Source organism: Miniopterus natalensis, chromosome 7, assembly GCF_054644295.1.
Source record: "Miniopterus natalensis isolate mMinNat1 chromosome 7, mMinNat1.hap1, whole genome shotgun sequence".
In the NCBI taxonomy this organism is placed as follows: Eukaryota; Metazoa; Chordata; class Mammalia; order Chiroptera; family Miniopteridae; genus Miniopterus; species Miniopterus natalensis.
The window spans coordinates 14,912,118-14,984,206 of NC_142087.1; the positions used below are offsets into that span (position 1 = coordinate 14,912,118).

Genomic DNA, 72,089 nt, shown 5'->3' on the forward strand with positions numbered 1-72,089 from the left:
GAGCCCCCCCACCAAGAGGCCCCCAAACCAACTCACTGGATGGCCAGCTTCAGACCACAATAGAGTACCACCTGATTAGCTCCACAAACAGCACATCTAAAGGGAGGCCTCAGCAGGCACCAGACCCCACTGTGGCTAATCCAGCCCCATGAGGTTAGTTCCTGCACAGCACCTCGTACCCTGTAGTCATGGCCAATCCTCACAACCAGTCAGCCTGAGGGTGAATCCCACCCACTGACATGCCAACAGCAATCAAGGCTCAGCTACAACAGGAGGGCACATATAACCCACATGAGGGACACTCCTGGAGCACCTGGCTCAGGTGATCAGGGGGACTGCACAACTGGGCTCCACAGGACAACTACTACATAAAGCCACACTGCCAAGGCTAGCATAGCTTTAAAAATGTAGCTGATACACTTAATACATAGAAATGAGCAGAGAGGCAGCCAAAATAGGGAGACAAAGAAACATGTCCCAAACGAAAGAACAGGAGACATCTCCAGAAAAGAGCTAAACGAAAAGGAGGGAAGAAATCTACCAGATGCAGAGTTCAAAACACTACTTGTAAGGATGCTCAAGAAACTGAGCACCAAAGAACAGTAGGCATAACTTCAACAAAGAACAGTAGGCATAAAAAAAGGACATAGAAACCATAAAAAAGAACCAGTCAGGAATGAAGAGTACACTAGAAAGAATCAACAGCAGGTTACACGAAGCAGAGGGTCAGCTCAGCAATCTGGAAGCAGGAAACGCCCATTCAAAGCAGCAAAGATGAAAAAATAATTTTAAAAATGAGGATAGTTTAAGAGACTTCTGGAACAACATGCAGTGTAACAACATTCACATCTTGGTCATTTTGGCTAGGTTTTATCATTTTATTGATCTTGTCAAAAACCAGTGTTTGATTTCATTGGTTAGTGTTCCATATGCAATTAAAAAGAATGTCTATTATTGAGTAGGATGATCAATAAATGTCAACTGGGGCAAATAAGCTGATAGTTTAATTATCCACCTTTCCCTCTCTTTATTTGTTCCATGAATAATTGAGAAAGGGTTCTTAAAATATCTGACTATAATTGTGTGTTTGTCTTTTTCCTCATAGATTTTATTAGGCTTTGCTTCATGTATTCTGAAGTCTTTAAACATTTAGATTGTGATGTTCTCTTCACAAATTGACACCTTAACTATTATAGGAATGGCTTGGTCATGCCTACTAATATTTTCTGCTCTGTGACTTATTTTGTCTGCTATTAATGTAGCTCTTCAAGTGCTTCATTATTCTTTACTTTGTTTAATGACTATTTCTTATGGTCAGTAAATATTCGGGCCTTGCTTTTCAATGCAACTCAACAATCTATGCCTTTTAATTGAAATGTTAAGATCGTTTACATTTTATTATTGACATACTGGGCTTAAATTTAGCATCTTGTTATTTGTTTTCTCTTTGTTCCAGTTGCTCCTTCTTTTGTTTTCCCTTTTATGGGAATAAAGTATTTTTTATTATTCTACCTCATCTGTTTTGTTGACTTATTAGTTATATCTTTTTCTTGAAATAAAATTGACATGTAACATTGTGTAAGTGTAGGGTGCACGGTATGGTGATATGATGTATATATGGCAATGTGATATCCACTGTAGCGTTACCTAACACCTCTACCACATCACATAATTATCTTTTTTTTGTGGTGAGAACATTTAAAATCTAGTTTCTTAGAACTTTAAAATGCATAACACAGTATTATTAATTATATGCACAACACTGTGCATTGTATCTTCAGAACTTACTCACCTTCTATCTGTAGGTTTTTACTCCTTGACCAACATATTTCCAATTACCCAACCTGGTGCCACCAACATTTTTTGGACACTTTTAAAAATTTTTTTCAATTACAATTGACACTCAGTATTATTTTACATTTGTTTCAGTTGTACAACATAGTGGATAGACAATTATATAATTTACAAAGTGATCTCCTCGGTAAGCCCAGTACAACCTGGCACCTTACATAGTTATTACAATATGACCGACTGCATTGCCTGTGCTGCGCTGTGTCACCATGACTGCTGTGTAACTGCTCCCTCCCTCCACCTTTCCTCCCAGCTCCCCCAGGACCCTCCCCTCAAGCAACCCCCAGTTTGTTCTCTGTATCTAAGAGTCTATTTCTGTTTCATTTTTTATTTTGTTCTTCAGGTTCCACATATAAGTGAATTCATATGGTATTTATCCTTCTATGTCTGACATTTTAGTATTTTATTTGCTAAAATGTTAAGTACTTTTGTATTCAGTCTCATTTAGGATGTTGGTCTGTGGTTTTATTATAATGCTAATGTCTGGTTTGGGGCCTCAGAGAATGAATTAGGAAATTCCTTCTTCAGCAATTTTCTAGAACAGTTTATGTAGATGTGTTAGTATTTCTTCATTAAATGTTTGGTAGAATTGACTACTGAAATAATTTAGGTCTAAAATTTTTTTGTGGAGAAATTCTTAACTACAAATTCCACTTTGTTTGATAGATACAGGTAACCCAGGTTATTTATTTCTTCCTTTCCAATAGGGAGTATTAATAGTTAGTGCTTTTCAAGATACTGGCTACTTCATCTAAGTTATTAAGTTTATTGGCACAAAGTTGTTCATAAGAACCCCCTTGTTATACTTTTAATGCCTATAGGATTTCTAGTGATGTTCCCTCTTTCATTCTGGATATTGGTAATCTCTCTTTCTTTTTGTCTTCCCAGACAAGAAAAAACTCAAGGAGTTCATCACTGCCAAACAGTGTTACAAGAAATGTTAAAGGGTCTTCTTTAAGAAGAAAAATAATGAAAGATCAAAAATATGAATAATGAAATGGCAAAAAATGCATATCTATCATGCATATGTTCATTGTAGCATTATTTACAATAGCCAAGATATGGGAGCATGAGCAATTAGAAATCATTACAGAAATTCAAGTTTACTTTAACTAGCAAAGTAATTGAACATTTTAACAGTCCAAAAAGGAAAACAATATGCTCATATCAGAAGCAGGAAAAAATTTTCAACAAAATTCTTTATTCAATCATAATTAAAATGCTCAGCAAACTAAAACAGATGGTACTTCCCCAGTATGAAAGAAAGCAACTATGTGAAACCTACAGCTAACATTCTACTGATGACAAAAAACTGAATGTTTTCCTCCTAAATTTGGCAAAAAGGCAAAGATGACCGTTCTCACCATTTCTATTCAAAACTGTACTGTGTTTTTCCCCAGTACATTAAGGTAAGAAAATTAAACACAAGGCATCCACTTGGAGAAGAAAGAAAATTCTTTGTATTCACTGGCAACATGTTCATCTGTACAGGCAAAGCCTAAGGGATCTACATAAAAACTTATAGAATGAAAATGGTGAATTTAACAAGGTTTCGATATGAAGGCCAATATACAAAAATCAACTTTCTTTCTGTATGCAATCTAATACTTGATAGTAAAACATTAATACATACATCAGCATAAGAGACGGGAAATACTTCATAATAAATATGGCAAGAGTTATGTAAAACTAAAAATAATCATTGAAAGAAATTAATCAAGACCTAAGTAAATAAACTATGCTCATGGTTTGAAATATTAACATGTCAGTTTCCCCCAAATTGATCTATAGATTGAGTAAAATCCCAACCAAAGTCCTAGCACGCCTCTTTGTAAAAGTTCACTAACTGATTTTAAAATTTATATGGAAATACAAATGACCTAAAATTGCCAAATACTTTGTAAAAGAAGAACATAGTTAAAAAACTTACACTACCTGAATACGAGAATTATTGCAAAACACCAGTAATTAAGAAGTTAATGTTGGCGTAATGATAGACATATAGATCAGAATACAGAGTCTAGAAAGGCCTGGGCATTCAGTAGTGAAAAGGTAACAGCATAATAATCTCTAAGTCCATCCATGACGGCGCAAATGGTAAGATTTCATTTTTTATAGCTGAGTAATATTCTATTGTATATATGCACCATATCTTCTTTATCCAGTTGTCTATTGATGGGCACTTGGGTTGCGTCTGTATTGCAGCTATTATAACTAACGCTGCAATAAACATAGGGGTGCGTATATCCTTTTGAATTGGTGTTTTGATTTCTTTGGATAAATATGCAGAAGTGGTATTGCTGTGTCATAAGGTAGTTTATTTTTAATTTTTTGAGGAACTTCCATACTGTTTTCCACAGTGGCTGCACCAATTTGCAATCCCACCAACAGTGCATGAGGGCTCCCTTTTCCCCCATCCTTGCCAACACTTGTTTGTTGATTTATTGATGATAGACATTCCAACAAGTGTGAGGTGATACCGCATTGTGGCTTTGATTTCCATTCCTCTGATGATTAGTGACTCCGAGCATCTTTTCATATGTCTATTGGCCATGTATGTCCTCTTTGGAGAAGTGTCTATTCAGGGCTTCTGCCCATTTTTAAATTGGATTGTTAGCTTTTTTGGTGGAGTTGTATGAGTTCTTTATCAATTTTGGATAGTAACTCCTTATCGGATGTATGATTGGCAAATACTTTCATTCAGTAGGTTCTTTTGAACTAGAAAATCATTTTGTTTATGCTGCAGTGTATCCAGTGCACTCTTTTTAGCAGATGCATAGTATTAAATCATGTAGATACACTTCATTTAATGATATTCTATTGTTGGACTCCAAAGGGGATTTGAAGACATTTTTGCACACACACACACACACATATATATATATTTAAATATATCTTTATTGATTTCAGAGAGGGAGGGAGACGGAGAAGGAGAGATAGAAACATCAATGATGAGAGAGTCATTGATCAGCTGCCTCCTGCACACCCCCGACTGAAGATCGAGCCCGCAACCTGGGCATGTGCCCTGACCACATATATCTTTGATCACGGATTTATTTCTTCAAAAAAGACTTTTAAAGTATCTATTATCAAAAAAAAGAATTAATTTGTTCACCCAACAAATAATTATGTAGGTACTTCTCTGTTCCCAGTTCAGGTAAACAGAAAAGAATCCTATGTGATCAGTGTCTTAAAGGACATCTCATTTTAGGGGAAGAGACAGACAGATAAACAGACTGTCATTAGCAGTAAGATAAATACAGACAGAGCCAACACAAAAGGCCTGGGACAAAAACAGGTAGGAGTACCCAGCCTTGGGGGATCAGAATAAATTACTCTTGTCTCTGTCCTTTCTCTCCAAATGACCATACCATTCTTATGCCTCCTCTTTGGTCTTTTACATTCCCCCAAGGCATGCTTAGTTGAAGACTCTGAACAGCGCGCCTCCATTAATGCTGCTGGCCAATGGACTGAAGCCATGTTTGGCACAGTGTCCTGTATCCTTCGGGGTCACTGGCCGAGCCCAACCCCACCTAGGGAGGACAATAAAGACCTGTGTTCAGAGCCCCACTGAATAGAGAGCTCTGGACTCCATAGAACCCACTACCTGCCTACTGTCTCTTAGGAGCCATGAAGTACCTATTACTCACCCTTGCAATTTTTTTGCTCCTGGCCCAGTTGGTCTCAGGTAAATAGAATCTTGGGGAAGAAGAAATACCAACTTAGAACAGGGTCCTGCACATGGAGTCCCTGTTCTCAAACTGGCCATGGGAGTGGGGCAGGGCTCTCACAGGAGGGGGGCTGAGGTTTGCCTTACTTCTTCAAAACACCTCTAAGAGACCTACCTCAAGGCTCTCCCAGTACAGCCGTGTCCATGGCTGGATTGGAGGGAGGATCATGAGAAGCCAAGCAGAGAGCTGATCATGACAACCTAATATTATATTTTCTAAGTTTTGACCAAGTTATAGGCATGTTTCTAAACTGATTTTTTTAACTTAACGTTTTATTTTTTAAAAATGCAGATCTTTAAATATTCCTTGAAAATACAATTTTAAATAGATGTTTGTTATTCTTATTTTTAACTTCGTTTTTGTTGAATTTATTGGGGGACACTGGTTAACATTATACAGGTTTCAGGTGCACAATTCTATAACACATCATCTGTATATTGTGTGTTCACCACCCCAAGTCAAGTCTCCTTCCATCACCTTTTAACCCCTCGTCTTACCCCTTTTTACCTCTCCCAAGCCCCCTTTCCCACTAGTAATCACCATCCTGTTGTCTGTGTCTGAGTTTTGGGTGTTTTTTTCTTAATCCCTCACCTTTTTCACCCAGCCCCCAACCTCCCTGCCCTCTGACAGCTGTCAGTCTGTTCTCTGTGTCCAGGAGTGTTTCTAGTTTGTTGGTTTACTCTGCTCCTTAGATTCCACGTGTGAGATCATATGGCATTTGCCTTCCTATGACTGGCTTATCTCACTTAGCATAATACTCTCCAGGTCCACTCATGCTGTTGTAAAGGGTACGATTTTCTTCTTTTTTTATGGCCACTTTTTTTAGTACATTTATTGTGTAAGTATACCACAGTTTTTTAAATCCAATTCATCTACTGTTGGGAATGCAGATTGGTGCAGCCACTGTGGAAAGCAGAATGGAGTTACCTCAAAAGATTAAAAATGGAGCTGCCTTATGACCCAGCAATTTCACTTCTGGGACTACATCCAAAGAAACCCAAAACACTGATGTTTCTGTGTGTGTGTGTGTGTGTGTGTGTGTGTGTGTGTCTTTTTTTCTCTCTCTCTTCCTTCCTCTCTCTAAGCATGTCCTCAGGTGAGGATTTAAAAACATGCAACTGATTTCTGCATATTTATGTTGTATCCTGCTACTCTAATGAATTCATTTTTAGTTCTAGCAGTTTTTCAGTGGAATCTTTAGGGTTCTCTATATACAGTATCATGTCATCTGCTATTCTATTTTTGTACCAATATTGACTTAGAAAGACCTCTACTTTGTCATTTAATTCCCCCCCCCCAATGTGTCAGTATTATAGTGTTATAATCTAGTTCATAAATCATTGTGGGATTTCTGACATATAAACAAATTTTAGAGGCTCCATTTCCAGATTGCAGCATGTTATTTATTTTAAGGGAACTGCCATATGTTTTCAAATGGTTACTCTTTGCTAGTTTTTTCTTACTAATTTGTTTTACCTGGTAAGTGTATTTGATATTACTGTAAATATTGTGTGCTGGTATTAATACCTTTACTGATATATAAATTTGTATCTGTCATAAGGTGTTATTTTTTTTAAAGGAACTGGCATACATTTTCAAATGGTTACTCTTAGTACATTAGTGCTTTCTTACTAAGTTGTTACTTTCACATGACATGTTAACTTCGGCATTTTGTATATTGTAAATTATGTTGATTATTTTAACACCTTTATTGATACAGAATTTACCTACCATATAGTTCATCTATTAAAATATAGAAACCAATGCCTTTTAGTATATTTAGAAAGTTGTGCAACCATCCCATAATCCAAATTTAGAACCTCTTCATCATTCGAAAAAGAAACCTTGTACCCATTAGCAGTTACTCCTCACTTGGCCCCACCAGCCCAAGGCAAATCATTTTTTTTCCCCAAAGCAAATCACTTTTGATCACCTTGTAAATTTTTTTATTAACTGAGGCATGAAATTTTCATTTTCATATCAAATCTACTGATATATTTTCTTTGCATTCTCTAATAGCTTAGAATGTTTCTCCCCATGTTGAGAGATTATTCATACATGCTTTATACTTCCTATGGTTCAATTTTTTTACACTGGACTATATCTCATCTGTGATTTTTTAATATATGAAACAAAGTGACAAACTAATTAAAAAAATATATATTTGTATTTTCATAATTTTTAAGTATGTTTTGATTTGAGAGAGAGAAGAAGGGGGGGAGAGAGAGAGAGAAACATGGATGGGACATATAAGACCAGACATGAAAGATAGAAAGGACCCAGCTGTGTGACGAGCTAGAAGATTGTTAAAAGGAAGGGGAACAGCATATGCAAAGCCGTGAGCTTGTGAAGAGCTCTATGTATCTGTGGAACTTCTGCTGTTTCCATGATTCTTCTTCCTCCTTGCAGTCTTCTGAATGCCTCAGGGACTCTCCACAATGGTACTTGGACTTACACTTCATTCCCACCTACTCCAACTCTTTCATGTCTGGTCTTACATGTCACTTCTTCAGAGAGAATTTCCTAAATTGCCCTGTCAGTAGTAGCTCTATCCAGTTTTTTCTATTACATCACATTCTTTCTTTCCTTAATTAACCTTGTATCAATCTGCAGTCACTTGTTTCCTCTCTTTCTCTTCTTTCATGTAGCCCCTAACCCTGTCTGTCCTGTCTGGTAGGCATTGATTATATATTTTGGTTGAACAAAAAAGTAAATGACTCAACATAGCGCAAGCTGGGGAAGAGTTGCAGCATCTGTTCAAGGTCTTCTATATATGATGGGAGACTTTACAAAGGTATATAATATGTATGTATATACAGGCACATCCTGAGAATATCTCTCTGATTAATATAATCTTAGTAAAATGCCTCTTCTAGATTTTATTCCTAAAATTACCAAAAAGTGCAAATATCTCAACGTGTTATATATATATATATATATATATATATATATATATATATATATATATAGTCAATGTTTATATATAAGGTTTATAGGTACTTCTCTATAACTCAATACAACATTTTGAACAATACAATTTGTAAGGCAAACATAGAGTTACATTCCAAATATAATTTGTAAAACCTCAGAAACATAGAAGGACATTTTGAAAATCTCAACAAAAGCCATGTGTGTTTTGGGTAATGCTGAGAAGCATTACAAAACTAATATAAGCATTTCACATTTGAAAATTATTATTAGTTTTATTTAGATGTTTAAGTGAGTTTTAGTTACATTTTAAGAAATTGGTTGGGGGTTTTGTATTGACATGTTATATTTTTTCACATTTAAAAAAAATGAGCACTAAGATTCCAGTGAAAGTTTGCATACAGAATTCTGACTTCAAGAATGGTTAGTCCAATGGAAGCATGGGTCAGACTGACGAATGTCAGAGGGATGGAGGAGGGCGGTGGGTGGAGGGGAAGAGAGTAACCAAAGAACTTATATGCATATATGCACAACCCAAGGACGCGGACAGTGGTGGGGAGAGGGACTGGGGAGGGGGATGGGATGGGGTGGAACGGGTCACTGGGGAGAAAAAAGGACATCTGTAATATTTGAAACAAAAATAAAATTTTAAAAAACAACTAAAAAAAATGGTCAGTCCATACATATATCTATAAATCTTTATGTTTATATATGTATAAAACCTCGTTTATTCCACAGAAGTGGTTTTGTCTATTAGGACAAATATATCAAAGCAACTGGTAAAGACTTGAATAGTGAATGCTCAAACACTGGCTGTTTAAAATGTATTGTGATAAATATCTTTGGTTTAATGATCTACGTAATTCCTTTATGCAGGTACTCTGTTTTTGAAAAAGTGTGATTCTGAAAATGGATACTGCAAGAGGAACTGCAAAAGTGGAGAGTTTCCAAAATATCGTTCAAAATGGAAATGTGACAGAAATTTGCTGTGCTGTGCTCCACACGCAGTCAACAAACCCTTAAGTTCCAGTACTTAAATCTCTCTGCCAGCTGCTGAGAATTGACAACTGTCAGCTTCTAAGAAACTAAAAACTATAGTGATAGTGACCACTGCTGCTACTGCTTGAGCATTCCAGCCTGTCTCCTGGCACAGGAGCCCTCGTTCATTAAAGCAAAGGGGCCTATTCTGGGTCAGTCTTCTCTCTTTACCGCCCTTCCCACTCTCCCTCCACCCAACAGTGTTTGGAAGGGCGTCACATCTCCACAGCGCACACAGTTCTGGGGGGATGCAAATCAGGTAACGGCCACACAAAGTGAGGGTTAGTCCAAAGCACCCATGAAGGACTGATGGACAGAAGTGGTGTCATCACGGAAAATATTTCCCAGTCCACACGCCCATAATCTCCCTGTAGCCACGGTGCTCAAACTTGAATCTGCATCAGAAACGTCTACAGGGACTGCTGAAACACAGGTTTCCGGTTCTCATCCAGGTACAGTCTCAGGGTTAGCACGACGCACAGGTTCCCAGGTGATGCTGGTGCTGGTGAAAGCAGCGCACCTCGGGAGCCGGTGGGCAGAGCCCACGGGAAATGTCCCTTTCTGCTCCTAATCCAGGAATCAGCAACCTGCTACCTCAGTTCCTATGATGTGAGTAAATTTGAAGATGCCCCTCAATATGGCATGACCAAAGGCCTCCTCCTTCAGACTGAAGGCATTTACTATGTATTTTTGAAGTGGTTATTGATACAAAAGCATTCCTGCAGAGCACTTCATATTCATTTTCTTATCCGATTTCCTACAACTGTAGGATGTAGGTATTGTGACCTCACTTCAGAGAAGAGAAATACTGATTTGTAGGCGTTAGAACTGAGACAGACTTAATTGACTATTTAGAGCTCTCAGTCAATACGCTGTGATATTCTCCAATTCTTTTCTCTACCTAGAAATCTACATTCACATAAATTGCCAACTTAGAGATGTTAGAAGGGAGATCAAGGGCTCTGGAGTGTGACCTAAACTATGGGATAGGCGCTCGTGGTCAGCCATAGGGTTTTCCCTTCAGAGCTCTGCCCACACAGGTGAGAGAAGATAATTGAAATAATACAGCACCTTCATTTACTCTACCTTCACCAGGAGACAGGCCTCTGCTCCTTCAAAAGGCACATCTGTGATCTACGTCACTATCTAGTAGAAGAGGTGTGAGGGGCGGGTAGACCCAACCAGTAGGACACTGTTGCCTTTTATACGCACGGCTATCACTGTGGGTGGATCTCGTGAACTCACACAGGAAGGTGGAAGGACAGAGCTGGACACTTCGGCACAGAAAGACAGTAGAAAGAGTCATAAACTCTGAGTCAGATATAAGTGAGGTCATTCACGGTCCCACCAAGTATTCGGCCTTAGAAGGAGGACAGTTGATTTCCCATCTCTGAGCCTAAGTTTCTGAACTGGAAGAATAAAGAAAATATTTACTCCCATTCAGGCTGCTCTGAGGGCTGCTGGAGCAGTATCTTCAGATTTACTCACATCATAGGGACTTAGCTGCAGGTTGCTGATTCCCGGACGTAGAGCGGGAAGGTACATTTCCCAAGGGCCCTGCCCACTGGACCGAGTCTGCTCTGCAAGGCTACAGGTGATTATAAGCCATGCTTCACCTCAGGGGGAAAGCTCATTACTATGCAGAGAAGCGTGTGACAGGGGTTAGGATGATAGAATCTCTTTGAACAGCCAGATGGAGTTTTAAAGGCTCCTGGTAGAACTCACTGTGCTTTCTCCTCAGTGATCACCTTGATCACCACCTTGAACACACCTCAGAGCCATGAGCACTGCATTACAGATGAGGAATAGCATCTCAGTGCTGTGGCCTCCTGCCTTCTTACCTTATATCCATTCCTTCTTTATCCCGCGCTTGAACTTAGGTGGACAATAACCTCTCCCTGCTTTGAGGTTTGGGGGAGAAAAGGGACCTTCACTGTATGAGAACCCATAGTGGCCACGCACACTGCTGCACGATTTCATGAAACAGAAGCAGCAGGTAATAGTTACAACAGCATGGTTAAAGCTGAGGAGACTGGGACAAAACATATCTAGGTTCTTCCTTTACTACTTTTACTTATCATGTGGTCTCTACTGAAATTTCTTCATTGATAAGACAAATATAATCACACACCTACCTCCTAGAAGTCGTCTAAAAATTAAAATAGGTAAGGCATATGGGACACCAGTCTCTCGAACCCATAGAACTCTAAGGCATGTAGGCTTAGTGAGGTGTAAGTTAGTCCCACTTACCATATGAAAAATTAAATAAAGTAAGGCACATTGAACACGAAGCACCATCTCTGGCACCCATGAAATGCTTAGAAAGAAGGGAATCTTACCTTTTGTGACAGCTGGATGGACCTGGAGAGTATTATGCTAAGTGAAATAAGCCAGGCAGAGAAAGACAAGTACCATATGGTTTCACTTAAATATGCAATCTAAGGAACAAAATAAACAAAATAGAAACAGACTCATAGGTAGAGAACAGACTGAGTGCTGTCAGAGGGGAGGGTGTTGGGGGCCTGGGTGAAAAAGGTGAAGGAATTAAGCATAGAAAAAATACTCATAGACACAGATAACAGTAAGGTGATTACCAGAGGGAAGGGGGTTGGGCGAGGTGAAGGAGGGTAAGGGGGAAAAATGGTGATGGAAGGAGATTTGAGTTGGGGTGATAAACACACAATAGTGTACAGATGGTGTGTTGTAGAATTGTGTCCCTGAAACCTGGATAATTTTGTTAACCAGTGTCACCCAATAAATTTAATAAAAGGGGGGGGGATATGCTAATAAAGTAGATTGTGAGTGTTCCCACCATACACACACATACACACACACACACACACACACACACACACACATGCTGTAATTATGTGAAATGATAGATGTTAATTACTTTTATTTTGCTAATCATTTCACAATGTTTACATATATCAAAACACCATGTTGTATACCAAAAATACAGGCAATTTCTTTTAATTCTCACCAGAGGATATTTTTTCCATTGCTTTTCAGAGAGAGTGGAAGGGAGAGAGAGAGAGAAAAAAATATTGATGTGAGGGAAACACATTGACTGGTTGCCTCCTGAATGTGCCCACAATGGGGCCAGGATGGAGCCTGCAACAGAGGTACATGCCTTTGGCCAGAACTGAACCCAGGATCCTTCAGTCCAAGGGCCAACGCTCTAACCACTGAACCAAACTGGGTAGGGCAATATATGCAATTTTTATTTATCAATCATATCTCAATAAAACTGAAAAAAGTAAAATATTCTGAACTAAATTATATTAGAGATGTAACATGTCAACTAAATAGTTCTTAGAGGGAAATGTATGTCATTTGACCCATATATTAGAAAAGGAGATAAATTAAAAATACATTATGAGACATTCATATTAAAACAGAAAAGAAAGGTTAACACATCAGATTCAAAATGCATCAAATGAGATAAATAATAAACACGAAGAGAAGAAATTCATGAAACACAAAACAAATATTTATTTCAATTACAACTGACATTCAATAATATTTTGTATTAGTTTTGGGTGTAAAAAGTAGTGGTTATGTTACCAGACAGGGACCTGGCCGAGAGCAGGTCTGCCTTGAGCTGATTTGTAGAGTGTGGGTTCCTGACTTTGCGCGGGGAAGGGTTCACAATAGGAGTCCAGGTGATTTTGAGAGTACCTTTATTAAAGCTGGGACAGTGAAACAAAAGAAGGGCTTAGGGTAGAAGACGCAACAGGAGAGAGCCTAAGCAGGGCTGCTTTGGCTCTCTACAACGTTACAGGAAAGAAGGGAGCCATGCTGGGCTGCATGAATTCACTGAGAGGTAGAAGTCACAGTGAGAGAAGTGAGCTGAGGTGGGGCTGCTCTCAGCTCACTGGAAAAGAGAAAAGGGAAACATTGGAGACAGGTTCAGGGGGTTAGCCAGGGACGAGCTGTCCTTGCCCCCTGCTCCCCTGGTTGTAAGTCTCGTGGGGACACTTAAAGTTTAGGAGAAAGAAAGTAAAAAGTCATGCCAGAGAAAAGGGGTTGGTGTGCTCCAGAGAGAGCCTGTGCTGGGTCCTTTGTCTTGAGGCTTTTATTTGTGTGTGTGTTGGGGGGGGAACCCTAGGGGAGGTCTTAGTGGAGGGTCTTAACAGAATATTTATTCATTTTCCAGGTATGTCCATCAATATGTAGATTCATCAGAATGAATGTATAGAGGGGTGTCATTCTTTGGTTAGTTTCATCTTTAAAGAAAGTCATTCTTGTATATGGTGTAAGTTGGTGGTTTAGTTTTATTTTTTATTTTTGCATGTACCTGTCCGATTTTCCCAACACCGTTTATTGAAGAGACTGTCTTTAGTCTATTGTATGCTCTTGCCTCTTTTGTCAAATAGTCATTGACCATACTGGCATGGGTTGATTTCTGGGGTCTCCGTTCTGTTCCACTGATCTATATGCCTGTTCTTGTGCCAGTACCAGCCTGATTTGATTACAATGGCTTTGTAGTATAGTTTGATATCCAGTATTGTGATCCCTATGACTTCGTTCTTCTTTCTCAAGATTGCTGAGGCTATTCAGGGTCTTTTTTTGTTCCATATAATTTTTGGAATATTTGTTCTAGGTCTGTGAAGTATGCTGTTGGTATTTTAATAGGAATTGCACTGAATCTATAGATTGCTTTATGTAGTATGAACATTTTAATGATGTTAATTCTTCTAATCCATGAACATGGAATATACTTCCACTTGTTCGGATCTTTATTTCCTTTTTTGATGTCCTATAGTTTTCCAAGTACAAGTATTTTACCTCCTTGGTTTTTTCCCCAGTATCTTATTTTTTGTTGTTGCAATGGTAACTGGGATTGTTTTTTCAGTTTCTCTTTCTGAGAGTTCATTATTGGTGTTAATTTTGTATCCTGCTACATTGCTGAATTAATTTATTAAATCTTGCAGTTTTTTAGTAGAGTCTTTAGGGTTTTCTATGTACAACATCATATCATCTGTGAATAATGGCAGTTTTACTTCCTCCTTTCCAATTTGGATGTCTTTTCTTTTTTCTTCCTGTCTGTTCATTATAGCAGGACTTCCAGTACTATATTGATAAGAGTGGTGAAAACGGACATCCTGTCTTCTTCCTGTTTGTAGGAGATAGGCTTTTAGTTTTTGCCCATTGAGTATGATGTTGGCTGTAGATTTGTCATATACGGCCTTTAACATGTTGAGGTATGATCCCTCTATCCCCACTTTGCTGAGAGTCCTCATCAAAAGTGGGTGTTGGATTTTGTCAAATGCTTTTTCTGAGTATTGATATGATCATGTGATTTTTGTCTTTCAATTTGTTTATGTGATATATCACGTTTGTGACTATTGTACAAGCCTTGCATCCCTGGAATAAATCTCACTTGGTCATGGTGTATGATCTTTTTAATATATTGCTGGATCTGACGTGCTAATATTTTGTTGAGGACTTTGGCATCTATATTCATCAGGGATATTGGCCTGTAATTTTCTCTTTGTAGTATCTTTATCTGGTTTTGGAATTAGGATAATGCTGGCCTCATAAAAAGAGTTTGGAAGTGTTCCTTCCTCTTGAAATTTTGGAATAGTTTGAAGAGGATAGGTGTTAGCTCTTCTTTGAATGTTTGGTAAAACTCCCCTGTGAAGTTGTCCAGACCAGGACTTTTGTTTGCTGGGAGTTTATTGATTATTGCTTCCATTTCATTAGTTGCTATTGGTCTGTTCAGGTTTTCTGAATCTTCCTGGTTGAGTTTTGGAAGATTGTATGATTCTAGAAATTTGTCCATTTCATCCAGGTTGTCCAGTTTGCTGGCATCTAGTTGTTCATGGTATTTTCTTACAATCCTTTGTATTTCTGTGGTGTAAATTGTTACTTCACCTTTCATTTCTGATTTTGTTTATTTGGATCCTCTCTTTGTTTCTTAATAAGTCTGGCTAAAGGTTCATCAATTTTGTTTATCTTTTCAAAGAACCAGCTCTTCATTTCTTGATAGTTTGTATTATTTTTTTAGACTCTATGTCATTTATTTCCACTCTGGTCTTTATTATTTCCTTCCTTCTACTTACACAACTGTTCTTGTTGTTCTCTAATTCTTTCAGTTGTAGGGTTAGATTGTTTATTTGAGCTTTTTCTTGTTTTCTTGAGGTAGGCTTGTAATGCCATGAACTTCCCTCTCAGGACTTTCACTGTGTCCCACTGATTTGGGGTTATGTGTTCATTTTTTTGTTTTGAGGAAGTTTATTTCTTCCTTGATCTCATTGGTAATCCATTCATTGTTTAATAACATGCTATTTAGCCTCCATGTGTTTGAATGTTTTTGAGGTGTTTTTTTAATTGTAGTTGATTTCTAATTTCATGCCATTGTGATCCAAGAAGATATTTCAATCTTCTTGAATTTGTTAAGACTTATTTTGTGTCCTAACATGTGGTCTTTGAGAATGTTCCATGTGCACTTGAGAGGAATGTGTATTCTGTAGCTTTGGGATGAAATGTTCTGTAAACATCTATTAAATCCATGTGACACACTATGTGATCTAGTGTGTCATTTAAGGTCTGTGTTTCCTTGTTGATTTTCTGACTGGAAGATCTATCCACTGATATCATGGGGGGGGGGGGGTGTTAAAGTCCCCTACTATTACTGTATTGCTATTGATCTCTCCCTTAAAATCCACTAAGAGGTTTTTTCCTTATATATATTTAGGTGCTCCTATGTTGGGTGGGTATATGTTTACAAGGGTTATATTTTCTTGTTGGATCAATTCCTTAAGTATTATGTAGTGACTGTCTTTGTCTCTTGATATGGCCTTTGTTTTGAAGTCTATTTTGTCTAAGTATTGCTACCCCAGCTTTTTTTTTTTTTTTCCATTTCCATTTGCATGAAATATTTTTTCTGTCCCTTCACTTTCAGTCTGTGTGAATCTTTTGTTCTGAGGTGGGTCTCTATAGTAGACAGCATATATATGGGTCATGTTTTCTTATCCATTCATTTCTTACCCTACGTCTTTTGAATGGAGCATTTAGTCTATTTATGTTTAAGGTTATTAGTGATAGGCAATTATTTATTGCCACTTTTTCTTTATACATATGTTCCTCTCTCTATTTCTTCTTCAAGCAGTCCCTTAGCATTTCTTGAAGTGCTGGTTTCGTGGTAATGAACTCCTTTAGCCTTTTTTTGTCTGCAAAGCTTTTTATTTCACCTTCAATTTTAAATTATAGCCTTGCTGGATAGAGTACTCTACAATTCAAGTGCTTGCTTTTCATTACTTTGAATACTTCCTGCCAATTCCTTCTGGCCTGAAGTGTTTCTGATAAAAAAATCACCTGACAGTCTAATGGGAACTTCCTTGTAGTTAACTTTGTCTCTTTCTAGCTGCTTTTAAGGTTCTTTCTTTGTGTTTAATGTCTGTCATTTTAATTATGATGTGTATTGGTGTGGGTCTCTTTGGGTTCATCTCGATTGGGACTCTGTGCTTCCTGAACTTGTGTGACTTTTTCCTTCACCAGGTTAGGGAAGTTTTCTGTCATTATTTCTTTAAAGAGGTTCTCTATTCCTTGCTCACTTTCTTCTCCTTCTTGTACCCCTATGATGTATATGTTGTGATGTTTCATGTTGTCCCAAAGTTCCCTTAAACTATCTTCCAGCTTTTTAATTTTTTTTCCTTTTGCTGCTCTAACTTGATGTTTTTTCTACTGTTGTCTTCCAAATTACTGATTTGATCCTCTGCTTCATTCCACCTACTTTTTATTCCTTCCAGTTTATTCTTGATGTCAGATACGGTATTCTTCATTTCCAACTGGCTCTTGTTCATGGTGCCTGTTCCTTTTTTATCCTGTTGTAGTTCCCACTAAGTTTCTTGTAATTTTAAGTTCCTTGAGCATTCTTATAACCAATATTTTGAATTCTATATCTGATAAATTTCTTTGCTCTACTTTTGTTCTTTTTCTGGAGCTTCTTCTTTTTCTTTCATTTGAAGGTTGTTTCTTTGTCTCCCCATTTTTGCTGGTCCTTTGTGTTTGTTTCTATGTATTAGAACTTCTATGCCTCCTAGTCTTTGTGGGGTGGCTTTATGTAATAAGTGTCCTGTGGGACCCAGTTGTGCAGTCTCTTTGATCTCCTGAGCTGGATGCTCTAGGAATGTCCCTTGTGTGGGTTATTTGGGATCTTCTGTTGTAATTGAATCTTGATTATTGCTGTCCCATTTTGGGGTGAGATCTCCCTTCAGGCTCACTGACTGTGAGGCTCAACCCTGACTACATCATGCGAGCTATGGTGCAGTTGCGGTCTTGAGGTGGTTTCTGCCTTTCCTGTTAAAAGTCTCCTCCTCAGCTAGTCTTCAGTTGGTAATTCATGGTGAATGTTCCCCAATTTAGTTTTATTTCCAGTTTAGTTCTGGGAGGAGGTACAAGAAAGATCCACCTACTCCCCCGCCATCTGGTAGCTCAGAAGTTCACCCACATCCATGGTTCCAGACCCAGATAACACCAGTAACTCTGGTTCATTCCCTCAACTCCCTTAAAGACATTTAGTACATAGATCTTGGAGAATTGATTTGTTTCTTTAAAACAATACTTTCTAAATTGCCATATTATCAGCAAAGTATTTTTTTTTTCATTCAACAAACAATTCTTTAGGTACTCCTCCATGCACAGAACTAATATTTTAAAAAGGAATAGTATGTAGTCAGTGTTCAGGAAATACATTCTATTTTAAGGGGAGAGAGAGATGAACAGACTGTCACAATGCAGTAAGATAAATACCCTGATAGAAGCACCAACACAGGCGACCGTGGGAAAAAGGTAGGAGTACCCAGCATTGGGGAAATCAGCATAAATGCTTCTTGAGTATTTGTTTCTAAATTGCCATACACTTCAGCAGGTCTTGCACCTTCTCTTCTCTTTCTCTTTCCCCCAAGGCATGCCTAGAACAGGGCTCGTGAGTAGTGATGCCCCAATTAGAGCCAATGGACTGAAGCCATGTTTGGCAAAGTGTCCTATAATCCTTTTGGTTCACTGGCTGAGCCCAACCCCACCTAGGGAGGACAATAAAGACCTGTGTTCAGAGCCCCACTGAATAGAGAGCTCTGGACTCCATAGAACCCACTACCTGCCTACTGTCTCTTAGGAGCCATGAAGTACCTATTACTCACCCTTGCAATTTTTTTGCTCCTGGCCCAGTTGGTCTCAGGTAAATAGAATCTTGGGGAAGAAGAAACACCAACTTAGAACAGGGTCCTGCACATGGAGTCCCTGTTCTCAAACTGGCCATGGGAGTGGGGCAGGGCTCTCACAGGAGGGGGGCTGAGGTTTGCCTTACTTCTTCAAAACACCTCTAAGAGACCTACCTCAAGGCTCTCCCAGTACAGCCGTGTCCATGGCTGGATTGGAGGGAGGATCATGAGAAGCCAAGGAGAGAGCTGATCATCATGAAAACCCAAGCTTCCCTCTGTGCTATCACTTACGGCCAGTTCAGTCCAGCCCTGCCTCGTTTCACTTTGTACAGCAACAATTCTAAAATATTATTCTCCCAGTTTTCTTGATCTTACAGAGAAGATTTTGCATTTTAAAAATTTTGGATCATATTAATAGACCCATAAGGTGGAAAAGGGAAAAATATTCTGAATGAATGGGGGTTGGAGGGGAATTCAAGCCTCTTGGAAGTCCTATGTCAGATTTCAGTTCTTCTTGTGTAAGCATTCCTTATTTTTAATTAATTCCATAGTTTATATTTACAAAATTAAGACAGGAACTCTGAAAGTGTTTTAGAAATAAAGAAATTGGCCACCATGTCATATAAAATCCTTACATTTTAAAAATTGTGACCAACTGGTGAACAAGTTTATAATCTGCATTTTTAAACTTAAGAATGTATGTGGAAATTTTCCCAGGTCTTTAAATATTCCTTAAACATACAATTTGCAATAGATGCTTATTATTTTGTCACATTTTTGTGCCAATATTAACTTGGAGAGCACCTTATTGTGTATCATTTGGGTTGTTTTTTTCCAGTGTGTCACTATTATAAATAACATTGTACAACCTTGTTAATATATCATTGTAAGATTATCTGCTTATATAGTTAGATTTTAGAAATTCCACTGCTTTGTTAAGGAAGCTAGCATATATCGCCAAGCGATACTATTAGTGTGTTACTATTTTCAAACTTTATATTTCATATTTCTTGTAAATATCTTCTAATATATTGGTTACATCTTTAAAAAATATTGATTTTAGACACAAAAATGTTATTTTCATGTTTGCAAATCTGATGGTATTTTGTTTGCAGTCTTCCACTAACTTAGAAAGTTCTCCATGCTAACAGTTTATTCACCATGCTTACAGATTTTTTTGTTTTGTTTTTTAAATAGCTTATTTTGTTTTTAAATAGCTTATTTATAATTTTACTTTCCTAGCTTTAATGAAAGAAAATTCATCAATATTTTCAAAACCTATTTCTTTGCTTATCTCACTTTTAATTGAGAGAATTGCCACTTTTGACAATTTCTCTTGAATAAATAATAGCTTAAATAATTTTAATTAACTTCAGCTTACTGAAACTTCTTTTAAAGGTTTTATTATTCTGTTTTTTACATTGGACTCAAACCCATATTTTACATATGGCACAAAGTGAGAAACAAACTTTTTTGAGGTATACAATTTCTTAACTGGTAGAAACTGTATAATAATTTTACAGTTGCCTCTGCAGATAGTACTTAATGTTCTCTAGAATTTGCAGAACTGTTTAAGAGGAAATTAATAACAGTATGAGGGTTGCCTTAGAAAATGTTTCAGATCTATTGCATTCTTGAAATTCTGTGAGTTTAGATTGCATGATTTCTTCCTCTGTCTCTAGGAATTGATGACATACATCACACACTCTCATGGTGTCCCTTTTCTAAACCAAAGGGCCTGAGAAAACCCCTTAGTTACCATTCTAGACAAACACAAGCAATTCAGGATTATCCTGTAAGAATATTTAAGTCTAACCCAAGGTCTAGAGGCATTAGAAATGCAACCCTTAGAAAGGACATTTGGAAAGAAGAATCAATACAATGCCAGAGCCCACAGAAGATCAGGATGGAAAGGAAGGAAACTTGACCTGTGGTTTCCATTCACAGAGCTCAGCTGAAGAATGCTTAAGAGAAACATTTGAATGTTATCTTCATGGAGATATTTGGGATCTTGAGAAAAAAGGGGATCATGGAAGGAGTTCAGAGAACACTGGAGGCCAAGGACCATTGTAGAAAGCCCTTACAGACACAAACAGAGAAGAGGGGGATATAGAGTAAGAAAAATCATGAAAACAAAGAAGTGAAGCAACCTTTCTGTTCCTCAGAAGTATGAAGCTCTTCCCCTGTTCAAGGCCTTTGCACATGCTATTCCTTCCTCTTTGAACACTCTTCTGGACTGCCACATAGCTGGATCCCTTTGATCCCTTACATCTAGGGTTGAACATCGTTTCCTGAGGGATAATTTCCTCAATGGCCCCATGTGGAATTCTGATTTTAGGACTGAGAGGCCCAGGCATACATCTATAAATCTATGTGTGCAAATGTATGCATGTAAATATTATGTATGCAAAATCTCATTTAACCCTCAGAGGAGAACTGAGCAGTTGATAAGGGATAATAGTAGTGGTAATAGTCAGAACTCAAAAATGATTACTCTCTGCTATATCACATTATTTTTTAATTTTTTGCACTTACCATAAACTTTAGTTACTTTGGTTATTCATTACTTGTTTCTTTTTTTTCTCCCCTCCCCCAATGTAAGCTTCTCAGACCTTGTCTTTCTGTTCACTGTTTGTTCCCATCATCCTGCAGAGTTCTTGACACAGTAGGCACTCATTATACATTTGTTGGTTGAACAGAGAGGAATGAATTAAGCAACATAGAACAAGGTAATATAGAGTTCCAGCATCTCTTCAGGACCTTCTGTGTGTTATATATCATGTGCTGAGAGCATTTACTAGATATGTCTATAGTATGTACATATATACATCCATATCCTACAGAATGGCTCCCTAATGAATATATAATGAATATATTGCTAGTAGACTGGCTTTTGGGGTTTTATTTCCAAAATTTTACAGAATATATTTATACCTCAATAATATATAGTTATAGATATATATGAAAAAATTATATTTATATTTAACAAGACAATATATAAGACAAATCTAGAGTTACATGTCAAATACAATTTATAGAACCTCAGACACATGTAGAGACATTTTGAAAATCTCACCAAGCAACAACAAAAGCCATGTGTGTTTGAGTAACAGGCTAAAGCATTATAGTAATAATTTGAGAATTTTATATTTTAAAATTATAGTTTTTGTACTTCTATTTAGGTGTTAATGTGTGTCTTAGTTATATTTTCTGAAATTGATTAGGGGTTTTATATTCATAAGTAATCATATGTTATATATTTTTCCATGTAAAATAATGGGAAATAAACACCAGGCATGTGTTTATATGCAGAATTTTGGTTTCAGAAAGGGTCACCCATATATAAAAATTTCTACATGTGTATATATTTATAAAATCTCATTTAATCATCAGAGAAGGTCTTCTTGATTAGGAAAAGTATAACACAGCAGCTGGTAAGGGACCTGAATAATCAGTGTTCAAAAAACTATTGTTATTTTACCTTTCATGATAGGTCTCTGATTTACATGATCTATATAATCCCTTTATGCAGGTAATTGGTATGTGAGAAAGTGTGCAAACAGAATTGGAAATTGCAGGAGCAGCTGCAGAATTGGAGAGTTACAGGTACACCCTGCTACTGGGATGTGCAGCAAGGAAAAATTGTGCTGTGTTCTGAATGGCAGGGAGCTTAATCCCCTTCTCTGTGGTGGCACCACAAAGACTACAACCACAAAGAACACAGCCACACCACCAGGAACTATGGTACAGACTGCAGTGACTACGGTGATGCAGATGCAAAGTACTGCTGAACCTTGAGCATTCCAGCCTCTGTCTCCTGACACAAGATCCCTGGTTCATTAAAGCAAAGGGCCTTATTTTGGTGTCAGTCTTCTCACTACTTCACACCCTGCCTCCACTCAACAGTGTTTGGAAGGGAATCACATCTTCGTAGCACCCGTAATTCTAGGGTAGGAATATAAATAAGATAGAGGGCAGGCACAAGTGAGGATTAGTCCAAAACACACATTAAAGACAGGGGACAGAAACGATGTCATCCTTAAAGACAGTTCCCAGGCCACAGATCCACAGTCTGCCTGTGGCTATGATTATCCAACTGTAAAGTGTATCAGGAACACCCGGAGGGAACACAGATTTCTGGACCTCATCTCCAATTTCTGATTCTGTGATAGAGCCTGAGAATTAGCATTGCTCACAAGTTCCAGGTGATGCTGATGTTTTTGCTAGGGGCCACACTTTGAAAACCACCGGCCTATAATATGGAATGATTGAATACCTCCTTCTACCTAGGAAATGCCTAGGTTGAAGGCATTTCCTATGCATTTCTTTATGTGAAATATTTGATGTATTTTTTGCTAGTGAAACAAAAGCATTCCTACAGAGTGCTTAGTCATTTTCTTATTAGATTTCCTACAGCAACTTCAAAAATGTACATATTACGACCTCACTTCAGAGAAGAGGAAACTTGATATATAAGCATTAGAACAGAAACAGATTTAATTGACTACTGAGAACATTCTGCATTACACCTTGATTGTCCAGTTTTTTCCTCTCCCTGGCAATCCTCAACACAGACTCCAACTTAGATAGGATGGAAGATCGAGATCTCCATAGTGTGACCTGAAGACTGGGATAGACACTCACCTTCAGCCATAAGATTTTTCCCTTAAGAGCTCTTCCTGCACCAGTAAGAGAATATGGCATATCACAGTCATCCATCTATGCCTCAGGTCTACTTCCTTGATACTTGGATTTTGAGAACAGGACACACAGCTCCTGTCACTTTCTGGATACCTATGGTAGCCATGTTTTTGTCAGTCTCAGTTTTCCTGCTTAGGGAATGATAGGGTTGGACCAAATGTCTTTTTTTTTTTCTTTTAAATATATCTTTATTGATTTCAGAGAGAGAAAAGGAGAGGGAGAGAGAGAGATAGAAACATCAATGATGAGAGAGTCATTGATTGAGCCCACAACCTGGGCATGTGCCTTGACCAGGAATCGAACCCCGATCACCTGGATCCTAGGTCGATGCTCAACCGCTGAGCCACGCCTGGCCGGGGGGACGGAATGTCTTTCTCCTCACCCCTGTCATGATGTTATCCTTCTAATTCTAAAAATATGAGCTTAGCTTATGCCTTGTGGGGTCAACTTCACTTTTGACCTCATTAGAGGCCAAAGATTTAGTGCAGAGAAAACACTAAAAATACTGGGAGAATATACTGATGGAGGGTCATCTCCGTTATAAAGCAAGCCCACGAGTGCCATCACGAAATCCTTTTCCTTCTCCACTTGATACTAATTAGCAACATCAGTTACTAAGAGGTCCATGTGCACCTACCGCCTCTAACATGTGGCATCACTTCCTTTCCATTGATAGTGTCCAGATTCAGCCGTTACGACTCACCATGGGGTTACTGCAATAGCCTTCCATTGATGGGTGGGTAGACCCAACCAGTAGGACACTGTTGCCTTTTATACGCACGGCTATCACTGTGGGTGGATCTCGTGAACTCACACAGGAAGGTGGAAGGACAGAGCTGGACACTTCGGCACAGAAAGACAGTAGAAAGAGTCATAAACTCTGAGTCAGATATAAGTGAGGTCATTCACGGTCCCACCAAGTATTCGGTCTTAGAAGGAGAACAATTGATTTCCCATCTCTGAGCCTAAGTTTCTGAACTGGAAGAATAAAGAAAATATTTACTCCCATTCAGGCTGCTCTGAGGGCTGCTGGAGCAGTATCTTCAGATTTACTCACATCATAGGGACTTAGCTGCAGGTTGCTGATTCCCGGACGTAGAGCGGGAAGGTACATTTCCCAAGGGCCCTGCCCACTGGACCGAGTCTGCTCTGCAAGGCTACAGGTGATTATAAGCCATGCTTCACCTCAGGGGGAAAGCTCATTACTATGCAGAGAAGCGTGTGACAGGGGTTAGGATGATAGAATCTCTTTGAACAGCCAGATGGAGTTTTAAAGGCTCCTGGTAGAACTCACTGTGCTTTCTCCTCAGTGATCACCTTGATCACCACCTTGAACACACCTCAGAGCCATGAGCACTGCATTACAGATGAGGAATAGCATCTCAGTGCTGTGGCCTCCTGCCTTCTTACCTTATATCCATTCCTTCTTTATCCCGCGCTTGAACTTAGGTGGACAATAACCTCTCCCTGCTTTGAGGTTTGGGGGAGAAAAGGGACCTTCACTGTATGAGAACCCATAGTGGCCACGCACACTGCTGCACGATTTCATGAAACAGAAGCAGCAGGTAATAGTTACAACAGCATGGTTAAAGCTGAGGAGACTGGAACAAAACATATCTAGGTTCTTCCTTTACTACTTTTACTTATCATGTGGTCTCTACTGAAATTTCTTCATTGATAAGACAAATATAATCACACACCTACCTCCTAGAAGTCATCTAAAAATTAAAATAGGTAAGGCATATGGGATATCACAGTCCCTGCAACCCATGAAACAGTAAGGCATGTAGGCTTAGTGAGGTATAAATTATTCCCACTTAAAATATAAATAATCTGAGATTCATGGAGAAGAGGATCTTGCATAAACACAATCACTTATCAAAGGCAGTTCTGCCTGCTTCCAAGGCCATAACCTCTCTAACCCATCTCATGCTAATCCTGAAGATATCCTCATAATCATATAGTCCTCAAGAATGAGCTCTGCAAACCATGCAGAACAATCTGGATTCCAGAAGGAGAAGAGAGGGAGAAGGAGACAGGAAGTTTATTTAAGGAAATAATAGCTGAGAACTTCCCAAACCTGGGGAGAAACTTGGACAACAAGTTCATAGAGCTAACAGGTCACCCTAATACTCCATGGAAAAATACCTTCTCCAAGATACATGATAATAAAATCATCAAAAATTAAATATAAAGAAAGAATCTTATAGTACCAAACCTTAATATACAATGTTTTTCCTCTCCATAGATACATATGATAAAGTTTAATGTATAAATTAAGCACAGTAAGAGATTAACAATAACTAATAATAAAATAGAACAATTATAGCATTATATTGTAATAAAAGTATGTAAATGGGGCGGGGGGAGAATCCTAGAGGCACCCAGGAGAAAAAAAGAGTATAACTTACAAGGAAACCTTCATTAGGCTATGAGATTTCTTAGCAGAAACCCTACGGGCTAGGAGATGGTGGAATGGAGTGTTGAAAGGTAAAAACTGCCAGCCAATAATACTCTATCCAGCAGAATTATCCCTCAGATATGAAGGAGGAATACTGACTTTCCCACAGAAACAAAAGCTGAGGGAGTTTATCACCACTTGGCCTGCCTTGCAAGAAATGCTGATAGGAATTCTTCAAGCTGAAATGAAAGGAAGCTAAATGCAACATGAAAATATATAAAAGTACACAACACAATGCTAAAGGTAAAAAATATATAGTCAGACTTAGAAAACTAATTCCGTAATAGGATGGTGTGTTAAAACTTAACTATAGGATAAGAGTTAAAGGAAAAGAGTATTAAAATAACTACAGCACCCCGGCCAGTATGGGTCAGTTAGTTGAGAGCCGTCCTGTGAACCAAAAGGTTGCCTGTTCGATTCCTAGTCAGGGCACATGCCTGGGTTGTGGGCTTGATCCCCCAGTGGGGGCATGCAGAAGGCAGTCGATTGATGTTCCACTCTCACACTGATGTCTCTCTCTGTGCCCCTCCCTTCCTCTCTCTCTAAAAATCAATAAAGATATTTTTAATGTATTAAAATAACTATAGCTTCTATAATTGTTAATGAATACACAGCATAAAAAGAGGTAAGTTGTGACAATAAAAATATAAAAGAGGTGAAGAAAAACGGTGGAGGCTTTACAAGCAGAGATAAATTGCTATCAGCATAAAATGGACTGTTTTGTCTATGAGATGTTTTATGTAAGCCTCATGATAACCACAAGGCAAAAATGTAAGATAGATTTACAAAATATTTTTTTAAAAAGAGAAACAGAGTACACCACCAAGAAATCATCAATTTACAAAGGTAGGTAGAAACAGAGGGGGAAAGAAACAATAGAAATACAAATCAATCAATAAAACGACAGTAGTAAGTCCTTACATCACAATGGCTCCTTTAAAAGCAAATGGATTGCATTCACCAAAGGTACAGAGTGGCTAATGGATTTAAAATAATAAGAAGAAGAATTGTCAGAGATCATAGAAATAAGGAGACTTTTTAAGAGTACAAGCTTATTAGTACAACTAGTAGATAAATAAATCCCGGAGATCTAGTGCACAGTATTGTGATCATAGATAACAATTGTATTACAGACATCAAACTTGTTAAGAGAGTACATCCTAATTATCCTCACCAGGAAAAAGGAATGATAATTAGGTGGTGTGATAGAGGTGCTAGCTAATCCTATTATTGCAACATATTAATGTGTTAATCAACATGGCAATCATATTACAACATATAAATGTATTAATCAACATGTTGTATGCTTTACAGTGTTACATGTCAAATATGTTTCAATTTTAAAAACAGTTTAAAATAAACCATCCAATTAGAAAATAGTCTCAGACATGAGATGTTTCTCCAAAGAGAATATTCCGATGCCAAATAAGTACATGACAACACATTCAACATCACTAGCAAATAGGGAAATGCAAATTAAGATCACTATGATATATCATTATATGCCTATCAAAATAGCAAAAATGAAATATAGTGACAACCTGGAGTACTGGCAAGGATGAGAAAAAACTGAATCTTTCATACATTGCTGGTAGTGACATAAAATGGTATAGCCACTCTGGAAAATAGTCTGGTAGTTTCCCAAACTAAAAAAATGTACACTTATTTCATAACCCAGAAATCATCCTCCTGAGCATTTAATCCCAGAGAAATGAAAACATGTCCACCCAAAAAACTGTCCATCATTATTCATAGCAGTTCTATATATAATAGCTAAAAACTGGAAAAAACAAAACAAAATGTCCTATAGTAGGTAAATGTTTAAGCAATGTACAGACATGCCAAGAATACTACTCAGTAATAAAAAGGAACAAACAATTGATACATATACATATGATAACTACTGGTATATTAGAACTTTCTCCTGTCCTCCGGTTATGTCCCATTTATTTCTCCTATCTTAGTTTTCATAAGGTAGATCTCCTGCTGGTATAAATATTCTACATTTTGTTTTTAAGTATCTATATTTTATACATTAGTGATTTGTCTTCACTATTTTTTTTTTTAAATATATCTTTATTGATTTCAGAGAGAGGAACGGAGAGGGAGAGAGAGAGACAGAAACATCAATATGAGAGAGTCATTGATCAAGCCCACAACCGGGCATGTGCCCCGACCAGGAATCGAACTCCGATCGCCTGGATCCCAGGTCGACACTCAACCGCTGATCCACGCCTGGCCGGGCTGTCTTCACTATTAAGACCCATGCACATGCTTATCATTATTAACTTACCAACAGCCTTCAGAAATAAAATTTAAACAATGCAAAGTCTTATATTCTTCTCCTGGCTGCTCAGCCTTAGCTCTTTATTTGATGCTTATAGGTGACTCCACAGCAAGTCACATACAAAAGAAATGCATGTCTACAGGAAGACTATAAATAATAAAATCAATTCCCTGACTAGGGCTTGAACTGTGTAAAGGCCCATGGCAAAGGTGAAGAGAGGTGATCCTTGGGACCTCAGAGATAACTCACCTTAAACTTACATTTGCCTCCAATAAAGATTTCTTCCATGTCACTTTCTTTTGATGTAAAAGATATTCCTATGATAAACTACTATATGACCTGAATGATGAAGCTAGTGCCCATCCAAGCCAATTGCCTTATTAATTAATTAACTTATTTATTTACTTACTTTTGGTATGTATATCAATGGTTCACAGGGTTGAAATTTTTTTAAAAATGAAATCAATGGTCTAAGGATAATCTAGTTAAATATCTCCCCCTAGTGGAGACTTTTGATTTAGTGAAAGTCAGATACCTTAGTTACCCGAGATACACACACACACACACACACACTCACTCAAGCACAAATGCATGCATGCATACACATCTAAATAATAATAGAATAAATAGAATAACAAAGATAAAGTAATGTTAAATATGTTAAAAGAAAATTAAATGATCAAAATAATTTTCTCAAAGACAAGGTACATCTGATTTTTTTAAAAACACCCTCTTGCACCTCTTTTCAAAATGTGGTAAAATATTTATAACACAAAATTGCCATTTTAACCATTTTTAAGAGTACAATCCAGTGACATTAAATAAATTCACCATGTGCAACCATCACCACTATCTGTTCTAAGCCCCTTTCATCACCCCAAACCGAAACTCTGTAATCATTAAACAATAACTCCCCATTTTCCACTCATCTCAGGTCTTGGTAACTTCTAAAATTTTCAGTTGTTCTGAATATGCCTGTTTTAGATGTTTTATATCAGTAAAGTCTTATATTATTTGTCCTTTTGTGTCTGGCTTCTTTTGCTTAACAGAGCATTTTCAAGATTTGTCCATGTTAGAGCAAGAAATCAGAACTTCATTTCTCTTTATGGCTGAATAATATTCCATTGTATGTTTATATCACATTTTGTTTATCCATTCTTTTGTTGATGGAAATTTGGCCCATTTCCACTTTTGGGCTATTGTAAATTTCTGCTGCTATGCACATTCACGTACAAGTATCAGCTTGCAATCCTGGTTTCAATTTTTTTAGGTACATGCCTAAATTTTAGATACATACCCAGTGGAATTGCTGGGTCATATGGTGACTGTATGTTTAACTTTCTGAGGAAGTGCCAACTGTTTTCAATAGTGGCTGCACAGTTTTACATTCCAATCAACAGTGCATGAGGGTTCTGATTTCTCCACATCCTCACCAACATTTGTTATTTTCCTGTCTTTAATTTTTTTTTTAAACATATCTTTATTGATCTCAGAGAGAGGAAAGGAGAGGGAGAGAGAAAGATAGAAACATCAATGATGAGAGAGTCACTGATCAGCTGCCTCCTGCATGCCCCCGACTGGGGATAGAGCCCACAACCCGGGCATGTGCCCTGACTGGGAATCGGACCCCGATAGCCTAGATCCTAGGTCGACGCTCAACCGCTGAGCTACGCCCAGCTGGGCTCCTGTCTTTAATTTTAGCCATACTAGTAGATGTGAAGTGTTATCTCAATTTGATTTTGATTTCCATTTGTTATAGCTTTGTGATGAATTAACTCTTATTAATGGATAATGTCTCACTGTCTCATAACAGTTTTTTACTTATTTTGTCATACATTAGTACAGCCACACCAGCTCTTTGTATGGAAAATCTTTTTCCATTTCTTTACTTCCCACCTCTTTGCATCTTAGGTCTAAAGTGAGTCTCTCTTAAGCAACATATAGTTGAATTGGGCTTGGGGTTTTTAATCAGTTTTGCCAATGTCTATTATTCAATTGATTAGAGAGTTTAATCCATTTACATTTAAAGTAATTTCTGATAGGGGAGACCAATGGCAGTGTGCAGGACTAGAGCGAGGGTGAGAGTGTGGGTGGGTGGGAATGAGGGAGAGGATGCATGGTGTGCGTGTGAGTGGGCATCTGTGGTCAGTGCAGGAACTCTGGCAGGCAGTTTGGGTGCTCCTGACAGAGGAGCTGCCAGCCACTGCCATGTGCAGCTCCACAGGCCCTTCTCTTCTCTGGAGATTGAAGAGTGCACCATTTTGGAGGAGGCTGTGGAAGCAGCCCTGCCCTAGTGCCCCTAGGCCGCAGACAGGCCCGGAGGGCCCCAGCTCTGGGACCTCTGGCCCCTGGACCCAGAGAACTGCCATAGCAACCCAGTGCGCCTGAACAATAGCCCCCTGCCCCATCATCTTGGCCTGCCCCATCAAAATGAAACCAAAAAAGGACCCCAAATAGCTGCAGCAATCTTGAGACAGAAGAACAAAGTTGGAGGGATCACAATACCAGATATCAAGTTATACCAGTAAGCCACTGTAATCAAAACAGCCTGGTACTGGCGCAAGAACAGGCATCTAGATCAATGGAACAAAACAGAGAATCCAGAAACCAACCCAAGCCATTACGCTCAATATATGACAAAGGAGGCCAGAGCATACAATGAAGTAAAGATAATCTCTTCAATAAATGGTGCTGGGATAACTGGACAGATACATGCAAAAAAATGAAACACCACCAACAACTTATACTGTACACAAGAATAAACTAAAAATGGATAAAAGACTTAAATGTAAGTCATGAAACCATACAAATCCTAGAAGAAAACATAGAAAGCAAAATATCAAACATCCCATGTAGCAGAATTTTCACTGATACAACACCTGGGGCAAGAGATGCAGGCAGATGAGGGCCAGAATAGGTCTCTCTAGGGCTCAAGACCCAGGGCAGGCAAGCCCTCTGCTCGGGCATAAGTGCAATACTTGCCTAAGCTACAAGAAAATTAATCTACCTGATGAAAGGGGCAGCACTTACGGGTCTTTCATAATTAGTCCTTATTCGTGAGAACACCTTACCCAAGTTTGAGAAATCATCCCAATAAACTCCTAGTTCTGAATGTTGCTGCCTCAGAATCAGATCGGGCATACATAAAATTGTTGTTATGAAGAACCAATGAGGTTGAGACCCACTCATGTCCTTTGACAGGAGCACTCCACCTGATTATCTGAACCAATTTAGCCATTAAAACCTGCCCTAGAAAAGTCTAAAAGGAAAAGGAAATGATGATGTCTACTGTTGGCAAGGAGGCTAAGAAAACACGCTCTCCTCAACTACAAAATGTGCACAACCATTTTGAAAACCAAATTGACAATATTTACTAAAAGTCTTAGGAAAGTCCTGTTTCATGAATCCGCCTAATCACCTCTAGGGATTAAAGCCAAGGAAATACTTATGTAGCCAGTAGACACTAAAAACTATTCCATAATATATAAAAGAGCTTGGGGGCAATTTTGAAAAGAAAGTTTGAGTGAAGGGGATGGAAAAGGAAAAACAATTTTAAAAGCCAATGAGCTAATGAGAAGATTAGGTGAAGCCGAGCGAACTCACCATTACTGGGACGAAGGCATTTCACTTAAGATCACTGATGTCTTCTAGTCATTTTGAAATTTGATTGTGTTACTCCAGGTAATCGCCTTCTCAGTAATCCACCTTCCCAAACTCTTGCATAAGTTCTGATAAACTCCAAAATTCTTAGTATGTGTGATTTTATTTTTGCTGGAATTCAAGGGAGAGTTTTGCACCTGGAAGAATGGGTATGGTACAAGTTGGTTAGCACATGAAGACGGAATTCTGGAAGCCAGTGTATCCCTGAGAATGTAAACATTTCTGAAGATAGCAGAGGTCTGACGGATGCTAGACTTTCAAAAGCCATGCAGTTGGTGGAAGTGTGAGACAGTTTAACTACATCTTTCCTGTTAATCAGGAAAATTCCATAAACTGATATTTGCGTTACACAACAAAGCCATTTTCATTCTATTAAAGAAAAATTTTAGAATGCTATGCAACACGTTTCCAGATGTTTTCTTTAAATAGTAGTAATGCTGCTGGCTATTGCCTTTTTCTCTGTTTTTATATTTCCTGATTCTTCTCAATAAAGTACATGTTACACAATAAAACTATTTTTAAATATTGTTTTTAATAGACATAAAAAGAAAAATGAAACAAAAATCTTTCAAACAAACACAACTTCCCTGACTGACCCATTTAAATAATCCAACACCTAGTTATAGGTGGATTTTCGACTGTGGGAGGTTGGCAACCCTAACCTCCGCATTGTTCAATGGTCAACTATTATTTGCTCTCCTACCTCCTGAACTCCATGGAGCTTGGTGGGTGAATTATCCAGAAATTTATTATACTTATGTCCTTTTATAAGTAGTACACTAAAACAATTTGTACTTTTAAAAGTCCCAAATTTTTGAGGCCCTTAGATGTAACAGTAAGTACTAACTGGTGATTTCTTCCTTATTAAGAAACATCGTGTTCTGTACTCATCCCATCATGCTCATGGGAACACCTACTGTTCAAGCTCTAAGAAGATTTTGGGGGAAAGAAGACTCTCATGGGATCAATCTCGGAGATCTAGCCTCATAGATTCTCTGACAATGGGACAGAAAAACAGACACACATGCACACACACACATGAGAGCACACACACATTACTGAAGTGGGAGTAGAGAGACCCCATTTTTTCTAAGATGCAGCCTTAATGTTACCTGTGGGACAAAGGAATGCGAGTTTTCTAATCAAGGAGTACAGAATGTTCTTCTCTCAGGTTAGGTACAGAATGTCCTCTCCATCACAAGGGCAATACATTTTGTTAGTATAAATAAAGTCACCTTCAAAACTCAAAGATCAATTTATCAGCCCTGCCCTGTTTATATTTCTCTCCTTATCAAGAACAGAGTCCATGATTTACTTCCTAACTCTATAGCCAATAACTAGGACTCCTTTGTTTCTCTTCTTTTGGTCATTTGGTTCCTTGGGCACACCACAACCCTGTATTAACCCAACTCTCTTCTGCATTTAGAAAGATGAGTGTTGCTGGTGGCCTTACACAAAAGCATACATCAATTCCAGTATAAATGCATGGTTATCAATCTCAATTAGTTCACCTACACTATCCAGAAGCTATTGTGTTGAACTACGTGCAGTCAGAGCCTGAGTGAGAGGCTGTTAAGCTAAGGGCTGCTATAGAGATGGTAAAATCTCCGAAAGTTTATCGATACCAGTGCCCTGGTTGGGATCTCAGATAAACTGTCATGATTCAAAGGATTTATGGGTGGGTCTTAGACATGAAGATGACTGAGAACAACTTGAAAGAAAGTCTGTTAATCTTTCAAAAGAGTTATAATGACACAGAAATCAAAGCCTGGGTAACAAATTCATTCATACCGTTTCCTAAACCTGTACTAGTAGGAAACATGTTGCCAAAGTAGCAGAATCCCCAGAAGAATCACCCCAGCCCAGTCTCCAAGGTATGGCCACTGAGGTCAATGAACAAGGGAAACCTTCACAGAGATCAGAACAGAACGAATAAAAATTGACTAAAGAATTCTCTACACTGATGGGTAATTTTCAACCATGGCAGGCACACCAGTGTGCCACAAGAATTTTTAAAACATACAGTACCTGACTATTTCTGCATGTTCATTAGGACAATGTTTTATGCTGTTATCTCTGTCTTTTCTCCATTTTTTGCTGTTTCTAAATGAAATTTGTATTGGAGTCATCCTATTATTCCTCCATCATTGTATATTGCTTGTCTGTATATAATTAATCTAGGATGTGGAAATAAAAATTGGCTTCCATTTGGATTGACTAAAGTGATAGACACAACACCCAGAGATCCTAGACTAAGCTGAATGCAGTAAATGGAATAGGCTTCATTATTTATATTAACTCATTCATTCTTAAAAGTGAGTACATGTCTACGTTGGTCTATCTGGGCAGACAGCCAAAGTAGAGAAAGCACAGGTTCTTCTTACCAGTAGTCCATAGCCCACAGAATAGCATCAGGTGTGGTGGAATAGAACATGCTGTCTGATGCCATGTAGGGGTAGAGTGGGTGGCCTCAAATTTCCAGTGCCTGCCCACATGATACAAAGTCCACAGATCATAAGTTTGGGGATACCCTTCGTATCATACCATCTGTTCTGGTTCAGCGCATAAGAATCCAAGCCTCTGAGGAAGGTGACATGGTGTGCAACTCATTGGACCAAGAGCTTTGGCTGCCACCTCCTTTGGGAAGCCTGGCCATGAGGTTCCTCCTGATCATTGCAATTCTGCTGTTCCAGAAGCCCACAGGTAACCCAGAGTTTTCCAGGGGCTCACACAAATCAAAAATGGGATGGAGCATTTCTAAGAACCCAAGGTAATTTTATAATTCACAATAGAAGGAAGTAGGTCCCCTATGGATGGCTGAAGCCCACCCAACATCATCAGAAATTCTCTCTTCCTGAGGCCTTCTACCATGGTACGGTTCTTAAGAAAGAGTACTCAGAGCTGAAAAGAGACCATCATTTCCTCTGGGAAGGTCTCATTGTAGAAAACAGTGAGTCCAATATCTAGGGAAGCCCTTATTTCTTTGGATACAGTTTTTACTCTGGGTATGCAACCATACTGTCAGACAGACAGAGATATTAGTCTGTTATACTACAGTGTGTGAATAGTGGAAAAAGCACAAACTTTGGAGTCAGGTTTGAGAAACAGGCCTTCAATGTCTACTACTAGTTTGTCGACTTTGGATAAACAGTGAAAACTCTCTATGCCTCAGTTTCCTCAATGGAGGAGATAATGACACCTGACTCGTGAGGGCCTTATTAAATAATATGACATTTGTGAAGCACCTAGCATACGGTTTGCCACATACTAAGAGCTTAAAATTAGTTTTTTCTTTTCTCTTTCAAAACCTTATCTATTACAACTGTCTCTTATGATAGTAATAGTAATGGTCTGTCCCCTGCCCCTTACATTCCCAAAAATCTAAGGAGTTCTAGAACCTGGGGTTGGAAGCAGCATCTTTGTTCTCAGCCTTCATCCTCTGGGGCCTATTTCAGGAGACTGTGCCAGCCCAGAAACCAAAATTTGAACATCCTAACTCTTAGATGATTGAAAGTATTTAGGATCACTAAAGGAAAGGATATATATCAAGGTGAGCAAAGGTCTGGGGCTGAACACTGGAGGGATTCTTGCGACTGGAGGTAGAGGAAGGAGAAGGAATCACAGAGGGATAAGACGGGCCCAAGATTACTGCAGTGACACAGGAGCCAAAGGAAGGTAGGCAGTGGCCAAATGGACAGTGCTGGAACTAACAGGGGAGGAAGGTTACTGAGGGGAAAAAACACCTGACTGGACAAGAAAGTCATTCTTGACCATGGAAGTGAGTATGAACCCAAGAGCATAGTTTGACCCAGACATAGATACACAGTAAAAAGTTATTATACTCTGGGTATTAGAGGTGGAGCAGTGATAAAAAATTAATGCCCGGGAACGTTCAAACAGAGGAAGGTTTGCGGAGATTCCCTGATGGAGCATAGTGCCATACCCTGAAGTCAAGGATTCAGCTCCTATATTTTCCCAAACAAGATCTGATGTTCTTGGTGGAGTAATCAGATATTGGCTGGAAGCCCAAAACCTTGGAGGGCTAAATAGGAGTGATCACAAGGACAGATACACTGAGGTTTACCCTCTCAGGGCACACTCTGTGGGACATCACAGGTATCTGCCTTGTGAATCTCCCCATACACCTAATCCCTACAAGCATCCTCTACCCTCCCCATGTTCCACAGTTGCCTTTCAGTCTCAAACACTGACCTTGGCCTATTGTTCTTCATGTGCACAGTAACTGAACAACTTAAGAAATGCTGGGATCAATATATACAAGGACACTGCAGGAAAATATGCAAAATAACTGAAGTACGGGAAGTATTATGTGAAAATGGGAGATATTGTTGCCTTAGTGTCGTGGAACTGGAAGCACGTAAAAGAATTACACAGACACCTCGTCCAAAGCTAATGACATACGCACTAACCTTTCCTCAAGATTACAATGGATAGCCCGGCCAGGCATGGCTCAGAGGTTGAGCATCGACCTAGGATCCAGGAGATCACGGTCCAATTCCTGGTCAGGGCACATGGCCGGGTTGAGGCTCTATCCCCAGTCGGGGGCATGAAGGAGGCAGCGGACCAATGACGACCCTCTCATCACTGATGTTTCTATCTCTCTCTGAAATCAATAAAGATGTATTTAAAAAAAAAAAAAAAAGATTATGATACATACATAGAAAGTTCTTTAGTCCCCGATAAATTAAGTACAATTCTCCATTTATTTATTTCTTAACCTATTCCAATATCCTAAGGTGAAGAAATCCATGTCTTTTCCCATCTGGTTCCTTAATCCTCAGAAAACCTTAAAGCAGATTCTAATAAAGTTCATTGCCAGTTTTCTGACTTATTTCTTCTTTAACCCATGACTGAACACTCAATATACCAAGTGATGAGCTGACAAGGACAACTCAGAACCTCCCCCTTGAAAAGGTGATATAACCAGTACACTAAAAAAATAATAATAAATCTATGATATGGAAAACTAAAACAAGAAACTCAGGAAAGTAGACATGTAATCAGGAGAGGGGATGGAGAAGCCGAGTATTCAGGAGAAATTCATGAGTGAGTTTAAAGTGCTGCCTTGTGAAATGTGTCAGATTTCAATAGGTGACCGATAGTAGAGAAGGTGATCCGAGTGAACAGATTGAAATCAACAAATGGAAGAAAACCAGAAAAGACAGGACATTTCAGGAGAATATACATGCACTTTGGTTTATGAACAGAACATCCGAAGTTGAACTATGGGTAGTCTGATTTCTTTAGTTCCTGTGTAAAATCAGTGAACTGGGCAGAGAGAGATGAGAAGATGCCATTAAGGTGGAGCTCACTGTGTAAGGTGGAGGTAGGCATAAATATATAATTCCAAAACAGAGCAGTTTCCTTGTTGTTTGCTTTTTTAACTTTATTTTTATTGTTGACACTATTACAGATGTCCCCATTCCCAGCCCCTTTGCCCACCTCCACCCAGCCCCTGCCACCCCTTCCCTCTGGCCATCACCACGCTGTGGTCTGTGTCTGTGGGTTATGCACACCTGTTCTTTGGCTGATCCCTTCACCTTCTTTCATCCAGTCTCCCTCTCCCCTCTCCCTTCTGACAGCTGTGAGTCTCTTCCATGTATCCATGCCTCTATTGTTGTTTTGTGTGTTACCACTAGTAATGCATCCTTTTGGTGCCTGGGGACATTTGGAGTTTGGAGAAAATGTAAAGGACCTAGGAATTGGTCTGAATTGCAGTATTAGGCCCAAAATCCAGAAAAAGTATTACACTTGAGTGTAATACTTGAGTGTTATGCTGGCAAGAATGTGGAATACAGCTCTCATTCACTGCAAGATGGGACATGCCACTTTGAAAGACATTTTGGCAGTTTCTTACAAAACTAAACACACTTTACCATACAATCCAGTAACTGCAGTCCTTGGTGTTTACCCAAATGAGCTAAAAACTCTCCACACAAAACCTGCACACAGGTGTTTATAGCAGCTTTATTCATAATTGCCAAAACTTGGAGGAAACCAAGATGCCCTGCAGTAAATGAATGGAAAAATAAACTGTGGTAACTCCAGACAATGGAATATTATTCACTGCTAAAGAGAAATGAGTTATCAAGTCATGAACAGACAGGAAGGAACCTTAAATGCACATTACTAAGTGAAAGGAGTCAATCTAAAAAGGCTACATTCTGCATGATTCCAACTATACAACATTCTGGAAAAGGCAAAACTATGGAGACAGTAAAGAGTTCAGGGAGGGAAGAACAGGTGAACCACAGAGAAATTTCAGGGCAATAAAATGATTCTATACTGTAGATACTGTAATGATTTTGCCAAAACCCATAGAATGTGCCACACTAAGAGTGAACACAAAAGTAACTCCGGACTTTGAGTGATGATGTGCCAGTGAAGATTCATCAATGCCAGATGTTGACAGGAGGCTGGGGGGTGGGGGTATATGGGAACTCCCTGTACCTTCCACTCAATTTTGCTATGAACCTAAAACTGCTCTAGAAATAGAGTCTATTAAAAATATATAAAATATATATATACCATTAAAACTCAACAGTTACTGCAGCAATTGTTTAGAACTTAAACCAACAAAAGTTTTTTATGGAGGAGTATTTTAATCAGACATAGTTTAGAACTGCCAGCACATGGTGATAATAAAAAGCAGACTTAGCTGGTTTTAGTATTGTTGTTTTTTTAAAAAATATATCTTTATTGATTTCAGAGAGAGAAAAGGAGAGGGAGAGACAGAGATAGAAACATCAATGATAAGAGAGTCATTGATCAGCTGCCTCCTGCATGCCCCCGACTGGGGATCAAGCCCGCAATCCAGGCCTGTGCCCTGACCGGGAATCGAACCCCAATTGCCTGGATCCTAGGTCAAAACTCAACCGCTGAGGCACGCCCGGCCGGGCTTTAGTATTGTTCTTAAACTTATTACAGACAATGTATCTCCTTACTGCCTGCACCAAGGCTGACCACTCTGTCCAACAGTTTCCCTACTGGCTAATAAAGTGAACTAGGAAAAAAGTCACCTTCCGTCAAGGTTTTAAAAAACAAAACAGCTGTTAGGGCGTGACTGTACAATCTGAACAACTGTGAGCTGATAAAGCAGCTCTCAGGGTGGGGAAAGGACCTGATTTCCTGATTTAAAGCATTTGCTCACTTCCTTGGTGTAAACTCTCCGACACAGCTTATTTCCCCAATGTGAAGTGGCTGAAAGTGGAGCTGGGAAGAGATGTTCACAGTGGGCTCCATCTAGCTGGTCCAAGCCCCACCAGCACACCACTCCTGGGTATGCTGATGTGGTAATCAAAGCATATGTTATTAAGAGTCATGCAGCTGCTGCGTAACATGCCCTCCTGGCTCTTCTGACTGAAGGAGCGTCCCAGAGCCAAGCAGACAGCAGCCCTGGCTGCACTCACACACAGCCTGGATGCTGGGATGCACACCCTGTGGGCAGCACACACCATCCTCAGTCACTCCCACCCTCCAGGCGAGGCAATCGCAGCAGCTTCCAAATCTAGAGGGGATGTTGGAAATCAAGCCACAGAAAAACAGTGAGCGAATGAAAGAAGTGACCTCAGAAGATCCTGAGACAGGGGTCTGAGGTTGGCCTGTGTGTGTCAGTGAATATGTGTAAGTCCTCCTGAATGTGTGTGATCTTGTGAACAAGGATGGGTTTAAAACAACCAACCGTATGAGGCAGTCTTAGAGGGGAACGTGCCTTAGAGTCAGAAGATGCCCCTTCTTCCATTTCAAGCCACTGAAGTCACAGTTCTAACCTGCATTAGAGAGGTAGGAAGATAAGACCTTTGAACTGGATACAAGGCTGGAATTTTTAAACAGAAAAAAGTAGACAAGAATTTCTTGACTCTGACCAGGGTAGAAGTCCTTGATTCTTGACTCTTACTGAGTAGTGTCATTAGGAAACACTACTCAGCAAGAAAGGAGAAAAGCAAGCTCAGTTGGGAGGAAATCATATAATGATTTATAAAAACGTAAGGAACTTTAATAAACTACCTGTATTTTGCCATGGCCCACTCATCATACCTTCCAATAACGTAGTGTCAACTGCTATTAATATTTTCTTTGCTTCATAAAATCTAGCCAGCAACTGACTACCCAAACTCTTTCCTGCTTGCTACTCAAGGAGCAATTGACACATGCTTGAACTGACCAAATAAATGAAAGTTGAGCTAATGCTAAATAATGAGTAGATGTTGTTTTTTCAAAAAAGAACCGGTGGGGAAGGGATACAGAAAGAGAACGCAATGCATAGAAAACACCGTATGCCAGGGCCTTGGAGTTAGAGGAATGTGGCATACTTGAAGAAACAGGGCTCCTGGGAGAGAGCAGGAGAAAGGATAATGTTGCAGTTGGGCAGAGACCAGCTAGACTTATTAGGGCTGATCGGCCGTGTTAAAGATTTTGATCTTTAACTAAAGAGGAACAGGAAGCCATTAAATATTTTAAGCAGGGAATGATGTGGTCAGGTCTGCAGTTTTTAATCACTCTGTATTGAATGCAAAAAATGTAACTGGGAGTAGATATGGAAAGATTAAAAGATTATTACAATTGGCCAGGTGAGAGGTGGTTTGGACCACAGTCAAGGTAGTGAGGGGGAAAAGTGCGTAGATTAGCCCAGCCTGTGTGGCTCAGTGGTTGAGCATCGACCCATGAACCTGGAGGTCATGGTTCGGTTTCCAGTCAGGGCACATGCCCAGGTTTCAGGCTCAACACCCAGTAGGGGGCGTGCAGGAGGCAGCCAGTCAATGGTTCTCTCTCATCATTTATGTTCCTATCTCTCTCTCCCTCTCCCTCCGTCTCTCTGAAATCAATAAAAACATACTTTTTAAAAGAACAAAGTGGGTAGATTAGAGAGCTAACTGTTCTGTTTGCCTCCAGAACTCTTCTTTCATTCGGCCTGGCCCCTACACTGTTCTCTGAACTACATTTCTATAATAAAATTTTATGATATTTTCATTCTATCTCAAACCTTTCAAGTACCTCTGTTTCCTACAAGGTCAAGTTCCAAAGATTTTAAAGATAAATCTGCAGTTTCACTTTTCATTGTTTTCTCAAACCTGAACATATTAGCCTATATTCCTTTTCTAATTGGGCAGCTCTCCCCTTAGTGGTATTTCTAAGATTAGCCCAATTACTCTGAATCTGTCCCTGAAAAGCTATTCTTGTTCCAGCCACATTAAAAGAGAGGTTCTCTGCTCCTGAACTCTTATTTCCAAGCTGGTGTGTTGAACATCTGTCAGGCAATTCACTTCCCAGCACTTTTTCTTTTATTTTGGTGGTAGGAATGAGTTTGTACATTTCCAAAGCTCTAGGGTACAGGCCTGTGACCTAGGCTATTATGAATAACGGTGCTATGAACATTTGTGTGCAAGTCTTTGGATGGACTATGTTTTTATTTTCTTGCATATATAATTAGGAGTGTAATTGTCAGATCATATGGTAAATCTGTTTACCATCTGAGGAACTGCCAGACTGTTTTCCACCGTGGCTACACCATTTTGCATCCCACCTGCAGGGTACAGAGGGTTGGAGGTTCTCCACGTGCACACCAAAACGTATGTCTTTTTGATAACAGCAGTCCTCGTGAGTATGAAGTGGTAAATCACTGTGGTTTTGATTTGCATTTATCTGGCCGCTAATGTTGCATATTTTTTGCTTATTGGTCATTTATATGTCTCCTTTGGAGAAATATCTATTCAGATCTTTTGTCCACTTTTTTCTTGTATGCAGTATATATTTTATTAGTTTATACGAATATAGTCTCATTACAAAGGCAATGTAATGGAAGAACCTTTTGATATCTGAATCATCTGAAATAATACAAACAGAACCATACATTTTTTTTAAATCCTCTGAATACACACATAAAAAAAATTCAACAAAATTCCTTTCCTACAGTTGGGCCTTAGAGTGGACCTAATTTGGTTTTCTTTTTTAAAGCCTCCAAAGACAGAAGTAGCTTAAAATTCAATTAAAATAATTTTTTTTTTAAATGTGTTTACTAAACTTCTGTCTCCAGCACCATTTTCTGGTTTCTGTTGTGTTGATACAGGTTCTCCTTTGTTTCTCCCCTTTGCTCTTTTTTTCTGGTCCAGTTGTACCATTTTTGTAGCTTTCATCATCACTATCAAATTTAGTTCTCTTGTCCTAAAACTGTACTTTTCCTTCAGCTGACCCAGCCTGGGCAGCTTTATTTCCCTTTCTTTTTTTTTAAATCTGTGACCTACTGATTTCCATTTGTTAGGGATTCTTGAGGTTCTTCTGTGATCTGTTCCAGTGCTTCATGTTCCACGTCTCTCTCTAGTGCTTCCCACATCACTTTATTCCTTAACTGTAAGTTAACATGGTTTTTTGCATCTTCAGCTTTATCTAATGCTTCCTTAGCTTTTTCTTTAAATAGAATTATTCTTCTGCTGCTGCTCTGACAAGATCTATCCATTTCATTTCACCATGACTTGAGGAAAGGATGTGTAAATCTTCTCTGCAGGTTGGACCATCTAAGTTCCCCCAAAATTTCAGTAAACCATCCAATCTTTTCTTTTACAGATTTCATTTCAGCATTTTCTGCTAACTTTTTTTTTTTTTCTTGCTCTTGTTTAGCTTTCACTTTATTTTGCTTTCTTTCTTTTCTTTTCCTAAAGTAATCTTTGAAAAGCAAGGTCCCTATCTTTGTTCTTCTGGCCAGGTGTTCTTGAAAAACTCCTTAGCAGATTTAATGGTATAAAGCACAGCAAATGTTGGCTCCTCAAGTGCTTTGCACAATGTTCTTCTCATCTGAATATTCAGTACCTGACTTTTATCTTCTAACCACTCTTTTATGTCAACAAGAGTGGCATCAGTTGGGAAGCTTTTAATATAAACAGATGCTTTTTACATCATTTTTATACATCATCAGTCAGTTGAAGGAGGGGTTTGCTTAGAGATCTGATTTTAGTTTTAGCTTCACTTATTTCCGTAAATTCTGCCTTTGATTTGCTCAGTGCTTCTATTGTTACATTGAAGTCTGTTAGATGGTTTAACCTGTTGAATTTCACCATTACCTCCAAAGGTACCCAGCCTTCACCCAGTTAGATCTGTTCCTTTAAAATTTTGTCCCGTGGAAATTGCAGTGACCAAAACAACACTCAATTTGATGACAGCTTCTGGCCTCCAGAGCAGCCATTTTTTATCATCACCATTGTCACCCATTCTGGTTATCTTTAAGGCCCTGGTCCCACAGAGCCAAGTCACAGGATCACTAACAGTGACAGCAGCCCCGGCTGGTGCTGCTCAGTGGTTAGAGCGTTGGCCCTAGCGTGGAAGGGTCTTGGGTTCAATTCCCGGTCAAGGGCACGTACATGGGTTGCAGGTTCCCTCCCTGCCCCCAGTTCTGGCGGGTGCGGGAGGCAACCAGTGGATGTGTCTCTCTTCTCTCCCCTCCCTCCTTCCTTTCCTCCCTCTCTTCTGAAAAGCAATGGGAACAATACCTTTGGATGAGGATCACCAATGATAAAGTAGACAAATAAACACACATCCAACAGCACCGCCCACACCCCTCCTCCTACGCCTATGGAGGGTATAGGAGGACAGCCGGGAAAATCAAAGCAAAGTTTGCATCCACCCAAGGAATTCAAGGCTTGATTTTCTGTTCAGTTCACTATGCCCCTCTCTCCCAACACAGGAGACACTTCACGGGGTGATCTGACACTAACCACGCCAGAGGATTCTTGTGCCTAAGTGGTCGATGGACTGAAGTAGAATACAGGACACACACAGATTAAAGAAATTGGGCAAGACCCATCTTCACGGTGCAGTGACTAAATGGACCCACTCTAAAATTGGCCCTGGTTATCTACAGTGATGGAAGACTGAAAAACACAGGAGCCTGTGAAATGCTGCAGTAAAGAAAGTCCTTTCTATCTAAGCCTTTTTTTAAAACCCTCTAATAATTAGGTTGAAATAGTTACCTATTAGCTTCCATGATGCTGAAATCATCAACAAAAAATATTGAAAATTCTGCACTCCAGACCAGTCCTTGTTTCCTATACATTTCTCCAGAATTCTCAAAAGCCTCAGCTACTAGAAGGCAGGTCCTTGTAGGCTCTGACGACGTTTACATATTCACCTAAATACACGCTCCCAGTGAAACAAGAGGGAGAGCTGCGCGTGGAGGAACAGGCACATTGATTCCATCTCTCCCAGATGAGTAAATGTTAGCTCCATGAAAGCTTCCTAACCTGTACTTGAACCAAGCAACATCAATGGATGTACTACAAAATGTTCTGTTCTGTTCTGTTCTGTTCGCCTGGAGAGCATTTCCTACCATCACGACTTACTGAAACTGTATTTAGCTCAAGAAGAGCTTCTTAAATATGTCCTCCTTATTTATAAGGCTTTAAATTTCACACTATTTTAAATTTATTTTTAATTTCAGCTTTATTAGGGTATGATTGACTTACAAAATTGTAAGATATTTAAAGTGTACATCATTGTGATCTGATATATGTATATATTGTGAAAAGACTGCCCCATCTAGTTAATTAACACAATCATCACCACACATATGTATTTATCTTTCTGTCTCTTTTGGGGGGTGGGGCGGGGGGGCGGAGACATTTAAGTTCTACCCTCCTAGCCAATTTTAATTATACAACACAGAGTTATCAACTATAATCACCATATTTTACATTAGATGCTCAGACCTTATTAATCTTAGAGCAGAAAGTTTGTGAATTTCACAAGCTTGAAACAGAATATACAATGTTTTCAAAGATTCTAAGAGTAATATATCTCTAAAAATTGTGTCAACTGGATGTTTTAATTGCTACTAAAAAAGGAAATGGAGCATGCACATTAAATGAGCTTCAAATGATGCAGTGGAATTATCACTAGCTGTCACTTCTGCCCATTAGACCTGCCCCAATAAATGTTATGAAAATGTGCAAATATCTTGCCTTCCTCTAAAGAATTCTTGGCTGTTAGAAAAACCCTCTGTACTCATCCCTACACACACAAGGTTGAGACATTCAGAACTGCTTAGACATAAGAAACTTCCTTAAAAAGAGGAGTAATACCTGAAATGCTATGAAAATGGAGAAGCTAACTTCTACATCTACCAACATATTCGCTTCATCTCTGTAACACCCATCTTACTAGCCTAATGCCTGGAACATAATAATTACTCATTTATATTTGAAGTGTTCAATAAAGTGAGTGAATACATTAATAAATAAATCCAGGGGAAAGAACAAGACTTTATTATGTGGAGAATCAAGTTCACAGGAAGAAACAGATAAATCTCTTGCCCCAGAGTGTTGAATTAGGTGGCACTTTTGATTTAGAAAGAGTAGAGACCAGGGGAGCAAGCACTCGATCTATAGTTGGATTGTAACAAATGTAACAGTGGGTAAAATGGAATAGTCCCACTTCTGATTATTCTTCAGTGAAAGCTGAAGTAACTCTTCCTTCTTCTGGTAATTTTTGTTTTCTTCTTCATTAATACAACATAATTTCTTATTTAGACATAACATTTCCTGTATTTCTCCCACTCTGCATTTTTTCCTGCAGTAGCCTGCTACATTACCATAGCATTTTTGGAGTTGTGTGGCATCTGTGAACAGGAAACAACATTAAACCAAGATAAGCTGCTGAGGCAGAGTGAAAGAGGTATGTGGTTTCCCGCAAGCTATAGCCTCCCATGGTCCCAAAGTGAACCTCATCATACTGATACAAGAAAACTCAGAGCCTCCTCCTTGAAAATCACCCCAAATTAAAGACATCCAAACTCCCAGCTCCTAGCCAATACTCAATTGGCTCTGAGAACATTAGAACTTATGTGACAATAGAGAAGAGAGAACACAATTTATGGTTATTGACTGAAGCTAGTCCCACCCCTAGGACCCCGACAAATCCGACTCTTTCATTCTCCAAAGTCAGCACTACACCAGTTCAGTGTCTCTAGAGAGTACCAACTTGTCGCCATGGTACAATTCAGAGCCAAGTTAACTTTTAAAAGAATATCAAAGATACGACTTTTTAAGTCAACAGTATAACTGGGTATCACGCTTATTCATGTGGGCAGCAGAAATCTCCCTCTGCCAAGACCGCATAGGTCTCAGCAATAAATACCATTGAAAACGCCTTCCCTTGTTTAGTTTCTATGGCTTCTCCATAACATGCTTGCTCACACTCTCTCTCTCTCCATCTCTCTCTCTCTCCCCCTTTCGATCTCAGATAAATGTGTTACCCAGGGATCAAATTCAATTCCATGTATACCGGTCTCCCTAGAGATCCAAACTGTCACCTATTCAAACATTGCACTGAGATCCTAAATCCCCTGTTTCCAGATCTTTATTTGCCCCTGTACACAAATTTGGACAAGCCCATGTAATAAAGATGAAGAACAAAGACACGGTTCTCCCCACCCTAAATTTCAGAACCAGGGAGCATCTCTGAAGATAAGAAAGGTCTTTTTAGAGCCACAAAAAGGCCAGATGCCTTCCTACAGCAGCAAGGGAGAACATGGTACTTCATATCTATAAGATCATGAAATACAATTATTACGAAACAGAGTCATTATACTCACTTAACCGGTGAGAAAACTGAGGTTCAAAGTGAGTATTCACTCAATTCATACAACAGTCAATGGTGAAGACATATTCTACCTCATAGCTACATGACTCCAAAGCTTGTGCTGTTCGCATTGCTGTTGTAGTATGGGCTGAACATGAACTTGGATAGAAAAAGAGATGGCAAGGCTCCTAGGTGAAAGCTTTGTTTTACATTATAAAGATAATTCTAGACGATGAGCTCATTCCTACCTTGGGAGAGGATTCTAAGAGTATGACCCTGATCTCGTTACCTCTCTAGATGTTCTCTTCTAAGACACAGACTCAAGTCAGGAACCCAGGACAGTGGGTACTTTTGATCATACTGGCAAGATACCAATAATTTTAAAGCCCTGACCCCACTCCTATGGAAAATAATATCTCCTAGGATATCATGGTACATTTGGACAAGTTACCTGTGGGCACCTCAAACAGCAAAATAATGAGAACCAGAAACAGCTTCATGTTTACAGACTTCCCAAGAGAAATAGGCAGCAGGACCTCTTTGTTCAGTGATCTGTGTCACACAGGGTCTTTCAAGATGAGCCAGAGTTTTGGGTGCTATCAGCTTTCTGAGCTCTCATTTTAACCCACATGGATTAACAGGAAATCCAAGCCCACCCCCACCTACATTCCCAAATATGGAGTTCTCAGTCACAGAACGTTCCATCACATCACACCCACTTCTCCTTCCTCGGGATGTGAGCTCCCAGAGAGCAGGAACAATGAGTTCTTCACCTGGGCCATCAGCTCATTTGGGTCAAAGTTGGTTGGTCCTATGTCTGGTTCATGTGGGACATTCCTAGTTTATTCCTATTGTTCCAATGTCCCATCCAGCTAGTGCCACCTTTCACTCATAAAAGTAACCAGGTTTAGAAGATTAATAAAATCATTAACTAATCAAGGTAGATGCATAAGCACATCCAATAATAATTTTTAATGTATGAAATGTCCAGAAAATCACCTAGGAATAAGATTGCTTTTAGCGCCCTGACCAGTGTGGCTTAGTGGTAGAGTGTTGGCTTGGGCATGTGCAGGAGACAACCAATTGATATGTCTCTCTCTCTCCCTCTGTCTCTCTCTCTCCCTCCTCCCTCCTTTCCACTCTCTCTAAAAATCAATGTAAAAATATCCTCAGATGAGGATTAACAAACAAAAAACAAAACAAAAAAAGATATTGCTTTTAGCTTTGGTTAGTTAAATTAATATTATTTCAGAATTTCCCATGAAGTTTTGCCCATCCAGTACAACTCAATCCTACAACTGAAGCCTTTAATAAGGTCACATTTCTTTAGCACAGTGTTCAACTCATGAACTGCTGGTAACTGCTCACCTCTCCCAGGCCATTTTATGGAACCACTTATGTTTCTGCCAAATTAGTGCCTGTGCCCCTACCCAACTTGTGACTCACATAACCTTTTTCTTTGCACATTTAAATCCCTCTTCACACATTATGTTATGCTCACCCATCCCATCCACCTAACTGGCCCTGTTGAGCTCCTAATTTTCCTTCAAAACCAAGCTCAATCACCTCCATATCTGTGAAAGTTTCCCTGAAAATTCCCTTCTTTCTGTTACCACTGTATCTTGTACATATTTTTGTTGGTGGTCACACCATGTCATGTTCCAAATATTTGTTTATTTGGAATAATCTATGAGCCCCTCAAGGCAGGCCACTGGTTTTTTTCAGTTTGGAGTTCTTCGTGCACAACACAAAACTCGTGCTATATCCGTAATATATAATTACAAAATTCACTGAACAAATTACTGCTAAATAAAATACCCCAAGACAGTAATTAAGTTAATTAAAACGTAGCCTAAAGAATTCTATCTCCCACATTTTACAATTTCTGGACACCAGAACGTTGAATTTGGAGTAATCAGGTCCCATCCAAATTTTCTGTGACAGCACCTGGAAGGAAATGGAATTTGGGAAGGCCGGCTAAATACTTGTTGATGATTGAACTCATATCACAACATACAGCTGGGGTTAGGGTTAGGGTTAGGGTTAGGAATGAGTTTTCCAGTAACCAGAGTGAATTAAGTTTGCCAAGGAGAAGGGATATGACATGCTGCTGATATATCAAGATGAGGAATGAGATTTGGCCAGTGGCCCCCCCAGACATGCACTAGCCCCCCGGGTATCCCACTTGGTCTCAGCTCATTCCTCAGCTCTGTGGCCTCTTAATGTGTACCTACTAGATGACAAATGCATTACATATTTTTACATTTATAGTACTTAAATCCTCACAAAAGCACTATGAAGTAGAAATTAATACCACTCTTTTTCAAATTGGAAAACCACAATTTAAGGAACTGGTCATGTGCCCAATGTAAAGAATGAACTAGGATCAACACAGGTCCACATGAACTGAAAAGTAAAGGCCTTAACCACTGCGCAATCTGCCTCCTCAGCTGCCTTCTTCGGGTCAATCTTTGGGAGACGGATGACAATATATTTAAATACATGATTTTGTTTTGCTCACAAAATTTATTGGTCATCAACTTGGCTGGACATCTTCCCCCACCCACCTGCTTACAGCCTACTCACCACTCAGAGAGCAACCTATATTGAGAAAGCAACCTGTATTGACAGAATTCATATTTCTGATTTCCACAGATGACATTATTACATCCTGGAAGTCATATTGCCTGCCTACTTCAATAGATTCCTAAGTGTGATTGTTTATGTTTATCTGTGTCAACTCCGAGAGCCTTTATGCAGTCTTGACTAGGTACAAGTAAGCACTCAATGTTCTCATTTTCGAAGCCCTCCTTGACTAAGCAATAGATTTCCGCTTGAGTAGGCTGGGATGGATAATAAAATGTTGCTTTTTAGCCATGGTCACTTAAAAAAAAAATCACCCATGCACCTCCCACTGTGGTCCATAATACAAACAAGTTCTAATAGCTTACTTATAAATGAACTTTAAATGTTTCATTCTTAGAAATATTCTCTGAATTCTATTAAATATTCTCTGAATTCTAATTAAGATGTTATCTTTCCAGACTATTGGACAGGCTGAATCTAGGCAAGAGGTAGGATTATTAATTCCCTTTTACAAAGACTGCGGTTCAAGGCAAGATTCTTTTGTTGTTCTTTGTTTTGGGAATGAGAGACAGTTGAATTAACATTTCTAGCTAGAAAAAAATCAGACGCACAGATAAACAAAAATGAGAAAATAGAAACCACTCATAGTCTCACCTCCCTCTGTTAACATTTTGGTGTGTAGCCTTCTAAATATTCTGCTCTAAAAATAATTTATTTTGGAAATTGGGTAAGAGGTAAGATAAAGCAAAGTGAGCTTACTTGCTTTTCAAAGTACACTCAGTTTAAAATAAAGTCTGTTAGTCAACAAACACTCCCTGAGCATACACACTCATACACACACAGTCTGTGCTCATCCCTCCAATTCAAGAAAGAGGCCTACTGGCAAAACAAGCCCGTACCAATGCAGAGGAGCCCCGTATCAGCTGCATTTATTGACCTTCCTTTATGCCTAAATACATATACCACCAGGTAGTTTCAGGAAAATAAGCAATATAAAAGAGAAGAACTTAAATGAGCAATAGGAATAAGTGACCTCAAAGGAAATAAGATAATACTGACAAGAAGAAAATTATTAAATTTTATAAAAGTGACAGATTTGACTATACAAAATGCACATCTTCTTAACAAAATTCATGCAGAAGGTGCAAACCAGTATACGATTAAAAGACAAAGTACAATAAAATTTGAAAATGCATTATATACCATTAAAAAATTGATATCCATGATATATAATGTTTACAAATTAGTAAGAAAATGAAAGATGAGGGAGAGAGAAACAAGATGGCGTAGGTAACAGCTGCACTCGCCGCCGCCCGCAACCACATCAAAATTACAACTAAAATACAGAACAACCATCCCTCAGAGCCTCCTGAAATCTGGCTGAACAGAAGCCCTATAACCAGGGAACTAAAGAAGCACCGAGACCAGTAGGAGGGGCGCAGACGCGGGAGGATCAGGGTTGAATCCTGGAGACGCGGCAGCGGGCCTATACCGGGGGCCCCGGTTGAAACCCGGGAGGGAATCTCGGTGGTGGAGGTTTCCCGGAGGAGGGAGGGGTCCCAGCCCAGGGCTCCAGGGCAGGGAAGAGACATCCTCACAACTCCGGGCTGTGAAACCAGCAGGGACTGTGGCTGAGGGTTGCGGAGGCTGCGGGAGCCCCAGCAGCTCCTCCTGAAGGGCCCGCGCACGGCCTCAGACATGCTCCCTCTGAGCCCAGCGCCCGGCAGCAGCTTGAAAGGACCTGGGACACTCAGGGAGGAACTAACCTGCCTGAAGTCGGGGCGAGAGGCGGAGGGGCGGCTTCCTCCCAGGCAGAAGAGCTGGCGGAGGCCGTTGCTCCTGTGGCGAGTCCTCCTGGCACACAGCCCGCAGGCAGGCGCCATATTTTGAGTCGCCAGCACCTGACTCACACCTTTGGCCCCGCCCCATGATTCCCGGAGGCCCCGCCCCTCCCTACTTGCAGGCTCATCCAAGCCATTTCCAGGGGCTTTTCTGTGCAAGTGGCCTCTCGAGCCTCATGCTTAGGATTTCCTAAAATCTCTCAAACAAGCAGCAGAGTGCCCCATACGGCTTGATAAGTGGCCCCAGGCCTGGCACTAGCGGCAGCTGCATTGGCTCATAGCTTGGCCCCTCCTGGACACCTCCAAGCCCAGAACAAGTAGCAGCCAACTACGGTTTGCTGTGTAGCTCATGCTGGGTGGCCCTGGGCAAGGCACTGGCACAGGCTGACTTTGCACCTCCAGGGAGGCTCTAGAGACAATATACCCGATGGTCAGACTTGACCACGCTGGATTACAACCCTACCACATCCACGAGTAACACTCAAGGGAAGCACTTGGTGAACCAAAGCTCCACAGAAGTAAATCCTGCTCCATAGGGGTGTCTCCAGCACAGCAGCTCTTCGGCTGTAGTTGCAGCTGGTCCTCACAGCCAGTTGGCCTGGGGGTCAATTCCTCCCAGTGACAGCAATAACAACCAGGGCTCAACTACAAGAGGACAGTGCACACAGCCCACACAGGGGAGCACCTAGAAGGCCCAGCTCAGGTGACTGGGGAGGCTGAGCCACTGGACCCTACAGGACACCTACTACACAAAGCCACTTGACAAATTCCAGGAGACATAGCAGCTCTACCTAATACATAGAAACAAACACCTGGAAGCAGCCAAAATGTGGAGGAAAAGAAACATGTCACAAAAGAAAGAACAGAAGAAATCTCTAGAAGAGGAACCAAATGAAATAGATCCAAGCAAGCTAACAGATAGAGAGTTCAGAATTCTGTTTATAAAGATGCTCAAGGATATTAGTAAGAGTATGACGAAAATAATTGAGAAAATCGATGACATACTAAAGTACCAATTTGAAATAAAAGCTACACGAACTGAAGTGAAGAATAATTTACATGGAATCAACAGTAGAGTAGAGGACGCTGAGAATCAAATCAGCAATTTGGAATATGAGGAAACAAAAAACACGCAACCAGAATCGCAAAAAGAAAAAAGAATCCAGAAATATGAAGAGAGCATAAGGAGCCTCTGGGACAACTTCAAGAGGCCCAACATTTGTATTATTGGGATGCCAGAAGGAGAGGAAAGAGAGCAAGAAACTGAAAACCTACTTGAAAAAATAATTACAGAAAACTTCCCCTACCTGGGGAAAGAAATAGACTTACAAGTCCAGGAAGCACAGAGGGTCCCAAACAAGAGGAACCCAAAGAGGCCCATAGCAAGACACATCATAAGTAAAATGCCAAAGGTTAAAGACAAAGAGAGAATCTTAAAAGCAGCAAGAAAAAAGCAGTTAGTTACCTACAAGGGAGCACCCATATGACTGTCAGCTGATTTATCAACAGAAACCTTGCAGGCCAGAAGGGTGTGGCAAGAAATATTCTGTCAGGAGCCAGCCTGAGAAACAAACAAACCTGAGTTCGAGTGGTGGGAATGAAAGAGACAAAGTTATGGGATCGGGAGGACTGTCCTCTGATGAGGAGCAGTGCCAAATGGCTTCAATGCCTTTATTATATAGCAAGTAACAAACAATTAGTAATGAGGTGAGGGAGATACAAAGTAGTTCCTTCAAGGCTGCATAAACAAACACACTCTTTCAGAGTAAATATCCTGCCTCCTGCATGAGCCCAGACCTTGGTGATATCTTTATCTCGGCTCCTCATGGGAACTTGTGGGGAGGGTCAAGCCCTTGACTCCAGACCCTCAGACTAAGTGGACCATGTCCAGACATGTCACCAGCTCCCAACAATATTCAAAGTGATGAAAAACATGGAACTACAACCAAGATTACTCTACCCAGCAAAGCTATCATTTAGAACTGAAGGTCAGATAAAGAGCTTCTCAGACAAGGAAAAGCTAAACAAGTTCATCACCACCAAACCAGCACTACAGGAAATGTTGAAGGGTCTTCTTTAACAAGAAGCTAATGAACAAAAGAATCTGATGAACTAAATAGATCCAGAGACTTTGATGTATGTAACAGAAGATCATATTTCAGAGGGAAGAGGAAAGGGGGGTGGAGGGTGGGAGGAGATTAACCAAAGAAGTTATATGCATCTATGCATAACCCATGGACACAGACAATGACAGAGTGAAGGCCTGGGGAGGGGGTGGGAGCGAGGTAGAGGGGGTCAATGGGGGGGGGGGAATGGGACACCTGTAATACTTTTAACAATAAAGATAATTTTTTTTAAAAAATGACCTCGTAGAAAATAGGCAAATGATATCACAGTAACAAAACATGTAAGCACTTCTTTCAGAGGTTGATATAAATTCAGAAATATGTTTCTTTTGAATCTACTTTTCATCCAATTTGGGTTGCAATTTGCTATGCATTATTGTTCCTTCTCATTCCACTGCATTCCTGAGACCCAGTATACTAGGAATGTCTTATATTTTAGGGAACACACATTTGGACCTCTATTCTTGTGTTTGGACAATAACTGTAAAACACTACACAAAAACATTAAAATGTCTAGAGTGTGAATTAATATGGGCTCATAAATTGTATTTGCTTAAACAATAAAGATGTAAGTGAATTAGCTTTAAGTATGCCATTTGACTATTACTCTCTTCCCCCCCCCAGAGCTGTTAAAAGATTAAAGTATTTGAAATAAGCAATGTATGGTTTTGTCTCTCTGCTGCAGTGTGTTCAGATCATTTTATAAAATCAAAATGAATCCAAAGTTTTAATTCTTTTTATCATTTTTTGATAGTTAGATAATACCATGAGAAATGGATCTAAAATAGAAGAATAGCATCTGTGGCCTCAGTACATGCCAAAATGAGAATTTTCTCCAGGGCTCAGTAGTATACAAGATAAAAAAGAAAGATCATCTGTTAGTAATGAGAAATAAATGGTTAATTCATAATTAGTGAACGTGGTTTCAGCAGGCTGGCCTTAGAGGTGGTCGGCACAGGTCTCTAGAAATAATTCAGGATTGGAAAACTTAAAGTCATTTTTTTAAAGTTAAACTCAAAGGGTCTTAGATGACTTAGATGGGCTCTGTTTCTGGTATGACTTGAAGAGAAAATCATGTAAGGGCTCATGATGGGTGGGCTGTGCTTAGGGTTAGATGAGCTAAATATCCTTGTACTTTGCACTCTAGTTAAAGATAAATATGAAAGAACCGTACTGTCAATCAGCAAATGACATGCCAGACGCCTTCGTGTTTCAGCTTCTATATATCTTAACCCAAATTGATCTCAGCTAAATATTTCTCTTCTCCTCCCTCAACATAAAAAATTTACAACAGTAACAACAAACGTGTTATATGTACAATGTTGAGCCAGTTCTAAAAGTAGAAAAAACAAAGTGTGTTAATAATATTTATGGTAAGCAGAATAACAGTCCCCTAAAAATGTACACACTCTAACCCCTAGAGCCTTAGTTAATGTTATATTACAGGACAAAGGGAGAATCAAGGTTGTAGATGGAATTAAGGTTGCTAACCAGATGACCTTAAAATTAGGAGATTATTTTGGATTATCTGGGTGGGCCCAATGTAACAACGTGGATCGTTTAAATGTGGAAGGGGTGGGTAGGAGAGTCGGTGTCAGAGAAAGATTTGGCCATGCTACATGGCTAGCTTTAGAGATGGAGGAAAGGACCGTGAACCAAAGAATTCAGTCCTCTAGAAGCTGGAAAAGACAAGAAACGATTTTCCCCTCGTACCTCCAAAGGGAACACAGCCACGCTGACACCTTGCTTTTAGCCCAGTAAGATGGATTTTATAACCTTCAGAACTGTAAGATGGTAAATTTGGGTTGTTTTAAGCCACTAAATTTGTTGTAATTTGTAATAACAGCAATAGGAAACTAATACGATATTCAGCCTCATGTCAAGATGCCGGCACCCCTTACAGTGATCTAGAACTCCATGCTGAGCCACGTGGTCACAATAAAGCAGGCGCTGTCAGAAAGGACAGACTTTGCCTACAAGCTTCCAACCCTGAACTGAGACTCAGCTCAAACGGGATGACTGACATCCTCTAGCCCAGAAAGTAAACCCTGTGATGACTCAGCTACAGGGATTTTTCTCTGAGAGTTTCCCAAGGTTTTAAAATCTAAACCAGAGATACATTCATCCTTTGATGGGACATCCCAGGAAGATCAAAGGGATCTCTAAGCCAACATACAGCCAGTAACCAAGTGAGGAAAACTTGTGTTCCCAGAAGTACTCTACATACACCTTCAAATGTTCAGAAAAATGAAGAAAAAATTTTTTCTATCAAAATAATTTTGATGTAAAAATGTTATTCTGAAAACACATATATAGATTGAGAGAAAACTATATGGAACTAAAGGCGCAACAAAATACTTACCTCATCTAGAATTACTTCTGATTATTTTAGATCTAAAACAATAGTTACAGATAACTGTAAAATTGTTGTAACAATAAAATTGATATACCTCAGAAAGTATGGATAAACTTTCAGGTTATACAAAATTGCATTCTTAATTCACTCCGTTCCTATCAAACCAAGAGACAACAGAATATGACAGGAATTCTTTTCCCAACTGAATATTCTGTTCCAAATTCCTGCAGCCCTTGCAAAACCCATTGCAGTCATGCTCATTTCCCCTTTCCTTCAATCATAAACCCCTTGAATGGCTAGCCCCAGTTTTCATTGTCTTACATTCAAGTGTCAAATTCAGCTTTTGTGGATTTCAAGTACCACCTAGTGGCCAAAGCAAGTCCACTTACTAGCTATCCAAACATTCCAAAACTTCAAGATAGCTCCCCAGAAATTAACATCACCCTTCTGTAATTGTTCTGCATGGTCCATGGACACCCAGAGGTTTCAAAATATTAACAAAAGAATTCTCTAATATCAGGGAAACCTTTAAAAATTCAAAAGGACTGAGGCTACTATAGTTTTTACCTTGTGTAGGTAACTCAATAAATTATATTCTGAAATTAAAAATCACTTCAATGAAGAGGGAAATTGTACCAACCACACCTGTGTCAATCAAATGTTAAGAGAAAGTCCTAAATTGACTGGTCCTGGAGTGAATCTTAGTTTGAACAAGTAGTTGTAAAACAACACTTTGGGACAACTGATATTTGAAAATGGACTTAGTAGTAAATGCTTTTAAAGAAATGTTATTAATTTTATTAAGGTGATTATATTGTATTGGTTATGTTCAAAAATACTCTCATTTTTCAAAAATGTTTACTAGGGATATACAGGAATGAAATATCATGAGGTTTGTAGTTTACCTTAAAATGTTTCAGAAAAAAACATGAGGCAAGTTCTAAAAAGAAGAGTGGGAAAATAAAGAAAATATTCCAAAGAGCTGAACTCTTTTAAAATATTGGGCCACCATTTATTAAGAATATTAGTCTTTTACTGAAATCTTACCTATCATAACCCTATAAGTGTTACAAATAATAGACTATTTATTGGACACCATGTATGTACCACGGTTACATTAGATATTATATGTCCATATTAGAGACATTTTACTTGAAGATAAGAAATACACATCTTATAACAAATAAACTAAGCAGCTTAAAATTCACAACAAAAAAAAAATACTTTTAAAGGATTTGTTAGAGGGAAAGTAATATAAATGGAAACAAAATAGAGAAGAAAGCTGGCCTAACTACAAACAGACATTGAAGATGCCTCTCAGAAAATCTTAATACACTAAGTTCTGTTTGTTGTTGCTGCTGGTAGTGGTTAGTGGTCTGTTTTATTTTTTTTTTTAAAGAGCTTCATTAAAACCCAACTAATATACAATAAATTGTACTTATTTGAAATATACAAAGTTATAAGTATGACACATGTATACATCTATAAAACCGTCACCACAATCAAGGTAAGGAACATATCCATCATCCTGAAACATCTCCCCCTGCCGCTTGGTAATTCCTCTCTCCTGACCCTCCTCACCTCCCAGCCACTCAACCACTGTCCTTCCTGTCATTATATTTAGTTTGCAATTTATAAAATTTTACATAAATAAAATTGTACAGTATATACTCCTTTTTTTAGTATGGTTTCTTTAACTCTGCATAATTATTTTGACTCATCCTTTTTTAATACTTTTTTATTTTCCAATTACAGTTGACATACAATATTATATTAGTTTCAGATATACACCCCAGTGATTAGACATTATATAACCTACTAAGTGTTCATCCTGGTAAATCTCGTACCCATCTGACACCATGCATAGTTACAGAATAGTATTCCCTATGCTGTACTTTACATGCCGATGACTATTCTGTAACTACCAATTTGTGCTCCTTAATCCCCTCACCTTTTTCACCCAGCCCCCCAACACCCCTCCCATCTGGCAACCATCAAAATGTTCTCTGTATCTGAATCAGTTTCTGTTCTGTTGTGATGAATCTATGTTGTGTGTCAATAATTCATTCCCTTTTATTACTCAGTAGTAAATTTATTTCTCCATTCACCCGCAATGGACATTAAAGAGAAAGAAGGGGAAGGAGAAAGAGAAGGAGAAGAGCTGAGACAACACTGGAGATGCAGCACAAGAAACAGCGCTTGTGGCTGAAGTCCAGCCAGGAAAATTACTGTGAAATAAAGGGAAAATACTCACTGGAGAAAAATAACAATGCAAAATATCCACAATTTACACCCATAATGTGCAGAATACAATTTAAAATTTCACAGCATATGAAGAATTTTTAAAATGGAACACATTCTCAAGAGAAAATAAACTCAACTGAACCAACCATGAGAAAACCAGACATTAGAACTAATAGACAAGGAGTTTGAAGCAATTATTATAACTAACTGTAATGAGGCTAAACAAAATATGTTTTCAATGAATAAAAATCTCAGCCAAGAAATGGGAAGTCTCAACAGAAAAAATTAGAAACAATCAAAAAAGAACCAAATGGAATATTACAATTAAAAATTCAGTTTCTGTCCTGCTAGCGTAGCTCAGTGGTTGAGCATCGACCTATGATTCAGGAGATCGAGGTTCGATTCCCAGTCAGGGCAAACGCCCAGGTTGCAGGCTCAGTCCCCAGTGGGGAGTGTGCAGGAGGCAGCTTATCAATGACTCTTTCATCATTGACGTTTCTACCTCTCTCTCTCCCTCTCCCTTCCTCTCTCTGAAATCAACAAAGACATTTTTTTAAAAAAAAATTCAATTTCTGTCCTGGCCGATGTAGCTCAGTGGTTGAGCGTCAACCCAGGGACCAAGAGGTCACCATTTGATTCTGGGTCAGGGTATATGCCCAGGTTGTGGGATCGATCTCTGGTAGGGAGCATGCAGGAGGCAGCTGATCAGTGATGTTCCTCTCTCACTGATGGTCCTCTCTATCTCTCTCTAAAAAGAAATCAATAAAAACATATTTTTTTTAAAAATTCAATTTCTGAAATTAAAAAATTCCCTGGATGACTCTAGCAGCTGTATAGACATGAGAGAGAAAGAGAGGTGAACTTGAAGGCAGATCAATAGAAATTATCCAAGGTGAAAAACAGAAAAATATTTTTTAAAAATGAACAAGCTTATGGACCTGTTAGAAGATACCAAATAGTAAAGCATATATGTAATTGGAATGCCAGAAGTAGGAGAAAGAAAGAGTGAGGCAGAAAAAAACTTTAAGATATAATGGCTGAAATTTTCCTAATTTGATGAAAGATAAAAATTTGCATACACAAGACTCTAATCAAACACCAAGCAGAATAAACACAAGCCCACACCAGGCACGCTGTCGTCAAAATGTTGTGATCTAATGATAAAGAGAAAGTTTTGAAACCATCAAGAAAAGAAAATAACATATCACATATAGGGAATAACAATTTGATTAGTGGCTAAATTCTCTTCAGAATCCTTGGAGACCAGAAGAGAGTGGAACAATATATTTAAAGTGTTGAAAGAAAAAAATGACAGTCAACTCAGAATCTATATCCAGTAAAAATATCATTCAAGAATGAAACTGAAATACATTCTCAGATTTAAAAAAAAAAAAAAAAGCAAGAACAGTCATCACCAGCAGATGTATGCTACAAAAAATGTTAAAGGAAGCTCTTTAGGCTAAAGGGATATGATGTCAGATGGAAAGACAGCTCCTCCCAAAAGAAGGAAGAGCACCATAAATTATAACTGGGAGGGGGGTGCAGATTGTGTCCCTACCATGTACACTGGTGTCTGAACCAGATATCTAGAAGTTTCATTTTCAGCTTTTCCCTCTCCTGGCCACCCCCAAATTTTCCAACACATGCCCCACTCTCCACCTCCACCTCTCTGGTTCATCTTTCATCACCTCCTGCCTGTTTGCAGTCCCCTCTTCCCTGGCCTTCCCAGTTGTGTACTACAACAACCAAAGTGGTATTTTTTACAGTTTTATATAGAAACTATTTTGTGCCCTGGCCAGTTTTGTTCAATGGTTAGATCGTCCGCCTGCTTACTGAAGGGTCCCGGGTTTGACTCCACCCAAGGGCACATGCCTCAGTTGCAGGCTCAGTTGCAGGCTCGATCCCCAGCCCTGGTTGGGGCATGTGCGGAGGTAACAAATGGATGTGTCTCTTTCACATCTCTCTCTCTCTCTCTCTCTTTCTCCCCCCCTCCCCCTTCCACTCTCTCTGAAAAGCAATGGGGAAAAAATCCTCTGGTGACGATTAAAAAATAATATTACAGAGGAAAAACAAGATGGCGACGTAGGTAACAGCTGCACCCGCTGCCTCCCGCAACCATATCAAACTTACAACTAAAATACAGAACCACTGTCACTCAGAGCCTCCTGAGATCCAGCTGAACAGAAGCCCCACAACCAGGGAGCTGAAGAAGCACCGAGACCGGGAGGAGGGGCGGAGACGCGGGCGGATCGGGGCTGAATTGCAGAGACGCGGCCGCGGGCCCACACCCAGTGCCTCGGGGTAAACCCGGGAGGGAATCTCGGCGGCGGAGGTTTCCCAGAGGAGGGAGGGGTCCCAGCCCCACAGCAGCCCCCAGCCCAGGGCTCCAGGGCCGGGAAGAGACGTCCACACAACTCCAGGCTGTGAAACCAGCGGGGACTGTCCCTGAGGGTCGCGGAGGCCGCGGGAGCCCCAACAGCTCCTCTCAAAGGGCCCGGCACGGACTCACTCGGACGCTCCCTCTGAGCCCAGCGCTGGGCAGCAGCCTGAAAGGACCTGGGACACTCGGGGAGGAACTAACCTGCCTGAGATCCGGGCGAGAGGTGGAGGGGCGGCTTCCTCCCAGGCAGAAGGGCTCCTGTGGCGAGTCCTCCGGGCACACAGCCGGCGGGCAGGCGCCATGTTTGAATCCCCAGCACTTGACTCTCACCTTTGGCCCCGCCCCGTGATTCCCGGAGGCCCCACCCCTCCCCACCTGCAGCTCATCCAGGCCATTTCCAGGGGCTTTTCTGTGCAAGTGGCCTCTCGAGCCTCATGCTTAGGATTTCCTAAAATCTCTCAAACAAGCAGCAGCAGGCCCCATACAGCTTGATAAGTGGTCCCAGGCCTGGCACTAGCGGCAGCTGCATTGGCTCATAGCTTGGCCTCTCCTGGACACCTCCAAGCCCAGCACAAGTAGCAGCCAGCTACAGTTTGCTGTGTAGCTCATGCTGGGTGGCCCTGGTGAAGGCACTGGCACAGGCTGACTTTGCACCTCCTGGGAGGCCCCAGAGACAGTGCACCTGGTGGTCAGACTTGACCACGCTGGATTACAACCCTACCACATCCATGAGTAACACTCAAGGGAAGCACTTGGTGAACACCAAAGCTCTACTGAAGTAAATCCTGCTCCACAGGGGTGTCTCCAGCACAGCAGCTCTTTGGCTGTAGCTGCAGCTGGTCCTCACAGCTGATTGGCCTGGGGGTCAGTTCCTCCCAGGGACACCAACAGCAACCAAGGCTCAACTACAACAGGACAGTGCACACAGCCCACACAGGGGAGCACCTAGAAGGCCCAGCTCAGGTGACTGGGGAGGCTGAGCCACTGGGCCCTACAGGACACCTACTACACAAAGCCACTCTACAGATTCCAGGAGACATAGCAGCTCTACCTAACACATAGAAACAAACACCTGGAAGCAGCCAAAATGTGGAGGCAAAGAAACATGTCACAAAGGAAAGAACAGAAGAAATCTCTAGAAGAGGAACTAAATGAAATAGATCCAAGCAAGCTAACAGAGAGTTCAGAATTTTGGTTATAAGGATGTTTAAACAGATGGTTAGGGAAATAACTAAGAAAATCAATAACATAATAAAGTACCAATTTGAAATGAAGGCTACAGGAACTGAAGTGAAGAATAATTTACATGGAATCAACAGTAGAGTAGAGGATGCTGAGAATCAAATCAGCAATTTGGAACATGAGGAAACAAAAAACACCCAACCAGAAGAGCAAAAAGAAAAAAGAATCCAGAAATATGAAAATAGTATAAGGAGCCTCTGGGACAACTTCAAGAGGCCCAACATTCGTATTATTGAGGTGCCAGAAGAGGCAGAAAGAGACCAAGGAATTGAAAACCTATTTGAAAAAATAATGACAGAAAACTTCCCCTACCTGCAGAAATAAATCGACTTACAAGTCCCGGAAGCACAGAGGGTCCCAAACAAGAGGAACCCAAAGAGGCCCACAGCAAGACACATCATAATTAAAATGCCAAAGGTTAAAGACAAAGAGAGAATCTTAAAAGCAGCAAGAGAAAAGCAATTAGTTACCTACAAGGGAGCACCCATACGACTGTCAGCTGATTTCTCAACAGAAACCTTGCAGACCAGAAGGGAGTGGCAAGAAATATTCAAAGGGATGAAAAACATGGAACTACAACCAAGATTGCTCTACCCAGCAAAGCTATCATTTAGAATTGAAGGTCAGATAAAGAGCTTCACAGGTAAGAAAAAGATAAAGGAGTTCATCACCACCAGACCAGCACTACAGGAAATGTTGAAGGGTCTTCTTTAACAAGAAGCTAATGAACAAAAGAATCTGATGAACTAAATAGATCCAGAGACATTGACGCATGCAACAGACGATCATATTTCAGAGGAAAGAGGGAAGGGGGGTGGAGGGTGGGAAGAGATTAACCAAAGAAGTTATATGCATATATGCATAACCCATGGACACAGTCAATAACAGGGTGAAGGCCTGGGGAGGGGGTGGGAGCGAAGTGGAGGGGTCAGTTGCAGGGGGAAATGGTGTACCGGTAATACTCTCAACAATAAAGATAAATTTAAAAAGTAAGAAAAAATAATAATAATAAATTAATTAATAAATAATCTATTTTGTTTTTTAAACAGCAAAGTACTATATAATTTTATATAAAAATTAAACTAAACTAATCTAGAAATAAACAACTCGGAAAGTGAAAGCCAAACACGCTACCTATAGCACTTAGGAAAATAAGATCTACAGTAAAGAGAAGATGGATTCATCTTACAAAAAACAGGGCAGCCCCTGCCAGCATGGTTCAGGGGATGAGTGTCAACCCATGAACCAGGAGGTCACAGTTCGATTCCCAGTCAGGGCACATGCCTAGGTTTTGGGCTTGATCCCCAGCAGGGGACATGCAGGAAGCAGCTGATCAATTGATGTTTCCATCATTGATGTTTCCATCTCTCTCTCCCTCTCCCTTCTCTCTCTGAAATCAATAAAAAAATAAAAAATAAAAGAAACAGGGTTAAACAGCCTGTGACTCCTCTAGAGGGTGCTCTAGGACATTCATGTGCTCCCTGATGTGCTGGTAGATTATTGCAAAGCATTATGTTCCTGTAAAATGCATATGCCACTCTATTACCTAGTACAAGAGTCTCTGCTGACCTCTCCTGACAAGGATGGTTACCATGTGCAGCAGCACAGGGACTGGGTTCACATTAGCTACATTGTAGAAAAGCATAAGAATCTCGCTTTGTAGAGGCCACCATCATATATGTCCAAGCCTTCCGACCTGGATCTACATCTCCCACTGCAAGGAGACCTTAATCCTGATCATTTAACAACTTCATACACTTGTTTTATGTTTTTCTCATAAACAGATCAATGAGGTTCAGAATGTTGGTGCAAATATATGGAAACGTAAGGAAATCATACCATTATTAAAAGCCTCTTCCCAGAAGTGACAATCATTTCACCTCACATTCCATTGGTAAAAATAAATCATATGACCATAGTTAGACACAAGGGGGATGGGATGTGACAATTATATACTATGGAAGGGGGGCATGTATTTGAGGGGAAAGTTTCCATAGTTGCCACAAGTGTAGAATTCTGAAAACAAAGAGGGAGTTGAAAGGTGCTAGGCAGCTAAATGAAAGTATCAGTGTCTATTAAAGAAGGGAACAGGCACCAAAAGGTATGTAAGAGTAAAAAGTCTTTTGTTGTTTCACAAATAATTACCAAGAAAGAAAGCACAGTATTCACTGAGAAAAGATATGTTTGTACCAAAGTGATTCAAGATTCTAAATGCAAAAGTAATTGTGTGGCTAGGCAATCAGGACTCCAACTGGTTTGGGACTACACAATTAAAGTGCCAATGTGTATTATACTGTACTAAAATGTTGTTTTCTTTCTATTTGCTATTGCAATGCAAAAAAAAAACACTGTTCAAAATAAACAGAACTGTTACTTGTATTCAACTGTTAATGTTACTATTACATAGTTTTCTAAATTTATCTTGTTTCTCACACGCATGGTTTTCTCATCTGGGGAGTTACAGGAGCATATTACTTTGCAGCCACCCCACAATTACTTGTGCATATTCTCAGTAACAAGCATAAGACAGATTGCACTGTCTTTGCTGGAGGGGTTAGGGGAAATCTCTTTTAGGGCTTTGCTCTCTGGACCATGGCAGAAGTGCATGAACATGAGTGGTTGCATATCAAGCTGTGCCTGAGGCGAGGGCCCATTAGTAGGAGATAAGTCACAGGCACAAGGAGTTTGGGATCTGTCTGACCAGGCGAGGGTTATTAGAAGCTCCCTAAAGAGTTCACTGTACTTTCCACACTGGACTACCTTGATCACTGAAATCACCCTAGAGTCATACAATCTAGATGAAAGACTGACATTGCTGCTAAGCCTTCCTTCGAAGGTCTTTTATCTTCTAGTCCCTTAAGCTGTCTTTTCCAGGACAATTTTTCTATTCCTTTTTTTCCCCATTGGATGATAACCCTGCTAGGACTCTAACAATAGGAACAGGAGAAAGGAAGGGAATAAAAGCGGAAGGCAAGGTGCCATCAGAGGGAGGTGAGCGAACATTCTGTGGGCACCAACCGTGTGCTGAGTGCTTCCACTTAAGTTATCACACTTAAAACCCATAACGCTTTGGGTTTGGTGTCAATACCGGCACTTTTTTTGGACTTAAAAATATCTACTTTATTCGGGTATAATTTATGTACAATAAACTGCAATTTAAAGTGTACAATTTGATGAGTTTGGCAGTTGTATACACACATAAAACCACCACAGCAATCAAGATAGAGAACATTTCCACATCTCTGAAAATATTCCTCATGCACCTTTGCAGTCTGCACCCCACTAGAGATTAGTCTGCATTTTCTAGAGTTTTATATACATGGAATCACACAGTTGTACTCTCTTCTGTATGGCTTCTTTCATCAGCATCATTACTTTGAGGCTCTTCCCTGTATCAGTAGTTCCTCTTTTCATTGTTGATTAGTACTCCATTTGTTTGGATGTGCCACGGTTTTGTTTGCCAGCATTTTTCAAATTAGGAAAGTTAGGCTCAGAGTATGAAATGACTTTTCCAAGGGTCTCATTAATGCATCAGCTGAACCCAACCCATTCTGCCTGACTGCACCTTCTCTGATCACACCCATCAGCTCCATTTTGTTATTACAGAACTTCTCTTTGAATTCATCAAAACCTAGACTCCCTTGGCTCAAACACATCCATGTGTCAGTCAGATTCTTCCCTCTTCACTCTTCTTTATCAGCCTAAGCTCCATGATTCATTACTTCAACTACTCTCTTTTAAACATCTTAACAACCCAAACACTTATGTTTTATGCACTCATCTGTATGGAAAAAGGCCAACCCCAATGCTGGAGAACATCACACAATTGTGCAGACTGGTAGCATCTAAATTTGTTATTTCTGCCCGGCCGGGCGTGGCTCAGCGGTTGAGCATCAACCCAGCATCCAGGTGATCGGGGTTCGATTCCCAGTCAGGGCACATGCCCAGGTTGCGGGCTCGATCCCCAGTCAGGGGCGTGCAGGAGGCAGCTGATCCATGACTCTCTCATCACTGATGTTTCTATCTCTCCCTCTCCTTTCCTCTCTATGAAATCAATAAAGATATATTTTTTAAAAAATAAAATAAATAAATTTATTTCCAATTTTTACAGAGCCTTCAGCAGCAACCATTTGATTCCCTATATGCCTCCTTCAACCAAAAGCTCAACAAGGATAAGAATGACATGTGGTTTCCTCATTTTCTAAAACCACTTAATGTAAAAGCTCCACCACGGCAAGAACTGCCTGTGATACACATGCCCATATTACCAGCCCCTGAGACAGTTTCTAGAACATCATACATGCTCAGTAAATATCTAATGAATGAAACAAATGAGTAAGAGCTTAAAATAAAGGGATCAATGGTAGTCCAGAGTTTAAAGAACCTTGCTTTGAAAGTACAGCTGAACAAAGACTTGAAAGATAAGTAAGAGTTAGCTCACAACAGGAGCTGGGAAGGAGAGGATTAAAGGAAAGCTGAACGCCACTTCTCTGACCCTTCCTTCGTATCTTATATACAATGTTCTGAAGTCTCTCCACTCAGAGCTCTTCCATCTTCTCCAGCCCCTATGAACCCACTCCTATGAACCCACTCAGATTCAGTCTCTACATGGCAACCATAGCGATGGCCCCAAAATGCACTTCTGCTGTTGAAGGAAGCAAGATGGAGAAATAGAGGGCCCCTGGATCTGGTCCTCCTCAAGGAAATACAAATTAGCAACTATCCACAGAGAAGATACCTTTATGAAAACTCCAGAACCTTGGGGTAAGGCTGAAGACCCTCCTTGGAGCCTGCACACACGCGCATGCGTGCACACACACACACCAAGAAAATCTGCATTTGAAGGGTAAATGGGGCAGGTTCACTTTGACCACAATGCCCCTTTCCCAGGCCAGCATAGCACCACACCAAGAGTGATCCCCTGGGCCTACAATTTCTCCAGCAGAGAAAAGAGAACCTGAGGCAGACATTCAGCTTCCCCAGCATTTCTTGGGCACTCCCTGGAGGCCCACCTCTGTCTTGAAGAACCCATAGGAAATGACAAGCCCAGACCCCCGGGGAGGCACCTGGAACAAAGAAAGGAGCAGAGCTCACAGTAACAGGTGAGTTGATCTTGGCAGTGGAGCTATATCCCAGTCAATGACCTTGCTCAGAGAGGCCGCTTAGTGGCTCCTCCACCTGAGAAACAAAGTCAGCAGTCCCTACAGTCAAGCACGGTAAGGACAGGAAAAAGGCCTCTCTCTTTTTGCTGTGGCCTTCCACAGTTAATAAGAAGCACCTGGTAATTAAACTCCAAAATTGTTGGCTTCTCTGTTCAAACTGTGGGGCAAGATAAGCTACTCTTAAGGCTATATTCCTGCATCCCCTCCTCCCTGCTATTTTGACAACTGAGGGACAATTCGCACCAAGGAGTCTCTAGATAGTAGGAAGTTCCCTTCCCCCTCCCCTTAAACCAGCCTCTTGAACTCCTCATAACTTTTGCTCTGAGCATGTTTTACAGGCTTGGGAAAAACACTGATAAGACACCTCCCTAGGACACCTACTGCACTGTCTCCTGAAAAACAAACTGTAACTTTTCAAGACAGCCTCCCTGGTATCTGCTCAACTTCAAGATAACTCAAACCACTCCCTTCCTCGTTGCCTAATAACAGCCCCTGCTTAAAAGAGCAGACCCCCTTTTGTTTCCCGGCCCACAGGTGTATTGATTAGGAGTACACCAGCCCTTTCCCCTTGGGGAATGTAAAATAAACTCCCTCTCTGCATCTATCTCTTCTCTCAGTTGTGAATTCTTTCACATCCCGTGTCCTGAGCCACACCCTAACAGGCAGCACAGGCAGCATTTCTATCTGTCTGGGGTCCTCAATCAATGGTCCAGCCCAGTTGTCGAGGACAGATTGTGGTCCTGCCTGATCATGGAACACAGTCAGTGACCCTGTCCAACCACAGAGCACAGCCAGTGACTCCAGCAGGGAGCAAAGTCAGCAGCCCCAACTAAACACAGAGCCCAGCCTGCAGCTCTAACCAACTGCAGAGCCCAGTCAGTGGCTCCACCAAACCATGAAGCACAGCCTGTAGCCTCGCTTAAACATAGAATCTAGCAAGAAGCACCACCTGACCAGGGGGCACAGATTACAACCCCACCCAATCAGGGCTGATTGCAGAGACTAGCCAACATCCCTGTACAATTATGGAGTCCAACTAGCAGCACTGCCCTGCCAGGAAGCCCAGGCTGTATTCACACCCAGCCAGTGAGCCCAGCAACTGGCCCTGCCTGACCACGGACCCCAACCAGCAACCATGGTCTATTGTAGAGCCCAGTCAATAGCCCCAGTTGACTGCAGAGTCCACTCAGCAGCCATATTGACCATGAAGCCCACCCAACGAGAAGCCCATCCAGAAGCATTACCCAAGATCACAACACAGGCAACAGCCCCACCCAACCAGAGACCCCTCCGCAAGCAGCACCTGCCGGTGAATGGTACAAGCTAGCCCATCTAGAACCCCAGGCTAGGCTGACCTATAGAGGTCTTTTCATGCCAGTGAACCTATAAAGACAAGAAGAGGTGATGGCTCCCTCAAATGCACAGACACCAATACAAAAAGACAAGGATCACAAAGAATCAGGGAAACATAACACCCTCAAAAGAAACTAATAAAGCTCCAATAACTGACCCTAAAAAATGGAGCTCTGTGAACTGACTGACAAAGATTTCAGAATAATCCTTTTCAAGTTCAGTGAACTACAAGAAAACACAGATAGGCAACTAAACAAAATCAAGATAACAATACATGAACAAAATAAGTTCAAAAAATAAATTAAAATCACATTTTTAAAAATCAAAAATCCCAGTGCTGAAGAATTTCATGACTGACCAAAAGGCATGATCCATGATAGAGATAATTGATACGTGAACTTCTCTGTAAAAGGCACTGCCCAGAGGATAAGAAGACAAGCCACCTGCTGGGGGAGAATATTTTCAAACAACATATCCGCCCGGCCAGGCGTGGCTCAGCGGTTGAGCATCAACCTAGGATCCAGGCGATCAGGGTTCGATTCCTGGTCAGGGCATATGCCCGGGTTGCGGGCTGCAGCCAATCAATGACTCTCTCATCATTGATGTTTCTATCTCTCTCTCTCTCCTTTCCTCTCTCTGAAATCAATAAAGATATATTCAAACGACATATCCACTAAACGACTATCATCCAAAATATACAAAGAACTCATAAAAATCAACAATAAAAATAAACAACCTGAGTACAAATGGACCAAATGCATTAACAGACACCTCACCAAAGAAGATACACAGATCGCAAATAAGTATATAAAAAGATACTACGTATCATATATCATGAGGGAAATGCAAGTTAAAACAACGAGATATCATTACACACCTATTAGAATGGTCAAAATCCAAACACTGGCAGCACCAGATACTGGCAAGGACATGGCGCAACAGGAACTCTCATTTACTGCTGGTAGGAATGCTAAATGATACAGCCAATTTTGAAGATGTCTTGGTGGTTTCTTACAAAACTAAACATACTTTGATCATATGATTGAATGACTGCACTCCTCAGTATTTACATAAAGGGGTTGAAAACTTATGTCCACACAAAAAGCTGCAAACAGAAGTTTAAAGCAGGTTTATTTGTAATTGCCAAAATGTGCAACCAAGATGTACTTCATTAGGTAAGTGAATAACTTACCTGTGGTACCTCCAGACAATGGGATATCATTCAGTGCTAAAAAGAAATGAGCTATCAAGCAATTAAAAGATGTGAAGAAAATGTAAATGCTACTAAGTGAAAAAATCCCATCTCAAAAAACAAACAAACTGCATGACTAAAGTTTATGACGTTTACTAAAAGGAAAAACTATGGAGACAATAAAAAGGTTAGTGTTGCCTGACTGGTGTGGCTCAGTGGTTGAGCGTCCACCCATGAACCTGCAGGTCACGGTTTGATTCCTGGTCAGGGCTCCCAGAAGGGAGCATGCAGGAGGCAGCCAATCAATGATTCTCTCTCATCAGTGATGTTTCTATCTCCCTCTCCCTCTCCCTTCCTCTCTCTGAAATCAATAAAAACATGTAAAAAGAAGAAAAAAAGTTAGTGTTGTCAGGGATTGGAGTGGAAGGATGAATTAATAGGTAGAACACAGTGGATATTTCTATGACACCACAATGATGGGTCCATGTCATAATACATCTGTCCAAACTCATAGAAAGTACACCAAAAAGGAACCATTATGCAAAGTATGAATTTTGGGTGATTATAAACGTCAACGTAGGTTCTTCAACTGTATCAAGAGAACCCTCTGGTAGAGCAGGTCAATAACGGTGAAGGCTGTGCATGTGCAGGGGCAGGGAGAATATGGCAGTTCTCTGTTTCTCCTCCCATAATTTTGCTGTGAACTTAAAATTGTATTAAAAAAATAAAGTGTTAATTTTTTTTAAATGATTAAAGTGAAAAATTCAGTAGACAGCTTTAACAGCAGACTTTATCAAGCAGAGGAAAGAGTTAGCACACTCAGATACAGATATTTGAAATTATCTAGTCAAAGAAACAAACATTTTTTTAAAGAATCTTAAAAAGTGAAGAAAGCCTATGGGACTTCTGAGACATCATCATATGACACAATATATGTCACTTTAATTCAAAATAATATTGAAAGTCCTAGCCAGAGCAATTAGGCAAGAAAAAGAAATAAAAGGCATCCATATCAGAAAGGAAGACATAAAATAGTCACTATTTGCAGATGATATGATACTATACGTAGAAAACCCTAAAGACTTCACCAAAAAACTGATGGAACTTATAAACAAATCCAATAAAGTTACAAGACAAAGTCAATATACAAAAATCAGTTGCATTTCTATACACTAATAATAAACTGTTGGGAAGAGGAGTTAAGAAAAGAACCCCACTTTAAATTGCATCACAAAGAATAAAATGCCCAGGAATAAATTTAACCAAAGAAGTAACCTATACATTTGGGACCTATACTGAACACTATAAGACACTGATGAAAGAAATTGAAAAACACACAAATAAATGGAAAGATATTCCATTACCATGGATTAGAAGATTCAATATTGTTAAAAAGTCCATACTACTGAAAGGAAGCTACAGATTTAATGCAATCCTTATCAAGATTCCAACTTTTCACAGAAATAGAAAAAAACAATCTTAAAACATGTATGGAACCACACAAAAAAGACCCCAAATAGCCAAAGGAATCCTGAGAGAAAAAACAAAGTTCTAGGCATCATGCTTTCTGACTTCAAACTATATTACAAAGCTATAGTAAACAAAGCAATATGGTTTAGGCATAAAAGCGGGCACACAGACTAATAAAATAGAATAAAGAGCTTAGAAATAAACCCATGCATATATGGTCAATTCATTTAAGACAAAAAAGCCAAGAATATACAATGTGGAATAAATAGTCTCTTCAATAAATGGTGTTGGAAAAACTGGACAGCCACATGCAAAATAATGAAATTGGATCACCACCTTACACTGTACACAAAAACTAACTCAAAATGGATTAAAGACTTAAACATAAGACCTGAAACCATAAAACTCCTAGAAGAAAACAGGTGGTAAGCCTTGTCATCTGTCTTGGCAATGATTTTTTGGATTTGAAACCAAAATCAAAGGCAATAAAAATAAATAAACAAATGGAACTACATCAAACTAAGTAGCTTCTACACAGCAAAGGAAACTATCAACAAAATGAAAAGGCAGCCTACCGAATGGGAGAAAATATTTGCAAATCACATATCTGATAAGATGTTAATATCTAATATATATAAAGAACTCATACAACTCAATAGCAAAAAGAAAAATCTGATAAAAATGGACAGAAGACCTAAATAGACATTTTTCCAAAGAAGACATACAGATGGCCAAGAGGTACGTGAAAGGGTGCTCAACATCACTAATTATCAGGGAAATGCAAATCAAAAACACAATGAAATATTACCTCACACCTGTTAAAATGGCTATAATCAAAAAGACAAAAAGCAACAAGTGTTGGCAAGGATGTGGAGAAAAGGAGCCCTTATGCACTGTTGATGGGAATGTTACTGGAGCAGCCACTTACAAAACAGTATGGAGGTTCCTCAAAAAATTACAAATAAAACTGTATAATCCAGAAATTCCACTTCTGGGTCTTTTTCTGAACAAAACAAAAACACTACCTCAAAAAGATATCTGCACTCCCATGTTCATTTCATCATTACTTAAAACAGCCAAACATCAAAGTAACCTAAGTGTCCATTGATGGATGAATAGATAAAGAAAATGTGATATATATGTGATAATGGAATATTATTCAGCCATAAAAAAGAAAGAAATGGCGTTATTTGCAACAACATGGATGAGCCTTAAGAGTATTATGCTAGATGATCTAAGTCAGACAAAGACAAATACCATATGATCTCACTTATATGTGGAACCTAAAAACAAAACAAAACAAAAAAACTCATAGATACAGAGAAAAGATTGGTGGTTGCCAAAGGTGAGGGGCAAAATGGGTGAAGGTGGTCAAGAGACACAAATGACCAGTTATAACATAAGTAAGTTCGGTGGATGTAATGTACAGCAGGGTGGCTATAGTTGATAATATTGTATTGTTTATTTGAAAGTTGCTAAGAGAGTACATCCTAAAAGTTCTCATCACAGGAAAAACAATTATAACTATGTGTGGTAATGGATGTTAACTAGACATTGTGATCATTCTGCAATATATAAAATATTGAATCATTATTTTGTACACTTGAAATTAGTATAATGTTACATGTCAATTATATCTCAATAAAAAAATAAGTTAAAGTTATGCCAAGAGATGCTTCCCACAAACTCATTTAACAAGCATGTACTGAGTTCTTATGTTGATT

At 39.7% G+C, this 72,089-nt stretch overlaps 2 protein-coding genes and 1 pseudogene across 2 annotated transcripts; 1 reads left to right on the top strand and 2 right to left on the bottom strand.

Moving 5' to 3' along the window:
* The first annotated feature begins 34,481 nt into the window (after positions 1–34,481).
* DEFB127 (defensin beta 127) lies at positions 34,482–36,282 on the top strand. The gene is made up of 2 exons (XM_016200555.2): positions 34,482–34,530; positions 36,068–36,282. The coding sequence occupies exons 1-2, from the start codon at positions 34,482–34,484 to the stop codon at positions 36,280–36,282; spliced, it is 264 nt and encodes an 87-aa protein (XP_016056041.2).
* Positions 36,283–41,822: 5,540 nt separating this feature from the next.
* On the bottom strand, positions 41,823–43,050 carry LOC107527729 (lupus La protein homolog pseudogene; annotated as a pseudogene).
* A 2,165-nt stretch (positions 43,051–45,215) lies between these two features.
* Positions 45,216–46,913, bottom strand: DEFB128 (defensin beta 128). Its single transcript, XM_016200553.2, has 2 exons — positions 46,865–46,913; positions 45,216–45,451 (listed from the first exon to the last, which is right to left on the bottom strand). The coding sequence occupies exons 1-2, from the start codon at positions 46,911–46,913 to the stop codon at positions 45,216–45,218; spliced, it is 285 nt and encodes a 94-aa protein (XP_016056039.1).
* Between the last annotated feature and the right edge of the window lie 25,176 nt (positions 46,914–72,089).

What these genes read in the sequence shown, in the direction of transcription:
- DEFB127 (XM_016200555.2), top strand. Translation starts at nt 34,482, where the DNA reads ATGAGGTTCCTCCTGATCATTGCAATTCTGCTGTTCCAGAAGCCCACA. An exon ending in GCTGTTCCAGAAGCCCACAG is followed by an intron (nt 34,531 to 36,067) that starts GTAACCCAGAGT and finishes TCATGTGCACAG; the next exon opens with TAACTGAACAACTTAAGAAA.
- DEFB128 (XM_016200553.2), bottom strand. Translation starts at nt 46,913, where the DNA reads ATGAAGCTGTTTCTGGTTCTCATTATTTTGCTGTTTGAGGTGCCCACA. An exon ending in GCTGTTTGAGGTGCCCACAG is followed by an intron (nt 45,452 to 46,864) that starts GTAACTTGTCCA and finishes TCCTGTTCACAG; the next exon opens with ATGCCACACAACTCCAAAAA.